The 69,738-nt window shown below is 39.9% G+C and overlaps 4 protein-coding genes across 5 annotated transcripts; 1 reads left to right on the plus strand and 3 right to left on the minus strand.

Moving 5' to 3' along the window:
• Nucleotides 1-2,920: 2,920 nt before the first annotated feature.
• On the minus strand, nt 2,921-39,001 carry LOC135080822 (calcium-independent protein kinase C). The gene is made up of 25 exons (XM_063975545.1): nt 38,548-39,001; nt 38,248-38,380; nt 38,045-38,159; nt 37,343-37,403; nt 36,161-36,329; nt 33,292-33,323; nt 33,118-33,188; nt 24,998-25,145; nt 21,745-21,881; nt 20,880-20,970; nt 19,687-19,920; nt 18,725-18,849; nt 17,022-17,254; nt 15,844-15,992; nt 13,878-13,930; nt 13,112-13,298; nt 11,999-12,186; nt 11,781-11,903; nt 11,515-11,637; nt 11,249-11,371; nt 10,983-11,105; nt 10,717-10,839; nt 10,451-10,573; nt 4,049-4,147; nt 2,921-2,998 (listed from the first exon to the last, which is right to left on the minus strand). Exons 1-25 carry the CDS (start codon nt 38,642-38,644, stop codon nt 2,921-2,923), a joined length of 3,138 nt encoding a protein of 1,045 aa, XP_063831615.1. The 5' UTR covers nt 38,645-39,001.
• A 1,540-nt stretch (nt 39,002-40,541) lies between these two features.
• LOC135080452 (ADP-ribosylation factor-like protein 2) lies at nt 40,542-43,627 on the plus strand. Its single transcript, XM_063975087.1, has 4 exons — nt 40,542-40,669; nt 40,751-40,906; nt 41,714-41,912; nt 42,729-43,627. The coding sequence occupies exons 1-4, from the start codon at nt 40,605-40,607 to the stop codon at nt 42,861-42,863; spliced, it is 555 nt and encodes a 184-aa protein (XP_063831157.1). The 5' UTR covers nt 40,542-40,604; the 3' UTR covers nt 42,864-43,627.
• Nucleotides 43,511-47,158, minus strand: LOC135080451 (pinin). The gene is made up of 6 exons (XM_063975086.1): nt 46,940-47,158; nt 46,718-46,864; nt 46,188-46,410; nt 45,719-46,013; nt 44,975-45,271; nt 43,511-44,590 (listed from the first exon to the last, which is right to left on the minus strand). The coding sequence occupies exons 1-6, from the start codon at nt 47,068-47,070 to the stop codon at nt 44,388-44,390; spliced, it is 1,296 nt and encodes a 431-aa protein (XP_063831156.1). The 5' UTR covers nt 47,071-47,158; the 3' UTR covers nt 43,511-44,387.
• Nucleotides 47,159-47,499: 341 nt separating this feature from the next.
• Nucleotides 47,500-51,763, minus strand: LOC135080332 (THAP domain-containing protein 5-like). 2 transcript variants are annotated; one of them, XM_063974983.1, is made up of 6 exons: nt 51,028-51,763; nt 50,549-50,793; nt 50,274-50,327; nt 49,713-49,865; nt 49,153-49,239; nt 47,500-49,033 (listed from the first exon to the last, which is right to left on the minus strand). In XM_063974983.1, exons 1-6 carry the CDS (start codon nt 51,126-51,128, stop codon nt 48,960-48,962), a joined length of 714 nt encoding a protein of 237 aa, XP_063831053.1. In that variant the 5' UTR covers nt 51,129-51,763; the 3' UTR covers nt 47,500-48,959. The 2 variants fall into 2 exon arrangements, with proteins under 2 accessions (XP_063831053.1, XP_063831054.1); XM_063974984.1 differs by lacking the exon at nt 49,713-49,865.
• Between the last annotated feature and the right edge of the window lie 17,975 nt (nt 51,764-69,738).

Genomic DNA, 69,738 nt, shown 5'->3' on the forward strand with positions numbered 1-69,738 from the left:
TTACTGCGCGCCACAATATTTACAACTGCGCGGGTTGGGAGCACTTCCACCGGACTGTGAGCGCGCCGTCTCTAATACCAGCACGCAAGGTTCAAATTGCAATAACACTAGCGATCAAAAACAGTATACATGGTGTACATTTCGAAAGGTCACATCTGATCGACAATTTTATAACACGATCCTGAAAAATAATTCTGTTTCCAATATGTTTTTCAACTTTCAGTGATGTTACCCGCTTCTTGAACACTTCCCAGACATTTTAATGTATTTAACTTTTGGCGTATTTTTATTATACGCGGGATATAGAAACTAAATTAGACGCTCGTCCAATGGGACTTATTGCCGTGGTATTAAAGACAGCGCGCTCGATATATTGTATTTAGTGAAATATGTTTGAATACCGAGCACCGCGCTCGGGCCCGCTCAGAACATTGTAAATAAATCTACCCTCACTATCCGCTGACGTACGAGCGGGCGCAACTATATGGCATCGTACAAACTATAACTATGGCCGTGCCCCGCTGGCTAGTTCACTGGACAGAAGAACATCATAAGAAAACAATACGCCAAGTCCTTAGCGAGTCGACTCGCCTCGGGATCTAACGCCTGACTGATGGAGTTTTAATCTAAGACCCAAAATGTAAATAAAATATGCAACCAGATTTTCTTCTTTTCGATTTAACGACAGGTTATAAACGATAGCAACTTCAGATAATCTAAATCTTTAAATAGATATTGAGTATTGCACAATATATTGCACCAACATTGTTTAAGTTCTGCATGTTACAAAATAATAATTTTACATTTTGGATCTCAATTTAAAATACGGTCGTTAAAATAAGCCTGCTGGAACAAGTTCTTAAGAACCAACACGAAGTATCACTTCAAACATTCTGATTTTCCCAAATGTCGTTACAACAACTCGTACTAGTTTACAAACATCCACCAGCAGACGCATTTTAGTCAGGCATAACTTCAACTACCGCGAGTAAGGGTGGCTAGCTACGAACTGAACATAATGGCACCCCCGCCAGCCTAAAAAAGCAATATGTACCGAGAGTCCACCGCCTGAGTGGAACCAATATTATAGATATGCTACATTTCACTGTAAACTTGCTAAACATTAAGTAATAAGTCCTTAGCCTAGTTTTGACAAACTTTAGCAAGTAAACTTTAAAACGGACCGACGGCCTCGACCAGGGGGCCGAGGCGCCGCTCCACAACATCAATGTGTATTATCTATAATACAGATTAACACCAGGGCCTCATGCCACGGCCGCGTAGTGGGGCCCCGCCTCACCGGCCTAATGTCTCCGAACATTTAAAGGCGACTGTTGCATCTTTCAAGACCTACAGTTGGTGAAACGATGCCCCATTACGACTGAAAGACGGTTCAAAATACTTTGTTACGTTTGAAAGCCATAGTTTACACCAACGATAGAACGATTCGCTACGACGGTGCAAGCTATATCTAAAGACGTCCCCACCTACTTATCTAACGTGAAAACGCCTTTATTTTGTATTTTAAACTGACGCCGGCCGGTCATAAGGCCTGGTATTCATCTATTCATGTCGTAAGGCCTGGCATAAATACTATAATTAGAGGTATAACTCGGCGAGGGTATCTAGACCTTTCCTACAAGTATTTACATCTCTAAAAACACGTACATAAGATTCTTTTTAGACTGACATAACAATGTGTACATGTCTTTATAGACAATTATGGGTAATATTAATCACTGAAAGTCGACTTTTGTTCAGAACAACAATTTTATAATGTTTTTCAATTTGGGTCTGTTCTTGCTAGCAGCGGCATCAAACAAAATGGTTACGACCAGACTTTACGACTTTATTATGACCAGACTTCACTGTACCGATAACTGAAAGTTTTTGTGTTACGCTCGGAATATTTGCTAATACCGGTCCTGACCGTTATTCAAATACCAAAAATAATAACAATCGAACGATCAGTGGTTCATATTACTCACGCCCACTCATAGTACGGAACCGCGTTAGACTATTACACTATTCCCACGACACTAGCGACGTAGCCGCCAAACACGGGACTATTCCGTTTCTCATTTGGAACCGAATCAAGGAACGACTCGTGTATCGATTTGAAATGATTCGGAAAAATCAGAAACCGAAATACAACGTGAGCATCGCTCGACAGTTGCCGCGATAAAACAGACGCGGACTCCCGCTCCGTCAGTGCACATCCGTTAAGTTTTCAAACACATAACTGAGAAAACATCAAAAACTCAAATGTACATTTTCCCATACAAGGCGGTACTCAGCGACGGAGATCGGTCTCACCGAGTCTCACTAGACCCCCGTCGCAGCTTGTAAAGTATGGGAAACCGATGTTATTTTTGATATCCTGCTTGAGCCCTCCAGGAGGATATCGCATTTGAACGTCACCTTAAAAGGATGCGCACCGACGAGCTTGCACCTCGACGACACCGTTTCGAGGTGCAAAGATCGTGACGAGATTAGTTTACGGCGATATTGGCTTCAATGCTGCAATCAACCCTAATGGCAGTAACATGCGGTCACAAGACACATAATGAGGGCTATCGTTTTAGCGCTCACCATTTGGCGCCACTGTAAAGTAAGGTCCTGTCACTTGCTAGTAGCGAAGACAGTGGCGCCGACTGGTGAGCGCGACAGTGGTAGGAAGACTATCGCATTTGCGCTCATCAAGATGGCGCCACTGTAAGGAGTAACGTCCTGTCAATCGCCAGGGGTGCCAACTGTTAAGTATAAAAACGATAGCCCTCATTCCCGCAACATTGTGATTAATTCGCAAAGTTACCGAGCAATATAGCCGTCACTCGGTCGCTCGGTCCGCGCTGTGTCCCGGCAGTGTGTCTGCGGCTCAATCCCCGGCGGGGCGTGGCGGCGCGGCGGGGCGTTGCGTTCAGACGGGCGGCGCGGGGCGCTCGTGCGAGGCGGGGTTGAAGTCCCCGTTCACGAACGAGAAGCCACGGAACTCCTCCTGCGAATCGAAACGAAATTACATATCACATATCGTGCGAAAGACTGTAAATATTATGTAGTTGATCAATTGACTGAAACCATTTCCAAAAGTGTATCTTGAACCATACTGTGCAGTCTATACACTAAACACGCAGACCCGTCGATTTCTGTCGGCGTGTCAATCGACGACTTCATTTTATCCAAATTGAAAAACTTTAGTGAGCGGCACGACATGCTTATAACAACTTTTTTTGAAGTTGATATCAACTAATTCAATGAGACAGTTACTGTAACAACCGCGATGCGTAAAGAAAGGTGACGTGTGTTGTATTTCTCGAATGTCGACGAACAAAGTCATGACAAAGACATGTCGCCGGGTAACACGCACCGATCGACTCATTCTTTTGAAATAAAGCCGCGTTGGTAAGAGTTGTGTTGTCACCTTTGATGTGTAGACTCCCATAAATAACGCAAATATCTGCAAATGTGCGCGCATCTAGTGGTGACTGAGTTTGTGCAGGCGTTTCTTCTCAGCACTTGCCATAATATGTTTCGTCTCGAAACACTGGTAGGCTCATGATAAGGAGACATGTAAAGTGCCCCTTAATCTTGTCAACGCCAATGACAGATACATGCGTACATCAGGTCGACCGCCAAAGACGGATTAATCCGCAAACGTAAAATACAATTATTATATTGATACCATAATTTATCAAGCGTGGCGTCAGAGCGATGGCTTTTGTATTTGACGTGGCGCTGAAAAGGTTAAGGGCTACCCTATTATTTTTGAAGTTCATAAGTGCTAAAATACTGGTTAAAACTGAATAAAATGTTGTAGATTAAAGCCTGGTCCGTGAGCACGTAGAATCCCGTCCAATGACCCCAAGCTGCCCAGCCTTGTCGCTCGCACGTAATTATGTTGCTGTCGCGCTCGCACACTCACTGCGGGCGCGCGTCGCACAGTTGCGACAGCAATATAATTACGCGCGAGCGATAAGGATGGGTAGCTTGGGTGGGGTCATTGGACAAAATTCTACGTGCTCGCAGACCAGACTATAGTCACACGTACCTGGTTGATGGTGCGCACGACGTCGGCGGGCACGGGCGTGAGCACGGGCTCCTCCTTCGTGAACTCCGCGTCGAAGTTCGCCGCCTCGCGCTTGCTCTTCTGCAATCACACGTAACAGCGTGTTAATACTGTACAACCAACTTCTAAATTCAAATTCAATAATTTATTTGCTAGAATACATAATTACATGCCCGTTTTACAAGGCAGATCTTATTTATTTATTTATTTATTTATTTATTTATAGGTACAACAACAGAATACAATCTCAAACATTTTTATAGAATAACATTAGTTTTTTTGCATTCAAATTGAATTCCTATAAATGTTGCACACAACGTTTACATAGAATAGATACAATTAAAAGAAAGGGGTATCGATGCAGAGATATTACAATTCAATCATCATTATGCACCTACCCACATCAATGCTAGGCTACAAAGTTAGGCTGTTTATAACCTTATGATATGAATATAAACTTTGATGAAATATATCCAAGCTTTTTACGTTTTTATTATAAATTCTGCACATCCGAAACAGAGGATCATTGAATGTTACATTATTAGTACAGTTATGTATATAGAACAGTTGTAATGTTCTTCTACTACCACTAATTTTAAAAGACAGATGGCTTAACAGATCCGCCGCATCCCACCGATTATTTAAGATTTTGTATAGTATTGATAGATCCTGAACCGAACGCCGGAACTGCAGTGTGCTTAAGCCAAAATACTCAAGCCTTGTTTCATACGTAGGTAACTTACGCCTCATTCCTAGCCTGGAGCTCAAATATCGCAAGAAGCGCCTTTGGACAGCCTCCAATCTATCAATGTGGTTATTGTATTGGGGACACCAAATAATAGAATTATACTCCAAAACACTTCTCACAAGGGCAAAATACAACAATAACACACTAGCTGACCCTCGAAAATGCCTTGTAGTCCTGAGTATGAAACCAATGGTCTTATTTACTTTTTCAATGATGCTATCATAATGGAATGAGTAACTCAATTTCGTATCCAACCATACGCCGAGATCTTTGACTAACCTTTGACGACTCAGTAAAACATTGTTGATAGTGTATAAATATTGAATGGGAAATTTCTTTTTTGTAAAAGTAATAATACAACACTTTGAGACGTTCAAAGACATACCATTAATTAGACACCAACTGTGTATCCTATTAATATCCTCCTGTAAGAACATAGCGTCTTCTATACGTGCTATTTCATGATATATTTTAATATCGTCAGCATATGCAATACATTTACACGCCATGGACACCAGCAGGTCATTAACGAACATTATGAACAAAAGTGGCCCCAAATTGGAGCCCTGTGGTATTCCCGATGCAGATTCATATGGAACTGAGTCAAAGCCATGTACCGCCACCAGTTGAGTTCTTCGAGAAAGGTAAGAAATTAGCCATCGAAGGAGTACCCCATGAATTCCAAGGTGGAGTGCCTTACAAATCAAAATGGAGTGGTCCACCCTATCGAAGGCCTTGGCAAAGTCAATGTAAACGGAATCCACTTGCAAATGCCCATCAAAAGCCATATTGAGATCATGGATGTAAGTTAATAGATTTGTGGTAGTTGATCGCCCACTGACAAAGCCATGCTGTTTGCAACTAATAATAGGTTTTAAATGAAAATATAAATGTTTATAAATTAAACTTTCAAATATTTTTGCAAAATAGCTAATTATACTAATTGGCCTGTAGTTTGATACATCCATTCTGTTTCCTGACTTGTGTATTGGTACAATTTTAGCAATTTTCCAGAGTTCCGGAAAAATACCTGTAGCTAGACTTATATTATATATTAGACATAGAGGCTTCGACAACGTCTTTCCACATTTTTTAACAAATATAGGCGGTACTCCATATAGTATATACTGAATACATGGGAATCATATTATAGTTAATATGATTCCCATGTATTCAGCCTGCAAGCAGACGTACAAATATTTTATCAGTCAGATTATTATTTAACATACAATGTCACAAATCAAATTAATGTATTAATATTTCCGTATAATAAATTTACAATGTCAAAAGTTAAATGTAGATGTCACAATAAAATTCATACACTATCTATTTAAGTTAAAATATTCGTCAATGCTATAAAAACCATGGCTCAGTAACCAATTTATCAATTTCTTCTTAAATACATTCCCTTCAAGTACTTTTAGTTCTTCAGGTAAATTGTTATATATTTCTATACACATATTATAAACATTTTTCTTATACAGGGTGTTACTTTGCATTCTTGCCATATTTACAGAGGTTACTATATTACTGATACTGAACACAAATCCGTAAAAAAATAATGCCCGAATTTTTTTTTTTAAATCTTGAGTATTTTATTTTATCGACAATCTGTTAAACACATCACTAATTATCGTAACGCATGCACATCACTTGTTGGCGATGGCGATGAAGACTTTTTTACTTTTTATTGTATTTTTAAATATCTATTGCAATCTATTGTCTTTAAAATGTCTTTTTGACACTTGTAAAAAACTGAGAAATCCATCAATCACAAATCACGTTACAAATAATACAAAAATGTCTGAAGTGTATTCAAACAACGAATAATTTAATCAAAATGGTGCTTGGAGTGTCTGCAAGACGTCTTAGACGAAATGCTTGATGACGTACCCTTAGCGTTACACCAAATGCTCTACTACCAGCAGGATGGTGCTCCCCCACAATAAGGCTCAATAAGGACGTCAAGTGCGCGAATAATACGTTTGGTGAACAGTGGATTGGACGAGTGGTCCAGTAGCTTGGCCACCACGATCCTCGGATCTGACACCAATGGATTTTTGGAGTGACTTGAAACGACTGGTATGCGCAGAAGAGATAAACAGTGTAAACGCGTTACATGAAAGGATTGTTTTAGTGAAACTGTGAGACAAAACGTTTATGTGTTGCGAAAACTAAAGCGAAAAACCTACGCTTCGCCGTGCTAGACTGTGCCTTCATCAGAACGGAGGACACTTTGAACACTTGCTTTGCAGTACGTAAACTTTGTAAGTAGGAACTTATAAATAAAGAATTAATTGTGAATAAGGTGATTTCATTTCATACTTATTTTATTAATTTGTAAAAATAGGGTACAATGTTAAAATCAATTAAAACCCTAATAATTATTACGTATTTTTGACGGTCCTAAGCCCGTAAAGTAGAAAGGAAAATCTGAAATCAACTGAAGAGTATTTTAAAATAATTATTATGACTGGATAAAAAGGCTGGTACCTAGAGCCATAAAACAACAGATTATTAAGAACTAGGCCACGCCCACTAGGTTTATTCCACTTGCACCTGTAGAACGTGCGAGACAAAATGGGTTTATTCCAATTTGTACTGAAAAACCAAATTTACTAAAATCTTAGTGTACTTTCTTTATGGGAGTCTCTTCTTTATTTTAAATAATAGGTATTGTTCCCTACTTTTATCTCTGTGAATATGGCAAGAATGCAAAGTAACACGGTGTATATTACTTTGTGGCATTGGGGTTTAAACAATAGGTTTGCGAATTTAGCTCTTTTTTGACGGGTTATCACATCACTGCGTTTTTTGAAATAATATGGATGGGTTTTTACAAATATACACACATCTCTTATATACATGCATGGAAGAGGCAGGACATTACATTTCTTAAATAGTGGCCTGCAACTGTCTAGATACCAAGCCGCATTTATCACCCGTATGCATCTTTTTTGCATTTTAAATGCTCTGTCTACATCTACTGAGTTGCCCTACAACAATAAGCCATAACCTAACACCGATGAGACATAGGCATGATACGCAGCCATAGCTGCATCAAAAGAAATAGTTTGGCGTATCCTTTGGAGGGCAAATACGTATCGACTGAGTTTTTGGCATACAAGATTAATATGCTCCTTCCAGTTCAGGTGTGAGTCTACAGTTATTCCTAGAAAATTAAACAAGGCTACCTCGCATACCTTCTCATTTTTATATTCAATGTCAAGATGTAGTGGATTAGTATTATAAGAATTGAATTGAATTATTTTAGTTTTATTTATATTTATACGCAATTTGTTATTATCTGTCCATTTAATTATATCTTCTAAGGCTTTTCTTAAAGTTTGTTGTGCAAGACACCTATCCTCCACTTTGACCACAAGCGTAGTGTCATCGGCAAATAAAATGCATTTATGTGTCATATGCCTCGGCAAGTCATTAATAAACAATAAGAATAGTAATGGGCCCAATATGCTCCCCTGCGGAACACCAGTATCATTCATGAGCTCCATAGATCTGAAGTTACGCTTTATGAAGTTCTTCTTGGCATCTCTAATGACTCTGGTCACCTCAGTACACTGTTTTCTATTTTGTAGATAACTGTTTAGCCAATCAAGCGCTTTGCCACGAATACCATAACAATATAGTTTACGGAGAAGTATGCCGTGGTCGACAAAGTCAAATGCCTTGCTCAGGTCCATAAACAACGACAAAACCGGACCGCTACTACCATTCAGGTATTCCGTGATAGTCCTTATCAAAGTAAAACCCGCTAGAGAAGTAGAACTTCCACTGCGAAAACCAAACTGATCTTTATGGAGGATTTCATGTTTGTTAATGAAGCTATTCAACCTCAAAAGCATCGCTTTTTCAAGGACTTTTGATAATATTGGAACCATAGTAATAGGCCGGTAATTTCCTGGATCAGATTTATCTCCCTTCTTAAAGAGAGGTTTAACAATGGACATTTTAAGTGGTTCCGGGAATGAGCCCTGCAGAAATGACAAATTAATTATATGTGCAAGTGGAAGACATATTGATTTGGCACAGGCCTTCAGCACTAATGTAGTAACTTCGTCATAACCACTAGTTTTACTGTTGCTCAGCGACATAATTATTGTATATATTTCATGGGCATCGACTGGATTAATAAATATTGTATTTAAATTATTATAAATGTTTGGAAAATTAATATTATCAGTATTAGACATTAAAGTTTGGTCAGTTGAAAGATTAGTAAAATAATTATTTAAAATATTGCTAATGTCAGACGGATCGGTAAATGTCGTATTATTATATTTAATAAATTCAATCTCATTTTGATATAAACGATCAGTCAAAGAAGATGAAATGGCGCCCCAAGTAGCCTTGGCCTTGTTTTTACTCATTCGAATGCGCCTTAAATTGATAATTTTTTGAGATTTTTGTATGCATTTCTTTAAAATATTGTCATACTTTTTGAATTTAGATTTGTTTATAAGTTTGTTATTCCCATTTTTCTTGTACTTCACATATAAGGAACGTTTCGTTTTACAAGATATTCTGATACCTCTAGTTAACCAGTTGAGCTTAACCGGTTTATTAGTAATTTTTACTTTGATCGTGGGAAAACATAGATTATAGAACATTATCAAATCGCTATAAAATATTTCGAAAGATACATCAAGATTATGTGAATTATAGACATCGGAAAAAGAAAGAGAACATATACACTCACAGAACTTCTCAACATTCTCACGGCAGTAATCACGCTTATACTCAAACCAATAATGGTGGGCTCTCTGTTTTTTAACAGCCAGCGTAATCATTTGGGCCGTTTCATGATCAGACAGTCCAGAGTTAAGTACTTCAGATTGAACATTTTTGACGTTACTGGCTATTTGGTCCAAACACGAGTTCAAACGTATAATGTACTAATAAACTAATATACTGTTGTATAATGTACTAAGAATATCAGCTGTAGCTTTAGCGGTGCACAATATTATTTAAATTGATCAAGCATTAAATAAATATCCAGACATTTTATATTGCGCTAACTAGTTCAGAACTAACTCGTCGTCCCAGGGAGACGACATGAAGCGATAAATTAGCCTACGTAGTCACGTGTTATGATGACATATCATACGTCACGTGGAGTATTGGTAGCATTACGTCGCGTCGTGTCGCCTTCAAGTCACTCACTTAAGACAACGGCATGCGTATTACAGCTCTTAACAACCAGTTGCTGGTTGTTCAATAGCAATTAGATTGCCACGCCAATGCACAGCGCCAACTTCAAAAATAGGTGGCGCTATAAGTCTGGCGCTTACTGAGTCAATGCCTGAGGTATGAAAGTGTTTTTGTCATGGTCAAACGTCAGCGAGATTTAAGATGTCCTTCAAATTTATATGCTCTGTCACGTCATAATATGTATGTCAATGTCACCCCTCTCGTGCTGCTCCCATAAAATTTTCGCAGTTACATTAAAATTATGCCGGTATCCAGTTGGAAGTTCCTAAGATTCGTAATAGCCCCGTGGGCCACCTAGGACAATGGTTTCCGCCTTAGGCAGTTCGATTGAGAAGCGACTCTAATCGCTAATAATTTCAAAAACGATTCAACGGTAAGCAGTCATCGAGCCGCACTAGACTCACCACCTTGGGCCGGAAGGGCGGGCGCAGGCGGCGCGCGGCGAGCGCGTCCCAGTCCACGTCGCGGAAGAAGGAGATACGTAGGAGCCCCGCGGTAGGACAACGGGAAGCAGTCAGCGAGCCGCACTAGACTCACCACCTTGGGCCGGAAGGGCGGGCGCAGGCGGCGCGCGGCGAGCGCGTCCCAGTCCACGTCGCGGAAGAAGGAGATACGTAGGAGCCCCGCGGTAGGACAACGGGAAGCAGTCAGCGAGCCGCACTAGACTCACCACCTTGGGCCGGAAGGGCGGGCGCAGGCGGCGCGCGGCGAGCGCGTCCCAGTCCACGTCGCGGAAGAAGGAGATACGTAGGAGCCCCGCGGTAGGACAACGGGAAGCAGTCAGCGAGCCGCACTAGACTCACCACCTTGGGCCGGAAGGGCGGGCGCAGGCGGCGCGCGGCGAGCGCGTCCCAGTCCACGTCGCGGAAGAAGGAGATACGTAGGAGCCCCGCGGTAGGACAACGGGAAGCAGTCAGCGAGCCGCACTAGACTCACCACCTTGGGCCGGAAGGGCGGGCGCAGGCGGCGCGCGGCGAGCGCGTCCCAGTCCACGTCGCGGAAGAAGGAGATACGTAGGAGCCCCGCGGTAGGACAACGGGAAGCAGTCAGCGAGCCGCACTAGACTCACCACCTTGGGCCGGAAGGGCGGGCGCAGGCGGCGCGCGGCGAGCGCGTCCCAGTCCACGTCGCGGAAGAAGGAGATACGTAGGAGCCCCGCGGTAGGACAACGGGAAGCAGTCAGCGAGCCGCACTAGACTCACCACCTTGGGCCGGAAGGGCGGGCGCAGGCGGCGCGCGGCGAGCGCGTCCCAGTCCACGTCGCGGAAGAAGGAGATACGTAGGAGCCCCGCGGTAGGACAACGGGAAGCAGTCAGCGAGCCGCACTAGACTCACCACCTTGGGCCGGAAGGGCGGGCGCAGGCGGCGCGCGGCGAGCGCGTCCCAGTCCACGTCGCGGAAGAAGGAGATACGTAGGAGCCCCGCGGTAGGACAACGGGAAGCAGTCAGCGAGCCGCACTAGACTCACCACCTTGGGCCGGAAGGGCGGGCGCAGGCGGCGCGCGGCGAGCGCGTCCCAGTCCACGTCGCGGAAGAAGGAGATACGTAGGAGCCCCGCGGTAGGACAACGGGAAGCAGTCAGCGAGCCGCACTAGACTCACCACCTTGGGCCGGAAGGGCGGGCGCAGGCGGCGCGCGGCGAGCGCGTCCCAGTCCACGTCGCGGAAGAAGGAGATACGTAGGAGCCCCGCGGTAGGACAACGGGAAGCAGTCAGCGAGCCGCACTAGACTCACCACCTTGGGCCGGAAGGGCGGGCGCAGGCGGCGCGCGGCGAGCGCGTCCCAGTCCACGTCGCGGAAGAAGGAGATACGTAGGAGCCCCGCGGTAGGACAACGGGAAGCAGTCAGCGAGCCGCACTAGACTCACCACCTTGGGCCGGAAGGGCGGGCGCAGGCGGCGCGCGGCGAGCGCGTCCCAGTCCACGTCGCGGAAGAAGGAGATACGTAGGAGCCCCGCGGTAGGACAACGGGAAGCAGTCAGCGAGCCGCACTAGACTCACCACCTTGGGCCGGAAGGGCGGGCGCAGGCGGCGCGCGGCGAGCGCGTCCCAGTCCACGTCGCGGAAGAAGGCGTGCGCGCGGATGCCGCCCGCGCCGCCGCTCACGCCGAGCCGCCGCGCCGGGTTCTTCGTCATGAAGCCTGAGGACATAAAATACGTACGTTTAAAAACAGTGTTTCAATGTGAAACAGTACGTTGTAAAAAAACATAACTCGAAAATTATCAAAAGTCGCGGTAAATTGGGTAGCCCTTGTGATGTTCTAAAACCTGGCCTGTGCGTGCGCGACAGCAACATAATTACGTGCGAGCGACAAGGATGGGCAGCTTGGGGTCATTGGACGGGATTCTACGTGCTCACGGACCAGGCTTTACCTCTGGACTTCGGCTTGTCACTACTTTTTGGAACAACCTGTATATACAATTTCTAAGAAAAACATAATAGGTATACAGAAATTCAAACAATTTTAAGACTGATTGAATCTTAACTTGGCGTCCGAGTCCAGTTTTGATGTAGAAGTCTGAGCTTGGTTGAAATACTATAGAAGCCACGATAGCCGAACGGTAGAGGAATCGGACTGGCTGAGCCGTCATCCGAGGTACGCAGGTTCGAACCCCGCTGATGCTCGACTATTGTGGTGAGCTAACTCGTAACACAAGCATATTTAGATTAGTACGAGAGACTACTTTAAAAAATCAATATTAGGGGAGGCTTTTGTCCAGCAGTAGATGTTGTTTGGTTTCGACAGGCGAATTGAATACAACTTACCGCAGTCTTTCAATACGCAGTCTGGATGCAGACTTTTACGAGTTTGTGTCTGCTACTTAAGTTTAGCCAGTGTCACGGCTTTTATAATATCAGCGACACGTAATCGGCCTCAAAGGACCAGCGTCCCCGACAGGTCGTCCTCATGTCGGGCTCGCAGGACCAGCGTCGGGGCACTCACCCTTGAGGATGGAGACGGCCTCCTTGGACAGCCAGACGGGGTAGAGCACGTCGTCGTGCAGGATGGACTCGAACAGGTCGTCCTCGTGTCGGCCTCGCAGGACCAGCGTCGGGGCACTCACCCTTGAGGATGGAGACGGCCTCCTTGGACAGCCAGACGGGGTAGAGCACGTCGTCGTGCAGGATGGACTCGAACAGGTCGTCCTCGTTGTCGGCCTCGAAGGGCGGCTGTCCGGCCAGCATCTCGTACACCAGCACGCCCAGCGCCCACCAGTCCACCGATGGACCGTACTCCAGCTCTTGCAGGATCTGAGGAAGTCATATTCATGTATGAACGGGCTTCGATTTTCTAAGATATAATACAGAGCCACACTACGTTAACCGTCGTGCCGCCATCTTCCCATTCATTCCCTTTTTACTCACTCATATACTGTACAGCAAGCACGAAATACTTTCGAATTTGAATCGTTTGAGTATTCGAATCGCCATCAAGAGATTTAGTACCAAAACTACAACAGCGCCTTTGTGAAAATGTCGTAAAGTGAACTTAGTATGAGAAATGGTTGCACGAAACTTATTTTAAGAATCAAAATTATTACATTATTGTTTAATTCGAAGATTGAGTATCGAATTTTGTCGAAAACGCAAACGATTCGAAGACGAAAGTTGTTCATGCTAGAGGTACTGTTCTCTCATTCACTCAGTGTTGCACTCCTACATTCATATAATTAGTTCCGCAACATTGGACGCTGCTGGCAACTTTTTTTTTGCAACATTGTCTACAGTGTAACTTGATCAAATATTTATCCAATTAATTCACTATCATCAAGTCTTCACACTGTTATCAATAATTCCATAAGCAGAATAAATGTCAATTCACAAACATACCTCAGGCGCAATGTAGTCCGGAGTCCCGCAGAACGTTGTGGTGGTCGCGCCGTCTGAAACCATACATCACATCTTCATATCTGGTCCTTCAATAGAAGATGCCTATAAAGTGATCGCTACAGGCCCTCAGCTCTCATAATCTAGGTCACTGGGCAGCTACCCTATGAAGCGCTTAGTGTCATCATTGGGCCAACGTAAAAAGACGATAATTTAGGTGCAGGTTAGCAGATGGCAAAAACACAAATTGAGCTCATCTCTATATCATTACTATTTAACCAGAAATGAAAGCCTAATAACAATATTAGTATTTCTTTCTTAAAATATGATTCCATCGTGCACGAAATTCCATATTTTCTGAATTGTTTTTGACCCTGTACAAAATGAGCATTTTCGATTATTATATTTTTACTTTTAAAATTCATAAAAATTCATAAAATTCATTTATTTTTGCAGATAGGCTTTAAAAAAGCGCTTTTACACGTCCCAATATTAACCCTACCACTGCTTCGGGACAATAAATGGGCCAGTGCTGAGAAGAAGCAGCGCAAGAAACTCAGTCACTATTGTCAGCCTTCTTTTCAAGGTTTTACAGTCTTTAAAATATACAAATTATAGTCATAAGTATTGATGCGAGCTAGGTAGTTAAACATTCCAAACATTTTTATCCTTTATACACCGTGTTACTTTGCATTCTTGCCATATTCACAGAGATAAAAGTAGGGAACAATACCTATTATTTAAGATAAACAAGAGACTCCCATAAAGAAAGTACACTAAGATTTTAGTAAATTTGGTTTTTCAGTACAAATTGGAATAAACCCATTTTGTCTCGCATGTTCTACAGGTGCAAGTGGAATAAACCTAGTGGGCGTGGCCTAGTTCTTAATTTTATGGCTCTGGGTACCAGCCTTTTTATCCAGTCGTAATAATTATTTTAAAATACTCTTCAGCTGATTTCAGATTTTCCTTTCTACTTTACGGGCTTAGGACCGTCAAAAATACGTAATAATTATTAGGGTTTTAATTAATTTTAACATTGTACCCTATTTTTACAAATTAATAAATTAAGTATGAAATGAAATCACCTCATTCACAATTAATTATTTATTTATAAGTTCCTACTTACAAAGTTCACGTACTGCGAAGCAAGTGTTCAAAGTGTCCTCCTTTCTGATGAAGGCACAGTCTAGCACGGCGAAGCGTAGGTTTTTCGCTTTAGTTTTCGCAACACATAAACGTTTTGTCTCACAGTTTCACTAAAACATTCCTTTCATGTAACGCGTTTACACTGTTTATCTCTTCTGCGCATACCAGTCGTTTCAAGTCACTCCAAAAATCCATTGGTGTCAGGTCCGAGGATTGTGGTGGCCAAGCTACTGGACCACTCGTCCAATCCACTGTTCACCAAACGTATTATTCGCGCACTTGACGTCCTTATTGTGGGGGAGCACCATCCTGCTGGTAGTAGAGCATTTGGTGTAACGCTAAGGGTACGTCATCAAGCATTTCGTCTAAGACGTCTTGCAGACACTCCAAGCACCATTTTGATTAAATTATTCGTTGTTTGAATACACTTCAGACATTTTTGTATTATTTATAACGTGATTTGTGATTGATGGATTTCTCAGTTTTTTACAAGTGTCAAAAAGACATTTTAAAGACAATAGATTGCAATAGATATTTAAAAATACAATAAAAAGTAAAAAAGTCTTCATCGCCATCGCCAACAAGTGATGTGCATGCGTTACGATAATTAGTGATGTGTGTAACAGATTGTCGATAAAATAAAATACTCAAGATTAAAAAAAATTTTTTCGGGCATTATTTTTTTACGGATTTGTGTTCAGTATCAGTAATATAGTAACCTCTGTAAATATGGCAAGAATGCAAAGTAACACCCTGTATAATCATCAACTTGCACGCACGCACTAGCAACACCACCACAAACCTAGACGTGGCCACTCACCCAGGATGCCCTCCTTGCACATGCCGAAGTCGGCCAGCTTGCAGTGGCCCTCGCTGTCCAGCAGGATGTTGTCCAGCTTCAGGTCGCGGTAGATGACGCCGTGCGAGTGCAGGAACTGCAGCGCCAACGTCACTTCTGCCGCGTAGAACCTGACACAAACCGATACAATTACCGATTTGTTCGACAATGTGTAATCAAAAGAAGATGACAGAGTTGGGCCTGTTTACTGACGACGCTTACTAGCATAATAAATGGTGCTGAATGATAAGAGAAAGCCAAGCCCGTATAATGAGAATGAGTGAGGTTGAAAAAAAAAAGAATGTGTAGACAAAGATCTGTCACAAAGATCTGTCAGTTACGACGATAGACATAATACAACCAACGCATTGGGCGTTAATCAGCTTAGTAAAATTCTGACTGATGTGTTATGCAAAAAAATTTCGTCAGTGTGAGCATGGCTTCCCCTCACACTGGTCTTTCGAAAGTCGTCGTCTCGCCAGCGCCTGTGCAGCGTCGACGCGGCGCTATCTTAGCGTCACCTTAACGCAATGTTGAGCGGCTGCCGAACGCCGTATCTACACTGCGCGAGCGCTAGCATGACTCAGGATACCAGTGTGAGGGGGTGAACCCTATCATGTTCGCGACCTAGAGGGGGGCCCAAAACAAGCACATCACAGTGGAGGTAGTTTATGCCCCTATCACCCACTTGATTTACCTTATGGATAGTGTTTATGTGGATGAGAGGGAATAAAGGCAAAAGGAAGCTTTTTCCAATGGGTCGATGTGAACTAAGCTCATGCGCGGCGTTAATAAAAAAGTAAGATAAGACACCGGAGGGAGATAGGTCTAGATGCCATCTATGTACCATCGGCAACAGTGTTAACTATCCATTGTCTGTCATGTCGTCTCGTTCTATCGCAAAGAATCACCATTTGATGAGAGCGAGAGTAAATACGGAAATGGATAGTTAACAGTGTGGCCGTGTGTACATCCAATCTCACTGTGACGTGCCAATTTTGGGACAATGTATAAGCGCTTTCATATTAGGGCGTTAATAGCGCGACAGCAGCGCGGCAGCGGCGTTTTTTATTTATTTATTTATTTATTTATTTAATGTGTTGTCTAAATCGCCTAAATGTGAAAGCGCTCTAAATTATCGATGTGGGTGGCGATCTTACCTGGCCCTTGGCTCGTCGAACTTGCGCGCGCGCTGTATCTGGAACATGAGGTCGCCGCCGTCGACGTACTCCATGACGAAGAACAGGCGGTCGCGCGTCTGGAAGGCGGAGTGCAGCGCCGTGAGGAACGGGTGCCGCGCCGCCAGCGCCAGCACGCGCCGCTCCGTCAGCGTGCACTCCACGTCGTCGTCCTGGATGATCGCGTCCTTCTTCAGCACCTTCACCGCGTACACCTGGGGAGATACACAATTATTTAGGTTGAGAACCTTCGCCCACGGCGACTTTTTGTAGCGATGCAATCACACTGCTGTAGCGCGTTGGCATCAGTTCTACAGGGTGGAAACGTTAAGTGATCTCACTCGATAATTTCTAAACTATACAAGATATTGAAAAACTGGTTACTGATCCTGAAAGTGCTTCAAGAGCTCTTTTAAACGGTACCAATAATAGGTTACAGAATAAACTGTATCTATCGGAAAATTCAATGTTTCCAGCTTCCATACTAAATGTATGCCAGACACACAATATTAAAAGTGTAATTTTTTTTATTTAATAATAAACTCTTAAGATAAACTCGTAAATTGTATTCTTATTTTAAATTATTCATGGAAAACATTGGTTTTAGGCTTTACTTGCTATAATATTGTCAAGAGATGAGTGTCATGAATGTGGTAGTACAAAATGTATGGAAGAAGGAAACATTGAATTTTTAGATAGATCCAGTTTATTCTGTAACCTATTATTAATACCGTTTGATAGAGCTCATGAAGCACTTTCAGGATCAGTAATCAGTTTTACGATATCATGTGTAGTTTTTAAAATAATGTAGTGAGATCACTTATCGTTTCCACCCTGTATAGTGCGTTGCAAATGCGACTAACGCGTGTTAGTAGCGATGCTGTCGCTCGTTTACGAGGTCGCCGTGGGCGAGGGCCCTAAGATTACACTTTGCTGCCCTTTAGTGTGACTTCCGACTGTTGCATTTATTTATTATTTGTTGAGCGGCTATTCTAGTTTCATGACGTCCAATATCGCGCCATTATTTTACAGTACGCCTCCAAGTCCAAGTAGTGTAGTCTACACTAATATTATAAAAAGGAAAGATTTGTACCTATTTTTGTATGTTTGTAATGAATAGGCTCAAAAAGTACTGGGCCGATTTAAAAAATTCTTTCACCAATAGAATGCCACATTCTTCCAATTTGACATAGGCTACATTTCATATTGAAAAAAATTAGGGATCCTTGGTAAAATTTATAATAAAGTATAATTAGCGGGAAAAAACATTTGTATGAAAAAACCAAACCGCGTAAGATAGATGAAGGGGGTAAAACGGGATCCACGCGTACGAAGTCGCGGGCGGCCGCTAGTATCGTATATAAAGATGTGTAGTAGCGTTTCGTCCGCCTCATGACATATCTTGCACGTTCTTGATTAATAGTCCCATAGTGGACGAATGCTTGTTCCATCCACAATGTTCAGTAAAGGCTCGAATTAGGATGCGCATTTTGATCCTACTCAGTCCTATGATCAGCTTAAAACTTATAAGAGTTAGTCCTAGCATGTCTAAACATGTCTAATAGGATTTGTTTATTCGAACAAGACTTCTAAGTTCTAGGGATGCCAAGAGCTATGAACCATATACCCAGAAGGGTTGGGGAACACACTCAAGCCTTCTGATTCTAAATGACAAAATTACATACCTCATCGGTGCCCTTCTTCTCTGCCAGCATGACCTTCCCGAAGGAGCCCTTGCCCAGCACCTTGATGAAGTGGAAGTCCTCCAGCGACACCTTGTCCGGCCCGCCGCCCGCCATTCCGTCACCACCTACAACACAAATACACTCTTTAACATTGCACATTACTAGGTAAGACCGAAGACAGTTGTAACAGATGAGAGTTGTTACATTGTAGATTTTTGGAAACCTATACGAGCTCACAACAGCAAGAAAGAATGAAAGAAATAGACTTTATTGAACACAGTAAGCACAATTTACAAACAATAACAACACAAAACGAATATAGAAAATAGTGGGCCACTGTGTCAATAGGCTCCCGCTCAGCATTTATCCTGACATGCTCGTAAGGGCATGTCAAGAAACTGGTCTTCCGCGAGAGCCCTTATTTGTTAACGCCCGCAACAGCGCATTTTGTTAGCTCGAGACTTGGAACTAAAAACGCGCTGTTAGGAGCGTGCTAGTAGTAATTATAAGTTACAAAAACTCGACAATGTCATAACTCTCCTCTGTTACAAATCACCTCGCTCTCCTGTACGTGGTATGTAATAGGTAATCTATGATTTACCAAGACCAACCAAATATATGCGCGTTTAAAAACGGCAAATAACTAGCTACTGTACATACCTCAGATGATAATTTTGAAGCGATTACGTGCTCATATATTTTTGTATTTGCAAGAAATTATAAAATATTGAAATTGATCAAAAATGCTTACCCATCTAATAATAAACAGTTACACGTATGTTGAGCACAACTTTAAAATGGGACATTTCCGTCACAATAGTCACTGTAAATCGATGCATCGGGCGTGTAACTTTTATTAGCAAGGGGATAACAAATTTAGTCCATCCACGCGTCACACAATCTGAAAAGCTAAAAAAACCCAATCAAGCCCCCACCACCTAGCTATAATCGCAACATCGTACTATACGTCTGCTGTGGTCCGAATATCTCCGCCAGATCGTCCCAATGCGTGCCGGTCGGCCAGGCGGGTTCGGCGAACGCACACGAGCCGAACATTCCGTTGCCGTTCGTCCCACTCGTCCCGTTTGAGGTCCAGTTCATCCCGCCGGCGGTCCAGCTGAGCCCGTTGGTCCAGTCGCCGCCGCCGAGCCCGTAAGACTCGAAGGTGCCGTTGGCGGTGAAGCCGAGAAAGAACTCTGCGCGTGCGGGACGACACAAGGCATGATGCAAACAAAAATAATGCGGCGGGTAAGACATTGACAATGGGTAGTGATGATGGTGGTGTCTTTCAACATTACGCTTTTTAAATGCATAATAACCATTCTCGGTTTTGGAGTATCAACTACTTCGTCAATGATAAGTAAATTCTAATGTGAGTCTGAGTGATATATTTCACTTACTTTGTCATACTATGATACTCGTCTAAATTATTGTCATTCAAGGAATCTACAAAAACTAAGTTCATGCTATTTACCTGACTGTGCCAGGAGGGTTATGTTTTTTAATAAACTAATAATTTGTTATTGGTACACAATCATCTCTTTAAGTTGAATGTTGAAAGACAATAATGGTAGATGAAAAAATGCAAAAAAACATCACATAGTTAAACAGATAAGGCAAATAATAAACATTTGGGAAAACTAGTTTTAATAGTAATTTTTGCAGCAAATTGAAATAAAAACATGCTGAATGTTAACAAAGACTTGATTAAGGGACATATAGCTTATGAAACTGGCCTTAGACACGTGAAAAATTATCTGATCGGTATTGTATACCTTTCGAGTAGAATAAAGATTCTACAGCAGCAACAATTATAACAGATGTGGGTGATTCCACTTACCCCCATTGACTTGCCGCGTCTATAGAGGATTGTGGACTTTTCTTCCACAAATCTCCATTCAGTGCTATCCACTGTTGATGGGACAAGTCAATGGGGATAGAAGAACAACTCAATAACCTCAACTAATAAGAAAAATATAATCTAAAAGGACATTTAAACTTATCCCAGTAACAAAAGAAACAAATGCCGCTCCAAAAGTTACACCGTCATTTGTTTTACTCTCAGTTTCTCACGTGTCTCGGCCGAGCTTCATCTCATTCACATAAGCGTGTACACACACATCTAGCGTATACTGACTGACGTAGGTTGACTGACCTTTGTCGTCGTGCTTGTCGCCGTCCTTGCCGTCCGCGTCGCCGGAGGAGCCGAGCTCGGGAGTGCCCTCCATAAGAGGTGTGTTTAAGTACTGCGGGGAATAACATTGAGTGTGAGACTTTGAAACAGCAGTGTGCGAGGACAAGAAGATTAAGTTATGATCGAATTGTTTTATTTTTCTGTTTTAAAGCTCTGTTGAAAAGATGGATTTGCTAGGTTTATGCCCTTCGTTCACTTCAGCCAAATGACGTCCACTGCTGGACAAAGGCCTCCTCCAAGAATTTCCATAACGACCTGTCCCGCGCTGCTCGCATCCAGGCACTTCCCGCGACCTTCACCAGATCGTCGGTCCACCTTGTGGGAAGCCTGCCCACATCATTTACGCCCTACTGATTTTTAAGTCGAGATATTATAGACTTAAGTCGTAAAAGTACTCATGAGGGCGCTCCTAAGTACAGCATCTTACATCTTATTCCATTTCAGACAAACAGGTTCAAAATTTCAAAGCACACCCCAATGTGAATGTCTAAAATTCTCAAAACATTTTTTTAATTTCTAAGAAGTATAATCCAGGCTGTATTGGACACATTTACTGAGTGACATTTTGGTATAGTTCCAAAATACTGAACTGTCCTACCTGACATTGCCAGCGGGGCGCCACCGTCAATACCGGATCGCTGGTTCCGATTTTTGCCATGTTGGAAACCATATGGTGAACGATGGTAGCTCCCCCCTGTCATTGAGTTTGGTGGGACAGTTCAGCGTGGGTCGTCTATAAACCTAATATCAATATCATTTTTCTTATTCTTGAAATTTTCTGAGTACGAAGAATTATTCGTTTTCCTATTTGTAGAATTGTTCTTACCTTGGAGGGCCTGGGGCGTGGGTTCTTGTCGGGCGAGATGCCCATCTCGTTGAGGATCTCGGCCATCATCTTGGTGTTGATGCCGCAGTTGTTGGCCACGTTCTTCTGGCAGCGCTTGTGCACGTTCATCGAGCACACTGCAAGCAAACATCGACTCTGTCACAACCGCACAAGGTCCAACTTGATGACTACTGTGCCCCGATTGCGCTAATTTTTAACGTCTCCAATTCATTCCAGCTGAGGTGCAAATTCGGTATCACGGTAAAGTTTATGCGCAAAACAGATTCGAACGAAGCTGAGCGTAAAACGCACATCAAATTAGGGATGACGTCGAAGTTCAAGTGTTGGTTGCACTACTTTTGACTGAAAACGTTTACTTTGTTTTGAAGAATTTTCTAAAGCCTGGTCCGTGAGCACGTAGAATCCCGTCCAATGACCCCAAGCTACCCATCCTTATCGCTCGCGCGTAATTATATTGGTGTCGCGACTGTGCGACGCGCATAATGAGGATCATTTCGATTTTTAGCTGTGAATGCAGATTTATAGGTCTAAGAAATCCTTAATATACAGTCCAAAAATTTTTGTTCTACGACAAAAATTGACGAAGTTATGGCCAAATTACTAAAAAAGTTCACTGACCGCCCGGCGCGGGACCGATGACGTCATTATATCCGATCCGAACGCTGCCGGCGTACTGCGTGGATAGAAAATATTTTTTTCTAGACAAACTATCAGTTTTAGAGAAAAACTTGTTATGACATTTATTCATCAGAATAAAGTAAGCTATCGATAGGTAATTTTTTAAAATAGAAATTGTGAAAAATATCGCAAAAAATCCATACGCTCATACGATTCAATTTTGGCGATTTATTCAAATAAAGTGTTCATAAGTGTTGTTAGAGTCATATCTTCGTCCAAGTAAAATATAAAAATGTATAAATATTAATTTATTTACTTCTAACAATAAGTATAGCTGAGGCAGATACACTCTGCCTAGGCTACAAGACATTGCTATGAAGATCATTTCGATGTACACGCAATACCTACCTGTTATTTAGTTTTTCTGAGTTAAACCTACGTACCTACCTATCTATTCGCCGTTCCCATGGGCGGGCCAGCTGCTCCCTCCTGGAAATCTATTTAATCTTAGCCTAGAAGCTATACCCCCGTCCCTATCTCCTCTCCCCAGGTCATAAGCTGGGCATGACTTCCCCCTCGGCCAGAAGTCTTGGTATGATTTAACCCCCCCCCCCCCAGGCCAGAAGCTGGGTAAGGCTTGCCCCTCCCCCCCAGGCCAGAAGCTGGGTAAGGCTAGCCCCTCCCCCCAGTCCATAAGCATAAGCTAGGTATAACCCCCTCGGCCAGAAGCCCCCTCCCCCCCAGGCTATAAGCTGGGTATGACATCCCCCTCCCCCCCTCTAGGCCAGAAACTGGGTATTAGTACTCATATTACCTATGTATTATTATGTTCAATACAAACAATCATAAAGTTACAATCACCCTAACCGCGTCTCCGCATTCCATCGAATCCTATAAAAATGTGGTTTTTGGACATAGCGATACCTATTTTTCACAATTTTTATTTTTAAAAATTACTGGTCGGTAGGTTACTTTATTTTGATGAATAAATGTTATTAAAAGTTTTTTTCTAAAACTGATAGTTTAGCTGGAAAAAAAAATTTTCCATCCCAATAGTACGCCGGCTGCGCTCGATTCGGATATAGTGACGTCACGCGGCCCTGCGTACGTTGTCTTTTAGCGGCAAAAACGGCCTATGTTTATTACTTAATATCTTCGTAAGTAATGGTCCGATTTGGATAATTCAAAAAGATATATCTTTCTTATGTCTTAAAGATTAACGTAGATACTAGTTTCATTGAATTTTCTACAACAGTACTGATCCTCATTACGTACGGGCGACAAGGATGGGCAGCTTGGGGTCATTGGACGGGATTCTACGTGCTCACGGACCAGGCTTTAACTTTAATCGAAGGGGCAGCTACTCTCTGTCTATGTCTATGCTTCGTTTCAACTAGCTGTCAAAACGACATCGCGATACGAATTGGCAAAACAGCTGATGTTTGTTCGTCGTCCGGGCGCATTGAAGATTAAAATTTTTAGCGCAATCGGGGCTCTGGTCGCTGAAGGTGAAGCGCTTGTAGGAGTGCACCACGAGCGTGCGGCACTAATGTGGACTCTATCACGAGCGCACAGGGTCCACGGTCGCTCACCCTCGCACTGCAGGCCCTGCTTGATGAGCCCGTAGAGCAGCGAGCCGCAGTGGTCGCAGAAGGTGAAGCGCTTGTAGGAGTGCACCACGAGCGTGCGGCACTAATGTGGACTCTATCACGAGCGCACAGGGTCCACGGTCGCTCACCCTCGCACTGCAGGCCCTGCTTGATGAGCCCGTAGAGCAGCGAGCCGCAGTGGTCGCAGAAGGTGAAGCGCTTGTAGGAGTGCACCACGAGCGTGCGGCACTAATGTGGACTCTATCACGAGCGCACAGGGTCCACGGTCGCTCACCCTCGCACTGCAGGCCCTGCTTGATGAGCCCGTAGAGCAGCGAGCCGCAGTGGTCGCAGAAGGTGAAGCGCTTGTAGGAGTGCACCACGAGCGTGCGGCACTAATGTGGACTCTATCACGAGCGCACAGGGTCCACGGTCGCTCACCCTCGCACTGCAGGCCCTGCTTGATGAGCCCGTAGAGCAGCGAGCCGCAGTGGTCGCAGAAGGTGAAGCGCTTGTAGGAGTGCACCACGAGCGTGCGGCACTAATGTGGACTCTATCACGAGCGCACAGGGTCCACGGTCGCTCACCCTCGCACTGCAGGCCCTGCTTGATGAGCCCGTAGAGCAGCGAGCCGCAGTGGTCGCAGAAGGTGAAGCGCTTGTGTGAGTGCACCACGAGCGTGCGGCACTAATGTGGACTCTATCACGAGCGCACAGGGTCCACGGTCGCTCACCCTCGCACTGCAGGCCCTGCTTGATGAGCCCGTAGAGCAGCGAGCCGCAGTGGTCGCAGAAGGTGAAGCGCTTGTAGGAGTGCACCACGAGCGTGCGGCACTAATGTGGACTCTATCACGAGCGCACAGGGTCCACGGTCGCTCACCCTCGCACTGCAGGCCCTGCTTGATGAGCCCGTAGAGCAGCGAGCCGCAGTGGTCGCAGAAGGTGAAGCGCTTGTAGGAGTGCACCACGAGCGTGCGGCACTAATGTGGACTCTATCACGAGCGCACAGGGTCCACGGTCGCTCACCCTCGCACTGCAGGCCCTGCTTGATGAGCCCGTAGAGCAGCGAGCCGCAGTGGTCGCAGAAGGTGAAGCGCTTGTAGGAGTGCACCACGAAGCGATGTGGCACGTTGACGTTGAACCGCTGACCGCCCGACACGCCCACCGAGTGTTGCTGTACACAAAAAAAAACATTATATTAGACAATCGCTAATTCGCTAATCCCTGACCTCCCGCATCCGATTATCCGATATATCCGACATTCCGATATATCACGGAAAAAAATGTTGGCCGCCGCGACCGGAGGGCTGAGAGTAAGTTTACATCTGTGGGGAACTCACATAACATTTATAATATTTACATACAAACACATTATATATTTATAGTACATTACATAAATTATGATATCAATAGCATTATAATATATTTACAAACACACTTGATAAACAGTAACATAAATACACTACACATATATTTTAATAACAAACATAAATAAATACCTAATACATATTATATTCTAAATAACTTACACAAACAAATAGACTACGCGTATTGTGTTAGATATTGCATATTTACGGCGCGCGGCTCGTCGGAGAACCGGTTTGCTATTCCACCGCTACTTACCTGCGCAGGCCGCCCAGCGCGCCAGTCACGACTTTTGCTATCTACGCGAGACCCGTGCGGCTCGCGACGACCGCCAACTGATTACGTAGTACGAACTGTGATCAACTGTGTAACGATCTTTTTCTTCGATCAATCTTACTTTATACTTGTGTCACAGAATATAACTGAAGTGCTCTGTTTCTCCTTCGTGAATTGATTGTGGAAAGTAATAAATAATTTCGTTTGAAACGAACGGACTTCATCATTTGTTCAACGAACAACATACCCACAACTGGTGACCCCGACTCAAGCATCCTAGATGAGCGATCAAGAATATCTCGACGCAAGTATTATAACGACGGAACAAGATAAAATGGAGGACGCAACTACCCCCCAACAAAATTATACGTTACCAGCACCTGAAACATTTCGAGTTGGCGTGAGAATACCCCCGTTTTGGCCTGAAAAACCCTCAATATGGTTTTCACAAATCGAAGGTCAGTTTGCGATGGCGAGAATTACTGACGACAACACGAAATATTACTACGTACTTTCGCACCTCGATCGTCAATTCGCTGTCGAAGTTGAAGACATCATCACTTCACCACCGAGTAGCGGAAAATACGAAAAGATAAAATCTGAGTTAATCAAGAGGCTATCTACGTCCAGTGAAAGGAAAGTGAAGCAACTTTTGCAATCGGAAGAGCTTGGTGATCGCAAGCCCTCGCAGTTCCTGCGACATCTGCAGCATTTGGCCGGCCCTAACATACCGGAAGACTTTCTTCGCACAATTTGGACGAGCCGATTACCAAACAACCTGCAGACAGTGATTGCATCACAAATGAGCCTGTCTCTCAACGAACTGGCAGACCTAGCTGACAGAGTGCATGACATCGCGCCATCATCACCGCAGGTAGCAGCCACCAGCGCTACGAGTACGCAGTCCGCATTAGAAATGATGACACGGAGCATAGCGGAACTAACAAAGCAGGTCAGCTCTTTAAGTGCAGATGTTCACGGCCGTTCCCGCCCTCGTAACCGGCAGTCAAACCAGCAGTCAAACCAGCAGAATCGACAGCGGACTCCATCAACGCGTTCCCAGTCCAACTATAGAAAGTTCCCACAATGTTGGTACCACTTCAAGTTCGGCAGTCAAGCCAAGAAGTGCGTGAAGCCATGCGACTACAAATCGGGAAACGCTCAGGGCAATCTGTAATGGCGGCTGAAGATTGCCTACCCTCCACTGGTCGCCTCTTCGTAACGGACCGCAGATCGAAAGTTCAATTTCTCGTTGACACCGGAAGCGAATTATGCGTCTACCCTCGTTCTGCACTCCGTGATCGTCGTGAGAAGACCAACTACCAACTGTGCGCGGCTAACGGTTCGACTATAGATACGTATGGTTATGTACAATTTAATATCAATTTAGGCCTTCGTAGGGACTTTAATTGGAAATTTGTGGTAGCTGACGTAACTAAAGCGATTATTGGTGTTGATTTTTTGTCGTATTTTAATTTACTCGTTGACATACGTAATAAACGAATAATTGATGGTACAACTAATTTAACTACTGTAGCGTGTATTGTTAATAATAATAACTCAATACCTAGTGTAAAAGTTGTGACTGGAACTTCGCGATATCATAATTTGCTTTCTGAATTTCCTGAAATTATCAAACCACCAGGCACACCGCGTACACCTAAACACAATACAGTACATCACATTCGCACAACACCTGGCCCCCCTGTGTCATGTTCACCCCGCAGGTTGGCCCCCGACAAATTGAGGATTGCAAAGGCTGAGTTCGACGCAATGTTGGCAGACGGCACAGCTCGTCCATCAAAGTCGCCATGGTCGTCACCACTACACCTGGCTCCTAAAAAAGATAACGGCTGGAGGCCTTGTGGTGACTATAGGCTACTCAACGCCAGGACTATACCAGATAAGTACCCGATACGCCACATACATGATTTCTCTCATAGCCTGTCTGGTTGTACTGTCTTCTCTACCATTGATTTGGTCAAGGCATATAATCAGGTGCCAGTGCACGAGGAGGATATCATAAAGACGGCGATCACTACACCCTTCGGACTCTTCGAGTTTCCATATATGACATTTGGTTTACGCAATGCAGGCCAAACCTTCCAGAGATTTGTTGATGAAATGACCCGAGACCTAGAATTCTGCTACCCATACTTGGACGATTTCCTCATCTTCTCAAAATCAGAAGCCCAGCACGAAGATCACCTCCGACAGGTCTTCTCCAGAATGCGAGACTACGGTATGGTGATCAACACTTCAAAATGCGTTTTTGGGGCGTCCGAAGTCACATTTCTAGGGTACCATATTTCACAACACGGAACCAGGCCTCTGGAAGGTAAGGTCCAGGCTATCAAGGAATTTCCACAACCTCAGACAGCCAAGCAGTTGAGGCGATTTTTGGGGATGATTAATTTCTATAGGAGATTTATACCACAAGCTGCCCAGATCCAATCTCCCCTGAACGCCTTGCTGACTGGGTCTATCAAAGCCTCTCAACCAATTGTCATGAGTGGAGACGCAATAAGAGCTTTCGAGGAGTGCAAGTCAGGTCTCTGCAACGCAGCAATGCTAGCTCACCCGGACTCCAAGGCTAAACTCGGACTGTTTACTGATGCTTCTGATGAAGCCATGGGAGGAGTAGTACAACAGTTGCAGGACGGTCATTGGCAACCACTAGCATTTTTCTCACGCAAGTTGAGCCCGGCACAAAAGAAATACTCAGCATACGACCGAGAGCTCCTTGCAATATATGAGAATATAAAATATTTTCGCCACTGGTTCGAGGCTTCTCAATTTACCATATACACGGACCACAAACCTCTCTGTTTTGCATTCCGTGAACGCAAAACCAACTGCACTCCGCGTCAGTACAGGTATCTGGACTACATTTCTCAATTTTCTACAGATATCCAGCACATCTCCGGGAAAGATAATACAGTAGCTGATACTCTTTCTCGTGTAGATGAAGTAACTGAACCGGTAAGTTTTGAGAAATTGGCCAAATTGCAGAAGTCAGATCCAGAATTATATCATTACATCAATGAGGAGTCTTCCCTGCGCATAAAGAAAATGAAAATACCTGGGAGTTGCGTAGAATTGTACTGCGATGTCAGCACATCAACCCCCAGACCATTCGTACCCAAACCCATGCGTAAACAAATCTTCGACAGTTTGCATACTCTTTGCCATCCTGGAGCCAACGCCAGCGCCAAACTTGTAGCCCAGCGATACGTTTGGCCACAGATAAGGAAAGATTGCCGAGAATGGTCTATGTCATGTTTAGCCTGCCAGCGCACTAAGGTAAATCGACATGTTAAATCACCTTTAGGTACCCTCGATTTACCTACAGCGCGATTTAAATATGTACATTTAGACCTCATCGGACCACTACCGCCTTCCAGAGAATATCGGTACTGTTTGACAGCGGTCGATCGTTTTACACGATGGGCTGAGGCTGTCCCTATTACCGACATTACAGCGGAATCTGTGGTCAATGCGTTCCTCCTTGGATGGGTTGCTCGTTTCGGCTGCCCTACCGACGTCGTAACCGACCGTGGCAGGCAATTTGAGAGTGCAACATTTCAACAACTGTCGAAAACATTAGGTTTCACACACCGCAGAACCACTGCATACCACCCACAGTGCAATGGCCTAGTTGAAAGATTTCATCGTCAACTAAAAGCCGCCATTATGTGTCACAGTGATAGTAGTTGGTCCGAAGCGTTGCCTATAGTACTACTTGGCATACGAAGTTCTTTTAAGGAAGACCTACAAGCAACATCGGCAGAACTTGTTTATGGTGAGCCCTTAAGACTACCAGGGGAATTTTTTGGCGCTAATGTTGACAAATGCACCCCTGATTTGACAGATTTCGTATCACGAATCAGATCATTTGCCAACAACCTACAGCCAGTACCCACAACAAACCACTCAACTAAAAAAGTTTTTATTTACAAAGACCTTTCCTCTTGTTCTCATATTTTTCTCCGTGAAGATGCCTTGAGAAGTTCTTTACAACCAGCTTACTCAGGCCCATACGAGGTGTTAGACAGAGGACAAAAGGTTTACAAAATTCGTGTCAAAGGTAAAGAAGTCACAGTTTCGGTAGACAGACTGAAGCCAGCCTACATCATGACCGAACAATGTAACACAACAGCTACAGAACCCAGTAGTGCCACTCCAGCGGTTAGAACAACGCGCTCTGGTCGTCAAGTCCGTTTTCCGGATTTTTATCGACCTTAGGCAAGGTCTCTCGAGGGGGAGTGATGTGGGGAACTCACATAACATTTATAATATTTACATACAAACACATTATATACAGGGTGTCCCAAAAACAATGGATAACCCTGTAACCATCGATAGGCCTCGCCATGGTCTCCCTAACGTCCAATTTTGACCCCAGTAAAAATATCACCGTTTTCAAGATTTTTAAGTTTTTGTGCATTTTTAGAAAATTGCCACCTGCGATTACTTTTTCTCAAGCCATTTCTACAAATGAGGATACTTTTCAATCTAGTTTTTTTTCTTATCACAAGGGATAGTTGGGCTATCAAAAGAAAAGATTAAAGTTCAACAATCTAGTTTAAAAGTATGAAAATTTTAAGAAATTTCAGAGAAGAAGGAAAAATTAATTCATTGTCTTGCACTTTTGATCAGCCATCGTGTAAAAAAAATGTAGGAAGACCATCGTGCCCATTACCTTAAAAACTTCCTTGGTTAATTGAGATTCTGAAAAGGTATCACAAGCTTATGTATTCTGTATTATTTTTATCTTATGGCTACTTGAATAACAACTAGTATGAAAACTGCAAAAATGAGTTTTTCTCGTAATAGTTAAACTAGGACTGCATAGTGGCATCAAATACAAATGGATAATTTTTAGCGTAGGAATTTAAATAAAGCAACATTTTATCATCATCATCATCATCATTTCAGCCATAGGACGTCCACTGCTGAACATAGGCCTGTACCCCAATGATTTTCATAATGACCGCTTGGTAGCGACCTGCATCCAGCACCTTCCTGCTTACCTTAATGAGGTCGTCGGTCCACTTTGTAGGTGGACGTCCTACGATGCGCTTTCCGGTACGTAGCCTCCACTTGAACCCTGTTGCCCCATTGGCCGTCCGTTCTGCGTTTTTGTGATTACTTATTTTTTGTTTTACACCTTATAAATGTGCCTATAGACAGATGCCCGTGATGATACACGGCTCGGAAACGTGGATTTTTTGCACAGCGTGCTATGGAAGGGGCTATGCTCGGGTTTCTTTACGAAACCATATCAGAAATTAGGAGACCTGTAAACGAACTAAAGTCGCTGACATAGCCCGACGGATCAGCAAGCTGAAGTGGCAAAGGGCAAGGCACAGTAGTTCGCAGAACTCAGGCAGCAGGGTTCAAGTGGAGGCTACGTACCGGAGAGCGCATCGTAGGACGTCCACCTACAAAGTGGACCGACGACCTCATAAAGATAAGCAGGAAGGTGCTGTATACAGGCCGCTACCAAGCGGTTATTATGAAAATTATTAGGGTACAGGCCTATGTTCAGCAGTGGACGTCCTACGGCTGAAATGATGATGATGATGATGATAAAATGTTGCTTTATTTAAATTCCTACGCTAAAAAGTATCCATTTGTATTTAATGCCACTATGCAGTCCTAGTTTAGCTATTACGAGAAAAACTCATTTTTGCAGTTTTCATACTAGTTGCTATTCAAGTAGCCATAAGATAAAAATAATACAGGATACATAGGCTTGTGATACCTTTTTAGAATCTCAATTAACCAAGGAAGTTTTTAAGGTAATGGGCACGATGGTCTTCCTACATTTTTTTTACACGATGGCTGATCTAAAGTGCAAGACAATGAATTAATTTTTCCTTCTCTTCTGCAATTTCTTAAAATTTTCATACTTTCAAACTAGTTTGTTGAACTTTGATATTTTCTTTTGATAGCCCAACTATCCCTTGTGATAAGGAAAAAAACCAGATTGAAAAGTATCCTCATTTGTAGAAATGGCATGAGAAAAAGTAATCGCAGGTGGAAATTTTCTAAAAATGCACAAAAACTTAAAAATCTTGAAATCGGTGATATTTTTACTGGGGTCAAAAATGGACGTTAGGGAGATCATGGCGAGGCCTATCGATGGTTACAGGGTTATCCATTGTTTTTGGGACACCCTGTATTTATAGTACATTACATAAATTATGATATCAATAGCATTATAATATATTTACAAACACACTTGATAAACAGTAACATAAATACACTACACATATATTTTAATAACAAACATAAATAAATACCTAATACATATTATATTCTAAATAACTTACACAAACAAATAGACTACGCGTATTGTGTTAGATATTGCATATTTACGGCGCGCGGCTCGTCGGAGAACCGGTTTGCTATTCCACCGCTACTTACCTGCGCAGGCCGCCCAGCGCGCCAGTCACGACTTTTGCTATCTACGCGAGACCCGTGCGGCTCGCGACGACCGCCAACTGATTACGTAGTACGAACTGTGTAACGATCTTTTTCTTCGATCAATCTTACTTTATACTTGTGTCACAGAATATAACTGAAGTGCTCTGTTTCTCCTTCGTGAATTGATTGTGGAAAGTAATAAATAATTTCGTTTGAAACGAACGGACTTCATCATTTGTTCAACGAACAACATACCCACACATCAAACGACCTCACTAGTGAGCGCGTTAAAAAAAATATGAAAATTTTAATTCTTGAGTTTCCGCTAGGGGCGCTGTACAATCCGTCCAGCGTTGTCAGTTTTTTTTCCGCCAAGTCGGGACTTTGGTACTTTTTGAGTGAAAATAGCGGGACTCTTCCGTCAGAAGCGGGACAGAGTAAAAAAAAAGTATATAATCAAAGGTTTTAAAATATTTATCTTTTTATTTGACTTAAAATTACGTTTACGTGACAATATATAGCAAAAGTAGCCATAGAAAATGTATTGTAACAAAAAAAAAATTTAAATCAGATTTACTCTATCGTTAAATTCGTCTTTAGAATAAAAAAAGAAAAAAATTAAAAATGTTTTATTCTTTAGAATAATATGGCGTTTCAAACAATAGTCTGGTGAAGTGAGTGTCTCTCTCCGAAAAGCGGGACCGAGCCTGTCCCGCGCGGGACATTTAAATTTGATTTAAAAATCGGGACGTCCCGCCAAAATCGGGACGTCTGGCAACGCTGGTTTGATGTAAACTCACACTAAGCCCTCTGACCACGCGACTTGGTCGTTCAATGCGTGAGGGAACTAAGCACTTACGGGTACCTAAAGCTGACTGTATTATTACAATAGCAACCCCTAAACTTATGAAAATGAACTAACATAAGAGATATTGTTGTGAGAGTCACAAAAATAGTCAAATTGATGTTTAAGCCTTTAAATGTAATTACATTAAAAATTGTATCCAAAAGGCTTTTTACATAGAAAATAAGAAATAAACAGTTGAAACTTGATAATAATGAATGCATCCTACCTCTTCCTTCATCCCGGGACACTTGGTGACGACGGACGAGTGGCAGCGCTTGTGAACCACGCACGTGCACACTGCACAGAAAACATTGCCGTTTAATTGGTGTTGCAAGTTAAAAATATGATTTTGGAAGGTTACTCAGAAATACACAAAGAATTACTGATTAAAGTTATTTACCTTGACACTGGTATCCCTGCTTGCCAATACCCCTGTAATCAAAAAAATCTGTTAGATATTTGAAAAATAAAAACATGAAAAATTGGAAGTATCGATAATCCCATGTGGAGATATTATCGATTCTGATTGAAGAATAAAATCTACAGTCTGTTTGTCTAAAAATCAGGGTTCGAAAATATCCGATATTTATTATAAATATCAAAATATCGGATATTTATGATAATATCCGATATACAGTGTGAGTCACGTTAAAGTGTACATATGAAAATAGATGAAACTAGACCTATTTTTATCGACAAAAAAGAGGTCAAAAAATTTTTGAGATTTTTTTTTAATTTTTTATAGAATTTTTTTTCTTCCAATTACTTATTGTAAAGAAAACGTAATAACTTTTAAACTAAGCGGTATATCCTGATAAAATAAAAACAGTAATAATGCTAAATAACAGGCAATGCTAAAAAAATACATTAAATACATAAAAAAGGCCAATAAATAATAAAAAATTAAACTTTTTGAAAAAAATCTGCTTTTAAATTCGTGTTTTTTTGGTTATTTGATAAATTTCTCCAAAAAATGCCCCTATAACCGGTGGTTTTTATTACTTTGTATTATTCTCTATCGTATTACCTTCGTAAAACCAAAAATCGCATGTCTCTATCCCTATCACAACGTTTGCAATGATCGTTTGAACTAAGCCTCTCCGGGCGCGCCATTCAACGCTTCGTTAACAACGAAACTGAAAATGGCTCTAGATTTGTTATTTTGATAAAGACAAGTTAGATTTCAAATAAAAACAAAAGATTTCAAAGTAAAATAAGCATTTTAGTTAAAATTAAAATTGTCTCTAACTGTAGCGGAGAAAAATGTTGTGGCAGGCCTTTGTTCAAACGATCATAGCAAATGTTGTAATAGGGATAGAGACATGCGATTTTTGGTTTTACAAAGATAATACGATAGAGAATAATACAAAGTAATAAAAACCACCTGTTATAGGGGCATTTTTTGGAGAAATTTATCAAATAACCAAAAAAACACGAATTTTAAAGCAGATTTTTTTCAAAAAGTATCATTTTTTATTATTTGTTGGCCTTTTTTGTGTATTTTATGTATTTTTTTAGTATTGCCTGCTATTTAGCATTGTTACTGTTTTTATTTTATCAGGATATACCGCTTAGTTTAAAAGTTATTACGTTTACTTTACAATAAGTAATTGGAAGAAAAAAAATTCTATAAAAAATTAAAAAAAAATCTCAAAAATTTTTTGACCTCTTTTTTGTCGATAAAAATAGGTCTAGTTTCATCTACTTTCATATGTACACTTTAACGTGACTCACACTGTATATCAACTTTGATATATATCAATTTTGTATGAAAGGCATAGTATTATTTTATTGTATTATTCATGAATACTATTGCATATGTGTTACATAAACATGTTTTTAATGTTTTTATAACTTAAAATCAGACAATAAAGCAAAAACATAAAATATCTTTAAAATACGGCAAAATCAACTAAAAAAATAAAAATCTTATGTCAAAAAGTACAAATACAGTAACAAATTTTAAAAGTTGATATATATCATCAAAACCGGCTTGATATATATCGGATATATATCCGATATATATCTTGATATATATCCCTTGATATATTATATCCTCGAACCCTGCTAAAAATAATTGTTATGTATCGATTTTTTTCCTATTTAAAAATCGATATATTTAAAGAGGGACATAATCAATTAATTGATAATCGATTTTTCAGCAACACTAGTAGTCTCTAGCTAAGTGGAGTGACGACTTGTTAGTCATCACTCGCGGAGGTAAATAAGCACAACAGTGGGCAGTGGGCAATCCCACCACCCACCCATGACCAAATATCAACCTCGCGGTTATTGAGGCCGAATCATGACTATCGTGAGAGATGCACGCGTGCAATTCTTGACTCTACACGTTATTGACTCTAAAGTACGGCCAACGAGAAGCGATACCAGGCCTGTTCATCTCCGCGAGTTTACATCGAAAACAAAACACGCACGATTGCCCCCTACAAGAGTACTATTCGACAAGGCCTCACATACGAGCGAACATTGACTCACGCACGCGTATTCTTGTGTATGATGGAAAAAAATAAAGAAAATGGTGTACTAAATACTGTGCAGTATTTAACTGCCTAAATAATAATAAAAACACAGAATGTACTTTTTTAAGTTGCCTGAAGACACTGAGAGGTAAATAAGTAGTTAATATTATTCATGATAATTCATGCTAAATCATGTAGGTATTTCCTCCGCCATTTTCTGCAGATTGGCACCTCACGTCACATCATTTTACCGAAGTCAGCCCTATAGCTTCGGCGCAGTACCGATCACTGACGTTTGTCAACAAAACTTCTGACAAACTTGCTTGACTCTTGAGACAAGCTAAATTACACCATATTGTTAATGACATTGAGCATACATTTTTTTTAATACCTTCGCGAAGTAAAACTTCTGTACGTAGTACTTATTATTATTCTGTGGCGATACCAAATGTAAACAAACCCAATGTCATTGTCATTTGGAATAGTAGAGGTGTGTTGCACCACCTATCTTTAACGGTAACTATGACGATAACCGGTGCTTTTTGTATGGAATTTGACAGATTTGTGACGTTTGTCAAAGTTAAAGTAAGATGGTGCAACCCAGCCTAAGGGTTTAACTTTGACATATTTTGGCGGGAGAACGAGCCATTACGACAAATACACAAGATGGGAAGAGACAGAATAGATTGTCAATTCGAAAGTAAAAGTCGAATCGACCTTTTGTATTGCTTCTCGTTGGCCGTACTTTAGTCGGCTACTGCCTACTGGCAGTGGGCCGTGTGCACTGACCATATGAACTCGCGGCAGTGCGAGCAGAAGGTGGGCTGGCGCAGGAAGGTGGCCATGAACTTGTGGCCGTTGACCTGGTGCACGCGCCGCCGCATGGCACCGCGCCGCCGCGCGAAGCCCGCGCCCTCCTTGAACTCGCGCGTCTGCCGGCATGTCTCCGCCGCGGCGCCTGCGCACACGGCGAATATGACAACATGTTTGTGCAAAACTATTTAATTTGATTATGGTTGCTTTCGAGGTCGACTGGAAGAGAATTTATCGTAGAGATACTATTGTTGGTCCCTACGCAAAGTAACTAGGAGCCTGAGATACTTAATTACCACATTGCTCATATAAATTATTTTAAAACAAAGTTTAAAAAGTTTACTTTTTTTTGGAAAAAAAAACTTTCATGTTTATGGACATCTCAGAATTCAGCTCCAAAGTGTTTTGATATTCACATTAAAATTTACAAGTGCACACTGCAATATCTAAAGATATTGTAAAGCTTATATTTAACGTGGATCTATCTGACTGATTTCAATCTATCTTTCCTTTATTGCAGATCAATATTTCAAAAGAAATCAGCAACCAGATAGCATTATAGAAGATAAATTACATTAAACCATTAGAAAATATAAATAATATTATCATAATCTAAACTCAAAACAACAAGAATGTATGCCAATCTCACAAATTAAAAAATAATACCAGTACACAAACAACATAAAGTGAACTGCAGTAGGCACAGTCCACAAGGCCAACAATAACACTCTTTGATCTGCTCGCGCTGTCTCAAACACAAATGCTCATTTCCCGAAATCATCAAAAACAAATGCGGCTCAAAATAGAGTTATTTCTTTGTCCCTGTCAACCTTAATTTAATGACAATCATTTTTTTAAATAATACCTTCAGTATTTTGTCAATGCATAAAAATAGGGATGTCTTATCTCATAAAATTAGAACTGTTTTAACTTTACAAACTGTGTTTACTATTATTTATTAATAGTGACCTAGTTAACTGCTTCAGACTGTGACAGTGTGTCCAAAATTAGATAAAAGTTTACATAAGTAACTTTAAGTCAATAAATTCTTCTGGTCCAGCCAAGCCACTCTATCAAGTGTTAAAAGTAATGAAACCTAGAAGGATACAATAATTCAAATCCAAATATCTAATAATATAAATGGCAAAAAACACTAACCTTGAGAATTCCATTTCAGATTGATATTGAGATGCAATTTTCCATTAGGTTCTAGATCCACCTGAAATAGAAATCTTTCTTTAGTTTTTGTATACTCAACTAATATTCATTCCTATTCAAAAATATGGGTATCTCCAAATTTGTATCATAGTAGTACCAGCTTCCCACTCATAAATTGTTGAAAGCAAGAAATGCAAATTTCATCCTAAAGTCATGACTCATTTCATAACTATAAGGAAAATGCAATGTTATTTCAACATCGGCAATGATTCAGTTTCAAAAGAGGTCAGTCTTCTATAACCGGCTCCTGAATGACTTATCCCACCTCTTCTAATCTTTCATATTTGGGATCCGGACAGGAGAATCTTCTAAGACGGTTCATGATTCACATCACTTTGATTTTCCCCAACTGATTCACTTGGATTCTAATAAGAATCGGTCCGATAATCACAAATTGCAATATTATCAAGTTTTACAAAAGATGTGTAATCACTGACAAGACTCAATATAGCATTAGATTAAAATACTGCATTAAAATAGACTTATCAGTCAAAACAAACATTACACTAGACCTTGATAACAAGTTACAAACAGACAATTTGTATATCTTATCAGAAGATTAAGGCGGATAATGATAATAACAGTCTTATACAGAGAATTTTTTCAGTTACATGCAAGACGTTAGAGATATTGACAGCTCACCCAGAAGTCTGAAGCATCCTTGTCTCGGTGCATAAGATCCTCAAATGGAATAGTGCAGTTTGCCACAAAGTCATCAGGAGGGATAGCCGCATCGTGAAACACTGTTATACCCAAGCTAAAATAAGGTAAAAAAACATTAGTAACAAGTCTTGACTTCCTACACAATCACACTGGTGTACTATGTATTAGAAGTATCAATGTACCTGGTGACATTATGAACTTCATGTGTGAAGGTTTCATTCCACACTGGGTCAAATGTTTTGGGTTTTGTGCTCGAACGGTCTAGGTGATGCTCGTCGGCGTCGATCGAAACGTACGGGTCTATAGGCTGATCGTCTGCAAGCACAACGCGTATTTACATATACACCACCCATTTTAGTAAACATGCTACGCCTTTTTCGTGCGCAATATTCAATGTTACAGAACTGGATTGCGACGCAAAACAGTTCATTCGTCTACAATAGAGTCCCTGACGACGCATCAGAATAAAGATAGGGACTCACCTGGCTTCCCGAAGGTCATGTTATGCCTTTTCTGAAAGTCGGTCGGCCTCAGTCCTGTCGCCTCGCAGACCCGTAGCCGCACCGTCCCGCTGAACATGGTGCCGCCGACCAACGAGCCGTATCACCGAGACCGCGCCGCCACACGATCACTTCCACACTATAAACCCACTCAAAATCATTGAAGGAGCCTCATATTTCTGAAAAATTAAATAAAAGACATGACAGCGACGAGATCGGCCATGGATGGATATTTTACTCTATGGTCAATAATGGATTCCAGCAGTTCGATTTCCTGAAAAAGGTTTTACTTTGCCTATGGTTTTCATGAGGTACAGACAGAAAAAAAAATAGTATCATACGACTTGATTTTTTAATACCATGGTGGTTAGATTTCTAATAAGATTTTTGAAGAAAAATTATGGGATTGTAGGTACAAATAAATTTCTTCCTTCAAGCCTGAAAGCCTGAAACTAGAAAACTAGTTAAAGCTGTAGTTCATCGCTCTACTAGAGCTGACTGATACTGATGGCCGTTGAGGTAGAAAAGTTGAGTGGTTGAGTGCTGACCAGCCGACCAGCCATGGGCTGTAGCACAGATGTAGGCTGTAGCCATCTGTGCTGTACATAGAAGAATTAATTCCTCTATACCTCTATGGTGCTGTAGCCTGTAAGACGTGTAGTAGTGTGGGCACTTGGGCAGGCCCCCCATTAGGTGGAACGATGACCTGCATGCGGACAACGCAGACTGGTTGTAATGGAAATCCTTGGGGGGGCCTTTGTCCAGCAGTGGACCTCATTCACTGACATAAACTACAAGCGTATGAATAGACTTTTTACAAGCTTAATTTCAACTAACAAAATCAAATGTATGAATTAAATATCAAATACTAACATTTTCAGATTTAGAAAGAGGGTAAAAAGGCAAAAGAAGAGCAAGAGTGCTTGATAAGTATAAATTAAAAATATTGAAAAAAGATTGCCCATCTCTGCAAAAATCTAGACGATAAACACGCATTGCGTCGTACGATATTTTCTAATGATGAACGCAGCACATTTGAAAAAAAAAACATACATTGACATTTCTTCTTGTCAATAATGACATTTTTTCCTGCTGATGGATGCAGTGGGTCTAGTCAAAACGCACTTTAAAATCGCAAACCCATCGCAAACAAGTCGCAAACAAACAAACAAATCGCAAAAGAGGTCGATAACAAAAAAGGCTTAGTCAAACGGCAAAAAATCGAATCGCAAAGCCCTACCTATCGATAATCGAAAGACTGGATTGAAATTTCCCATACAAAGACTTAGCCAACATGCATTTAAGACTCAATCAAAATCGAATCGAATCGCAACACCCGCCATTTTCATTGCGATTACTTAAACCCCGGTGATAAGCTTCGATTATATCGAAAACCAATAGGGTGAGTTGCACCACCTAACTTTGACCGTAACTATGACGTTAACCGGTGTTTTTTGTATGGAGTTTGACAGATTTTAGACGTTTGTCAAAGTTAAACTAAGATGGTGCAACCCACCCTAATGCTGTTTTGACAAATCCGTATCGCGATGTCGTTTTGACAGCTAATTTGACAGCGAAGCATAGACATAAACAGAGAGCAGAAAGAAGGAAGAAACTAATTTAAAAAAAAAAGCTAAAAAAAGTAAAAACAATCGCAAAGTCATAGACATTTTTTAACTTTTATTCGATTTTGAATGAACTTTTATGTCGCCGCGTCGTTGGTGGTTCAATGTGCATTTTGGCTGCCATTTTCCGATCGAATCGAATTACTGGTGACGCGGCGACTGACATTAGTGAAAACTTCCTATTGGTTCGCGATGGCATTTTGACTAGACCCACTGCCCCCTTAGACAAAACGCACTTTTTGATCGAATCGAAAATCGAATCCGTCAAAACTCCATACAAAAAAGGGGCTTTTCGACCACTTTTCGACTGCTTTGCGATTATAATTTGCACTTTGTCTAGACCCACTGCTGTTTACTGTCAACAAAGAAATGAAAAGTTTTTAGTAATTACAAAGTGAATTTAATAATTAAGACATGGGATTCTTAACTATTTTGAAAAAGCTTCGTCAGAAGGAGAAAGAAATGAGAATACTTATGTTGTATCCTTTTGAAAAAAGTTGTAAAATAAGGTTATATTGTAGTCAGTTTTTTAATATTTTTCTTGACTAGATTTAATTCAGAGGCCTAGATAATGCTGGTAAGACCACGATATTGAAGAGATTCAACGGCGAGCCTATCGACACGATCTCCCCGACCCTGGGTTTCAACATAAAAACACTGGAGCACAAAGGTTTCAAACTGAACATCTGGGATGTTGGTGGTCAGAAATCTTTGAGGCAAGTAATCTAATTTGGCTTACATTAATAAAAATATTCAAGTACTATTAAAACATTCCACTGATCCTATGTATTAGCTTCAGTCTTTCACATAACTTCCAGAGACATCAAAATAGTGCTATGCTGCTGATTATTATTGAAAATCATTTACAAGGTGACTTGAAAATAAGACACTTTTCTTATATTAAAAATTTATAAGACTCATAACCCTAGTACCAGCGAATCCAGACTTTCTTATATTCAAAACTTATAAGACACTCATAACACTAGTACCAGCGAATCGAGACTCAATAGAAACCAATTCTTATGCAACTGCTTAGGGTTCCATCACTATAGGTTAATGTTTCTTATTCACAGTAATAGCTGCTTATAAGATTATTGTCAGATTGTTGGGTGTGTGTTAATTAAAGTGGTTATCTATGACTCCAAGTCCATTTGGTGTAGTGGTTCAGAACGGACTACTATTCCGAGAGGTCACGGGTTCGATTCCTGGCCGGGTAGAAATTGAAATAATAAATTTTAATTTCTGTGACGGGTCTCGGTGATACGTTATGTATGTATTTGCAAAAAATAAGTGTTTAAGTATGTTTACATCCGTTGTCTAGTACCCATAGTACAAGCTTTGCTTAGTTTGGGATTAGAAGTGTAGTGTAAAAATGTGCAAGGATATTTATTTATTTTACAGTCTTGTAGTCCCTAAAATAACCAGCACCTTAAGTACAGAAGTTTAAATACGTTGTAAACATCGTTTGTCTTCTAATGTCTTGTTGGTTGTCCTATTATTATAAATAAAGCTGTAAACTCCAGGTCGTACTGGAAGAACTACTTCGAGAGCACAGACGGAGTAGCATGGGTGGTGGACAGCGCGGACGCGCGCCGGCTGCCGGACTGCGGGCGCGAACTACGCGCGCTGCTGAGAGAGGAGCGGCTGGCGGGAGCCACGCTGCTCGTGCTGGCTAACAAGGCAGATCTGCCCGGAGCGCTTACGCTGCAGGAGATTAAGGAGGTAGGGCACTAGGGGTAGACACTTTACTCAGTCAGTGCACTTTGATAACCTAGGGTCTTATCCATGGGTGATCAAAGGCTAAAGTGTGGCCTGGAGTCCAAGTGAGGAGCGGTTGGCGGGCGCCACGCTGCTCGTGCTGGCTAATAAGGCAGACCTGCCCGGAGCGCTCACGCTGCAGGAGATTAAGGAGGTGAGGATGCTATACGCCTAGCGTTTAACTCAGTCAGTGCGTGAGGAGGGGTGACATTGGCATATTATGACGTAACAGAGCACACAAATCTGAAGTCCCACTGACATTTGATGCCTCAATCTCCCTCCCATGTTGCTCCCATGCCTCAAGCAGTTCAGGCACTGTGAGCTAACCTTCAGTATAAATTGATGTTTGTATTTGACTAACATGAGACAAATCACGGTTGATAGTGCTATTACTTCAGTTTTTAAAGTTACAGAACCAATAAAAGTTCACTCCAACATTATTAAACTAATATGCTCCAAATGAAATTGTCAGGCAGTGTTTTACAATATAACTAGATTTAGGTTAACTTGTTTTGTTTCAAATAGAAATTCATTTACCTTAGTTAGGGCATTAACTAAACCACTACCCAGGCATGACTCATCATCAGCAAGATGACATCATTCATACTGCTTGTAGACCATGACAAGTTGTTGATTTGCAAATTTTCGCTAAAAAAGAGACAGTGTGCTGTTTGCACTGCACTCACTTCACCATCCCCATTTCAGGACTTGATATGACTGCAAAGATCTGCAACTTCATTTCGAAAATGTAAATTATTAACCGTTTATTAATATTTTCAGGCTCTAGACCTGGACAGCATCAAGACGCACCACTGGCGCATCGTGCGGTGCTCCGCCGTAACGGGCGAGAACCTTCTGGAGGGCATGGATTGGATGCTGGATGACATCGCCTCCAGGATATTCACGCTGGACTAACATCTAACACCATCGCTATGTGAACAAATCTATGTGTATATGAGACACAAAAATTGTGTTTGCTCTAAATTGCAGGTGCTAGCTGGCCTTTAGACACCCCACAGACAACAGACTTTTTGTTTGGCCGATAGTTTGGTCGGGCTGTAAACGGCATGTAAAAACGTATGGTATGTGCGGATATTACACCAATTTGGTGTCGGCCGATTGCCCTTACAAATTGTAAGCCGACCAATCTAGTCTGTAGTCTGTGGGGTGTCATAAATAATTATTCTTCTGTTGAAGTGGTTAGTCTTTTTAATACCTACAATCATTTCAATTGTATAAAACAGAGAAACTGCCTTGACAGCTAGCAGCCTGTAGCTTTTTTAACATGTTATTATATGGCATGTTTTCGTTTCAATCTAATGAGGGTTTTCGCGAATGAAAGATCCGCTAGATGGCGGGACGTGGATGTGGGGTCTGACTGCTGCGTGATTGGTGGATTTTGACATATCTGTCAATGTCATGTCAAAAATAACCAATCATGCAGCATTTGGACCTCGCGTCTACGTATTGCCATCTGGCGGATTTTTCATTCGCGAAAACCCTCATTGATATGAAACAAAACAGTTATTTATGTAACAAATTATTTTGTAAATGAAAAAGTCTTTTCATTCCATGACTTTACTTGAACGCTTGTAAACATAACCACAAATGCAAATGATAAACTGTGATTTATTCTTGATCTAAATTATTGAACCTATTATAAAGTTTTGTAACAAGAACACTTCAGTTTTAATTTGAACTAACCCTCATTAAAGGATTCCAATTTCACTACGAATATTATGACACTCGTGTGCTAAGTTGGTAAGTACAGTCCAGGCAGGTAGCAGCCAGAACGGAAGACGATGGCGTAAGGCCTTTTCCTGTGATTCGGCACTGTAAAGTAGTGTTAAAGTTGTAAACGACGTGTAATTACCAACTTAGCACACGCGTTTCATACGTTTTCAACACACTTGCAAGAAAATGTAATACATTCATTCAAGTTTCTAAAGAAAACTTTGGAAAATTCTTTATGGGAGGTTGCGTGGCGCGAACAGTCTTCTAAAGTACAAATTGTAAATATGTTTCTCATATTTACTAATCACTGAATACATAATATATTTCACGACAACATACCTATTATGTTGAAAAATAAATAATTTTATGAAATCTATATTTGTCATAATTAAACAATCTCATTTTATTCAACAAGCACAATAAATGTTTTATATGTCTATTATTCATATAAAAAATAGTTAACTGTTTTATAACAGACTATCTGAAATAACCTCTATTTTAATAAAAAACTATTTTCATTAACTTATGGTTATAATATTTTAAAAAGCATGTGTTAAACACCCATGCTTTATGCTCTATTTACAAGACAGTGTTATATACTTAAAAATGGTGCTATAAGTCACTATGAATGTGTGTTGCAAGTGTGTTGAAATTAACTACAGTACAATTCAGTAAACAGGCTATGTAATGACAGATGCGGGAGTACTAGGAATGCTCAGAGTGTTCTGGTTCTTCGGGTTTTTCTTCGGCCACAGGTTGCACGTTATTAACTTCGCTAGCGTCTTTAGTTTGCTCTCCATTTACTGTGCTGTCATTCACTTCAGCTTCTACTGTAGTATTTGCATCAACACTCATATTCTGATCTTCGACTTCTTGACTTCTATCTACAGTTTTAACATCATCTGTTTCTGGAACAAAAATTTATAAGATACAAAATCTTCTTTTCAGGCTTAAGACGTCTACTGCTGGACAAAGGCCTTCCCCAAGGATTTCCACAAAGACCGGTCCTGCGCCGCTCGCATCCACGAAGATACAAAATAAATGACTACAATATAGATCGTTTCATCCACGAAGACGCGCCCCACCATTCTTCCGCTAATGTTTGAGTGTTATCGGTACCTACAGGCTAGATTATCCATGAATGTACACGCCCACTACAATAATTACGCGCGGACTCGGATCAAACTCCCCGCACCCCGCGCTTCCAAATTGGTGGGGCGCATCTTCGTGGATGAGTACACAATAATAGTTATAAACTTTATTATAAGAATAGAATAAAAGATTTCTGTTACCATTTTTAACCTCAGCCACCAATTCATCCTTATCATTAGGCGCATCATGTCTATCGTCGCCGTCGCTGTCTTCTTTCTCGTCAGCATCTGCCGCGAACTTGTTTCTTTTGTGTCCCTTATCGTCCTCGTTCATTTCCTGGTCCTGTTCTGCGGGATCCTTCTGCAGCGGCATTTCGACGTCCTTGTCGGTGAGTTCTGGGTCGTTCTCCTTGGCGCCGGGGCCGCGAGGCCGCAGGCAGCGCTGCTCTATCCGCTGGAGTTCCTCTTGCAGTTCTTGCCGTTTCTTGATCATGCATTCTGTAAAAGTTAATTAAGAATGTTAAATTATCCTTTTAACAAATTATAGCTGCTCTTTCTGTTAATCTGTACACACTTAGGATGTTACTTTTTGCATAGTATGCATGTCCTAAAAGATTGTGTGAAATTATTTACCAAAAAATTTTAATAGCTTTGTTTTAGCGATTACACATAAAATTGATACAATGAAAATAAAATACACCCAAGTAATCTATTTTTTAGTGAGAGTGAGAGGATGAGGTAAATATTTTTATACTCACTGCGGTACAAAGGACCATATTTTGCTGTAAATTATTCATTATTAGTACTTGATTAAAATATTAAATTTTTCTATTGATCATTATATTTCTGAAATCTAATTCTAACCCCATGGTTACATGTACCGTTACAGCATTGTCACCACTCAGATGAAAACATTGCCATTCTGTTAATATAAAAATTACTTACTTTCATGGAACTTTCTGCTTGAATTCAACTTCTCTGTGGCCTTTTCAGACATTTTCTTTGGTATCCAATAAATGTGGGGCTTAGCTTTGGTGAGGATAAAGTTAGCGATGCTCTTCTGTGATTCTTCCCATTTCTCAAACTCCTGAACTCGCGCCATTTTCGCTTCCAAAGCCTTTATCTTGGCTTTCTTGTGTTCTCTCTCGGCATATAAAGTCTTTCGTTCTTTCTGTTCTCTTTCCTTTTCTAGCCGGGCCTGCTCTTCTATCTTGCGTTCAACTTGTGCCTTCTTGTCTTCCTGTAATTTATAAAATGTAAAGTGAATATTGTTAGCCTTTAGAATTAAGAAGATACTACAAGAGATGACCTCTTAATTGCCACAAACCAGATTCTTCATAAGATACATTGAAGGAATTTGTTAATTATTTGATATTTACACAAATACAAGAAAAATATTTAAAAAATATGAAACCTTAGTCTGTAGCACTATCTCTTCCTGTTTGAACTTTTGTAGCGTGCCTAGAAGTGATCCAAAGATACGTCTGTTACGTTTCCGGGCCTGTTCATCGTCACCCTGTGCTCTTAGCACTGCGGCCCGGGTGGGCAGCTCACGGCACACAGCAGAAGGCACTCTCCCCCTCTTGATTCCTGGTCCGTCATCTTCCCCATCACTGTCTTGGACTCGTGCTGATAACCTAAACCACATAATGTTTCAGAACAACTTTTGAACCACTGACTGACCACAAGATACTGTTGTAGTTGATCAGTTTTCAGTGCAATTTTAGTTCCACTGACAAAGAACTGCTTACTTTAATAAATAAATATTGGAATTAATAAACACTTCCAGTTAAACAAGCTGCAATGACAAGTAGATGATGTTGAATGCTAATGTGCAATGCACATCATTATCCCAAGTGTTTGTAATGATTTTCGATAATACATAATGAATTCATTAGTGAGTAATTTTTTGGCTGTCAATACACAAATTAACACGAACAGTACCTGCTAAAAACCGTTTTAGTCTCATGTTTTCGTTTTCCAAATAATTGTTCTTCATTCTTGTAGTTATTACCGGCGTCCTGGAACGAATTCCGACCACCTGCACGAAATCCACTTTTGTAATAGTCTCCAGACGCATTGTTGAACCTGCTGTAATATAAATAACACGTCAGAACAAATTAAAATACTCACAAATTACTACATTTTGTCAAGGTGATTACTAACCTATCGTTAGAAAAACTCCGCCCTGAAACTTGAATTTTCTTGATGTTTTCGTCAATTTTAAACAAACTACTCTTTTCATTTTCTAATTGTGTTCGTAAAGAACTAAAGGATATTGCTACTTCTGTCCCCATTGTATTAGAAATACTGAATTTATGATAAAATCACAACAATTCCGACTTCACTTTGCTTTGCTTTGGGCTATTTTTTTTTATCGATCAACTTCACCAAAGAGCATAAAAGAGTAAGAGACGGCACTCCATAGATATTTTTTGAGCTCACGCACACATATGCATTTTAGAGAACGACCCGCAAATCTTTACCAACCGCACAAACTACAGGCGGAGCTACCAACATAATGCCTTATTTTCTGACAGTATTAGTGACGTTCGTAATAACTTATCGATTATCGATACTTTGCTAGGGTTGTAATTGCATATCGATATCTAGTATAGGAACCTTCAATATTTTAATGATTACTATTTTTATTTTATACTATGTGTAAGTAAAACGAAGTTTTGTAACGTAAATTATTTATTTCGAAATAAAATAGGTATATTACAATAAGTATTGAACATGACATAGCAGTTGTAGGCATGAGGAATTATTGAAAATTATAACAAAGTACAGAAATGATAATTTTGTAAACTTTTATTTTCACAACTTTTTCTAAGAAAAAATAGGATTTTTATTTATAAACATCTTTAATTTTCTTATCAGCTGATCGAACCTCAGCCCTAAGATTACTTTTCAATGCTTTGTTGCTGTGCTTTTTTACTTTTGTCAGCAAAATTGTTTTCACTTTTTATGAGGCTGTCATTAATGATTTTACAACTTTTTCTTAGAAAATGGTAACTTAATATTTTAAACATCTTATCATAAATTTATTTATTATGTTGTTGACATTTAAACCAACTAAAATTACAATTTGTACTCAACATTAAGAAAATGAATTTTCCAACATTTTCCATATATATCTGGTCGGCAATATGGTCATGATAAAATTGTTTAGCTTCATTTACGGTGGTACATAATTGAATTGTTGGATAAACGAGACTTTTTTTATCATGCCACCATTCGCGAAGAGATATATATGCATACAAATCATTGTCAACAGGAGTTTTCACGCTCAAACACTCTTCACAAATTAAACAAGAACTGTTCTGTAATAGTTTGGCAGCTAAATACCCGCTTACATATACTACTGGTTGGTTTTCAAGGCTACACAAATTTTCAATGGGCTGTTCTAAGTTTTCAGGGTCCGGGATAGACAACACAGGATAAAATTCAGTGTCTGTGGAATCTTGAACATTAATTTTTATTTCTGTTGTTTTTAAATTAGTTTTTAAAATGTCTTTATATTCCAGCATATGTTTATTGTTGTCTGCTTCACAATTAGCACTTCTGCTATGAGGCACTTTCAGCCCAGTAACCATGCTTGTTTTAAGCGCTGCAGTAAAGTGCGTGATAGTGGGATTTCTATTGGTTACACTGTGTTGCCTAATGATTCCAAATAAGTTTTCCAGAGAGTCTTGGTTAAACTGTCTAAGGTTCATATATTTAAACCCTTCATTCTTTAACTTTTCCCAAATATCGTTTAAGGATTTGATAGATATTTGATATCCCTTTACGCATTTAACATTTTTTAGTATCGTGTTTTCTGCTGTTATAAATTTTATGGTTTTTAACTTATCAGTATAAAAGGTCCAAGACTCAATGTGATTACTTGATGTGGAAACATTTTCCCGGATCCCTTTCTTTACGTCATTTAAAGATGATGGACCATTTGTACAATCAAATAGTTTATCTAACTGTTCAATCACAAATGCTGTATCATTGCAATCAGAAACTTCTTTCCATGCCATCATTTTTAAAATAGCTGCCACGGTATTACTCAGAGCATGCGCAGCATACTTCACCCTCATCTTAGTTTTGAATGTTGGATTTACAATGGTACTATTCAGTTTTTTAATATTTAAAAAATTTCTGTTGTGTTCTTCTGCAACTACCTTCGCTATATTCCTTATTGTTTTTTTTTTGCATTTTGTAACTGTCGCCAAAGCCTCTTCTCTTTAATTGTAAATGTTGATGAAGTGTCTGTAATAAAAACATTTCCATTAGTAAAAAAAAACAACATTAAAGCAAATTGAATTGAATATTGGTTTATTAATCAGCAATTTTACTTAGTTTTTTAAATTAGGTATGTTTTATCTTACCTTTCATTTCAATGTTTTTCTTAGGTCTTTTATAACTGTGGACTAATATTTCTGCCTGTGCATCTTGATGGCAAATGTTTTTATCATCTGAAATATTATAAATATGCAAATTAGTTTAAAATTTATTTTGTTGTTTTATGAAACATATTATTTCCAAATCAATCAATCATTATCAAGTTTTAAAAAAATGCAAAGACAGGATAATGATAGCTCTTCTCATAAAATATGAAGCGTGGGCCCACCTTCAATAACAATGACATAATATTAAATTAAAGGCATTTAGAGGTTTTAATGTTCTGCATTCTGGATGCGGTCTGCGGGTATGTCAAGACAATCTGTAAGTGGTCGTGATAAGGCAATCAGTCACGTGTGCTTTGCGTTCTTTGTTCGTATCCGCACGGTCAAATCGCATTAATATAAAATGTACAGAAACCTAGAATGTTGTACATATTTAAGTTCATTTTGACCTGACTGCAGACTGCAGAACGCATCCAGGGTGGCATTCTTTAGTTTGAGGGAAGGCATATTTTAGAAGGTAAATAATTAGTTTGTACACTTACCATGAGTAATGGGTTTATAGGTCATATGTTCTGGTGCATTGGAAGTAGAAGGAAGAGGTTCAAAAGTTGTTTTCGCAGAAATACCAGAATCTGGTATATCCACAGCTCCCAAACATGTTGAATTTAGTTGTTTGGTTGTAGTTGTAAGGGGAACTGAAAGCAGATAATGAAATGTGAATTGGGTAATAAAATGTCATGTTCTTACCCAACTTTAGGGTACAATCAGTCTAGTACATGTCTTGCTCACATTAAAAATTACTAGCTTATAAATATTATTAAACTAGCTGACCTGGCTAATTAATGTAGATTGCCTAAAATTTTTCAAATTGGTCCGGTACTTTTTTTGAAGAATTTGTATTACACAAATTACTAAAGTCCCTCTAACTCAACACACATTCTAAGCTAAATTGTGTTACGAGTGGGTTTACTACAATATTCAAGCTGTGGGGTTCTAACCCGCACTTTAGGCTATCTTGGCTCGAGTTACGGAGCCGATCAAATACAAACAAACAATTAAATATTTCCTTTTTATATTATTAGTATAATTTTAGATAAACATACCTCGTTCAACTGGATTTGACTTCTTTGGAATGCAATATGAATGATCATAAAGAACTGTAACAAAGTATAGATATAATTAATAATTGAAATTATATATTATTTATTGATAAGCATACAACACATGTTTGTGGTTACAAAGAAAGAACCTTGTTAAATTGCATTCGGTTGGTTTGTTTTGGAAACCAAAGAAAATTAATTAAGACATCTAAATAATTCAGAAAAATTGATAGATAGTAAATTAAATTTAAAAAAAATAATTGAAGTCATCATCATACCTGTCTTGAGGTTTTCTTTATTGGAGTCTTTTACATGAAGAGGAAACTCTGTCAAAACTTCATCTGGCAAGATGGGATTGCTCAATTCCAGTGTTGGAATAGCTGAGTTCTTCAGCCGAGTTCCTTTGGCATTGAAGGATTCAGGAGTGAAGTGCCCACCACAAACAAACTTCAGTTGGTGTAACTTTTCAATAGGTACATATGCTAAGTCTTCTAAGCCAGCATTTTTAACCCACATTCGACAACTGAAATAAGAAATACCTATTAGAAAAGAAAAAGAATAACAAACTGAAATTTATTCATCAACTAATTTCTTTTAGTATTGTTATGCAATTCATTTGCAGAGTACGAAACAAAATACTGAAATTAAAAATTGGTTATGGTTATTTACTGTATGATTAAAAATATTAATCCCAGCCTTTAAGTTTACACAATCAGTAAAATTATCTTGTAATAAATGAGTGTTATTAGAAACTCACCGGTCAGAATCCAGAGGAAACCTACTCAAAAGTAAGGGTGATCCACCACGACTTCGCCTCTTATTACAAATAACGCACTTCTTGTTGTTTCTACTCTCCATTATCAGTAGAAGCCTAAAATCAAATAGGTATTAATTAAACAAAGCCTATAATTTCTCTCCAACCAGTGTCAATGCCCTGGTTCATGCATTTACCAGTTTTGAAAGTACATTTACATTTTCATCACATAGGGTTGTTTTTAATGAAAAATAGATTTGTAATAGATGTAATATTTCAAGTAAGTAGATAACATACCCATTAAACAGAAAAGTAAATAAGAGTTTAAACTTCTGTAGAAGTTGAAACACAGCTTATTTAAAAGAGTCTATCTCACAAAAAACATAACACTGAACAGCAAACTTTATCACGCCCGATACGGAGGAACTTAATCAACTCAACGTAAACGACAGAAAAGTTTATTTACAGTAATATTGCACCAAATCTGAGAAAATAACTTCACACGAATCAATTCGCCGGTTAAAAACTCAAACTCAATTGACAGACATTTTTTTTCATTTGTCAAACTAACAATACTACCAACATAAGGACACTAACAATTATTTTTAGTATGGTGGTATTGATCCGCGGGTTCCCCTGCTATAGTAAAATCAATCCAAAATGCACTTTATTGCTTAAGGGATAAGGTTGTATATCAATTGCTACATATAGAGACTAGTTTTTGTATGAGAAGTGTCTACCCACTGAACTTCACATTCACAGATTAAACACCGACAGCTTCAAAGCGTCAGGAGCGTTTTGTATTCCATTTCATTTTTAAATTTACATAATATTTTAAACTACGACTAAGATGCATTCATAAATTATTCATAGGCGTAGTATGTTATAAAATGCGTAAATTAGTAATATAGGTAGGTAATAAATTAAAATACTAAAAGATTTCTGTTCGACAAGCGCAATATTTATTTGTCGACAGATGTCGCTGCTTGTTGCAAAAAACCGCGTACATTGGTTTAACATCTTATTCCACTCACCGATAGATGTCGCTATAAGTCTTAAGATTCGTAGTAATAAATTATAAATGTTATAAAATGCGTGAATTAAGGCTTGGTATTTCTTCTCAAGTAGGTATTTCGTGCTGTCAAAATCTGCGCGCGCAATTCTTCGCCGAAAACAGCGCGTCAAAGAGCTCCCGCCACAATTTCCAGCTACACAGTATAGAAATACGCAGTTGGTTAGGTTAGGTTGACTTCCTTCCCTTCAAGCGTCACACTCACAACACTTTCTAATACAAATCATATCCAAGTGATACAAATTAAAACACCTTTCAGACTTTTTGGGAATATATTCTAGAATCGAATAAATATAAAATATAACTGCAGAAGTAAACACGGTTCAAAGTGGCCGTGGCGTCGCCCGACCTTCTGGAAGTGCTGCGCCGGCTTAAAGAATTTCAAGATTACGTCACCCGACCTATCGGTAGGCCCTTGGGAGCTTGAGCGTTTGGATTTTTTTTTTATGATAAGTTACTCTTAGTAGCGATTATTTAGAGCTTGGATAATAAATTTAATTATAGTTGTTGCAATTCACGAAGCTTTGCATGTGGTTAATAACATTAATCAGTATAGGTACGCATCAATTTTGTTCAGTTTCTTTGTTTATTAATAAATAAAAATATCATACTAAAATTGCAGAAACATATTTGTTTGTATTGGTCTGGGTGTTTTCTTTCTATAATATGTATGACGTATGTACGGGGTTCTGTACCTATCGAAAATTGCTATGAGCATCACACGCGGTTACCTGCGTACCTCTGTGCACTCATGGGAGTTTAAGCAGAGGTCCCTAGAGTTTGACTTTGAGCTTTGTTTATAGTCATTACGAAGCAGACTGATGGGAAACTGCACTGTCTTGAATTCGAAAGGGTAATTTGACGGTGTTTGGGGAATTCTAGGAATAAATACAGAGTCTCCTCATTGAGATTGAGACATTTCAATTTGAGATTTCACTTGACATTGAACACAATCTAAAATGGAGTTTTCAAACACTTGTAAAAATAAAAAGTAATTAAATCAAAGGCACTAAGTAGTATTGATATCAACTTCGAAGAAAATGACTGCCAAAATTACTTTCTACCCGTTCCACACGTCTTTCATGAATTATTTAAGGTATTGTTAAACTAAATTTCAAGTAGATTGAACCAAGGAATCACTTTGTCCCATACAAACTTTGCCCCCTTTTTTCACCCCCTTCATTTCATGACCCCATTTCGGAAAATCTTTTCTTATGAGATGTCTACGTCATAAAAAGAACACACCTTCCAACTTTCAGGTCTCTACGATATCCGTCAGTCATTTAGGACAAAGCATTTTTATTAGTTGTTCAAAACTCTATCGTTCCAGGTATGTCATTGACAGGAGGGCGCTACTATCTTAATGGGTTATTCATTAGTCCACTTGACATTTCAGAATCGTTTGACTTTAGATACCTAAGCGATTTGAATCAAGTTCTGAAATAACTTGAGGTGTTGTACCCGATCAAGCTTTTCATTGCAGGACAGTTAAATAGTTTTATTATTAGTTTCTTCTCTAAGTCTTAATTTGTCAGAGTAGGTAAAGGCTCCATGAGAGCAAAATTTAGCTTTATAATAGTTTTTATTTTTTTTCTTGAAATATTTGACGCCTTGTAATCTCTCGTTAATATAGGTCCACACAAATAAAGAATGTTTGACTTCGACTTTAATAATTATGCTCTTACATAATTATAAATAAACTAGCTTTCCGCCCGCCGCTTCGCCCGCGTGGAATTTTTTGGTTTTTATATAACCTATTATTACACTCAGATAAAATATAATGTGGCTTTCTATTGGTGAAAGATTTTTTAAAATCAGTTCAGTAGATCCCGAGATTACCCCTTACAATTTAACAAATATACAAACACACAAACTTTACCTCTTTATAATATTAGATTATAGATAGGTAATTTGAAACCCTATTTTGTTTTATTATTTTTTTTATTTTAAATATTTCACGATCCAAACTAATATTTACTGTAAGTAAATGCTAAATAGTAAATATTAGTTTGGATTGTGAAATATCCTACTAATATTATAAAGGCGAAAGTTTGGAAGTCATGATGTCTAGATGTTTGTTACTCTTTCACGCAAAAACTACTGAACGGATTTTGTTGAAACTTTACAGTATTATTGTTTATACCCCAGATTAACATTATGACGATATGTGGCAAATAAATTTCAATAAATAAATAAGACGTGTCTAAAAGCGCCATCTATCGTCATTGGTTAAAATCTACAGCACTGGACAAACTACGGTATGACGTTCGTAAATATTCATTCGGGGGAAACCGTGAAACGCCATCTATCAACATGGGTAAAATGAGGTAAAACATCATATCTAACGGGGGTAAAACGAGGTCCACGCGAACGAAGTCGCGGGCGGCCGCTAGTTTATAATAGGTAGCTTTCCCTCCGCAACCTTATTGGTATTCCATGTATAAGTCTTTTAACTGAGTTCTGTTAAACATTTCATGTAAAATTTGTTCAATTATAACTCTATTTACATCTGCATCTGTAAGCAAGGATTCATGTTCTCCAGCCCAGATGCCGAGTAAACAGAATCGTCTTTCAGTGACGTGCAGCTGCCCCTATATTTGACCCACTGACCTAATTTTTTATTATTTATTTGTGTCAGTGTGCTCTTCTAAAGAGTGAAGACGATTGTATGTAGGTACTATTAAAATGTAATTTTAACTCATTGGTTTTGTCTCATATTTGAGGAATGTATCATGAGTAGAGTCTTAGTTTAAAAGGATGCCAACGATTTAAATTTCAATAGGTAGACAAAATTCAGAATTCTTTATTATCAAAAATTTTAGCTTTCTCCAGTAACACTGGTATTATTATACTGTGACTCATCAAAGTCATCATTGTCAAAAATATTGACAAATCGAGAACTGTCACGGCCAAAAAACTGGCACGCGTCCGTCCTCCGTAAGCGCCACCGCGCGACTGATTGAGATTGTTCAAGCCGTCATGGGCGATTTTTTCCACATTTTTTAACATAGTAACTAAATAAGACGCAATATAAAAATTTCATCCGTTAAAAGCCCTCAAGTTATTTCTGAACTTTAGTTTAGTAAAAGATTCAGAATCTCAAATCGCTTATTTTAAAAATAAAACCATAATTAGAAAACGAATAGAGGTAACTTTGGGAATTTATTCTATCGAGTCAACTTCATCAAATCGTGTTTCCATCCGTTAATAGCCCTAGAAAATATCCTCAACTATGCCCAAAAAAAATCTTAGCCTTTTATTTTACTGTTTAGTACCTCAAAAATGAAAAATGAAAACCTCATTTTCGCCATTTTCTCTGTTACCCGGCCTTAAGTAAAATAAGTAGGTAGGTAATAATTTAAAATACTAGAAGTTATTTCTGCTCGACAAGCATAATATCTATTTTGTAGACAGATTGATGTCGCTGCTTGTTGCAAAAAACCAGAAAAAAACCACGATTTGATTAACATTTTATTCCGCTCAACCATAGATGTCGCTATAAGTCTTAAGATACGAATGAAATTATTACAAGTTTTTCATTTCCCCACTTTACAGAACGCAGAGATACCTAATTAATCTTTACTTATAATAAATCTGTAGAGAGGTCAATTCTGTACATGAAATATATTTTCAAAATAACTATCAGGGGGTGATTAGTGATCGATACTGATGCCAAAAATGCAATCAGTAAAATTTTTGTCTGTCTGTCTGTATGTTCCTTATAGAAACAAAAACTGCTTGACGGATTTTAACGAAATTTGGTACAATTATTCTTCGTACTCCTGGGCAGGTTATAGGATACTTAGGAATTCCGACGGGAACGGGAATTAGCGGGAAAACTATTTTGTATGAAAATACTAAACCCCTTAAGTTAGACGCTTGAAATTTGGCATGCAGGTATCTTAGTAAACTTAAAGCTTAGTTACAACAGGATATTGCAAAATTCCTACGGGAACGGGAGTTAGCGGGAAAATACATTTGTATGAAAAACCACGTGATAGATGAAGGGGGTAAAACGGGATCCACGCGTACGAAGTCGCGGGCGGCCGCTAGTGTAACATATAAACTAACTAGCTTTCCGCCCGCGGCTTCGCCCGCGTGGAATTTTGTCTGTCACAGAAAAACTTTATCGCGCGCGTCCCTGTTTCAAAAACCGGGATAAAAACTATCCTATGTTCTTTCCCGGGACTCAAACTATCTCTATGCCAAATTTCATCAAAATCGGTTGCGAGGTTTAAGCGGGAAAGCGTAACAGACAGACAGACAGACAGAGTTACTTTCGCATTTATAATATTAGTTGGGATTGTGATCGCTAAGTACTTTTCAAGCTCAAAAACACAGGCTTTGTGTTCTCTAAATTGATACAGGTCAGTAAGCAACAACGCTCTTACAAGTAGGTAGGTAGGTACCTACTTAGTAGGACTAGGCACTAGCACTACCCATAATGTTGGGTTTAAAATGTAATTGGTACTAAGACCAAGGAGACTTAGGTTTTGTAAGATAGATACGAAGTAGGTTTATTAAAATTTCGTTTTTACGCAAACAATACTTAATTCCGATTGTAAGTTATGAAAAACAGTTCAACAGTGAGTATTTCATTACATTCGACATTATAGTTAAGCTTGGCACTCTTTTAAGAAATTTGTTGTATAATGCCATTGCTTGTGATGATGGTGGTAGTCAGAAAGATATCAGACGCACCTTAGAGGTCAAGTCATCGCATGACCTAAACGCAATTTTGTTCAGTTATTTCAATTTCACGCCCGCCCAACCGCGCCCGCCCACGCGCTCTCTCCCGTCAGCGCTGTTATTTAAATACGCAATCAGCAACACGTCGCCGGTGCCATCTGACGAAGATGGATGGCGCAATTTAATTAAATTTATGTTTTTTTAGACTAGATCGACAGATTCTGAAAACCTTCTGAAAGTTCTCAGACAGGAAGTCTCAAAGTTTTCGGTGTAGCCTAAGTCTTCACAAATAATGATAATTTTTGCAATTTTCTTCAAAACTTATAGCTCGTAAAGCTGATGGCCGTTGGGGTAGAAAAGTTCTCGAGTAGTGACCAGAGCGGGAAGTAAGTATTTGAATGCGGCCAGCGCAAGACCGGCTGTTGTAGAAAATATTGTAAGAGCGAACAAAGGTCCAGCAATGGAAGTCATTGGCTGAAACCAAACGAACTTAAAAAATAAATATAAAATAAACCTCATGAGTTCTTCCCAATTTTAAATGCAATAACGCCTCAGCTTTTGTTGAGCGACCTGTAAAGTGATGCATCAAGTATCATTTTTCCTGAAAAACTTACCCTGCACAGTAAACACGCAGGTGTTCTTGTAACTTTTTACCGCGTAAGTAAAAAGGAAGCGGTTTTTATTTCCAAACTTGTGTCACCCGACGCCGCCGTCATAACAAGCAGACATATTTGCTGAGGCACCAGCGATCCGTGGATCCTTTGTCGGAGAAAAAAGTAATTAGCTAAAATGCGCGCGCGCAGTAAATCCGTTCGGAGGCCGCCAAGCGTTCACGCGTGCTATGAAAAATGGCGCCGCTTCGGGACAGCCGCGGAGACAATTGGTAGAGCTATTTTTATCACGAGTGAGGGGAAGTTAAGTGCTTAATATCAGAAACTAACTTGGTAATATTTAAATTGTCTAATGTCCCGTAGTAACGGGATAAGGCGAGGCAGAAGAATAAAAAACTGTGTTAATTGGTGATAAAATATAATGACGATTTCTGTGGTAGCCTGGCCCTGTACTATTGTTTTGAATATGAATTAACTAATAGGTATACAAAACCGCATGAATAAAGTGTAATTACAAGAATGTTTGCTTTAATAGTGTGGGCAGCGCCAGCCAGGACCTGTCGTTGTGAAATTTTTTGTGAAGGCTTTTCCGAGGGGACGTCCTATGGCTGATATGACAAATAATTTTATAATATCAATCTATTTCTGTCCATTAGTCACAACTTCCTTTTCTTTTTTGCTATTTGTTTGTAAAAAGCGAAAATACATTTAAAAAATATAAAAAGTGAAATACCTAACCTACGTTACCGCTTGATTCTTTTGAAATTCAAGGAACTTAACCTATGATCAGATTAAAAAACATGCACTGATAAATAATTTTCTGAAGTACCTAGTTTAATTTGTTGATGCAGTTATTTGCACATAAACATACTTTTAATAAACTGCTTAATTTTGTGGTAACATACCAATGACGTAAATATCCAACCAACCAACAGTGTTGTGCACCTGCCTGTACCTACGCACGCAATTGTCGCACGACGTTTGTGTAACATTTTTGTCGCGTCACGGTGCGTCGTAATTGATGCGCGGGCGACGGATAGACTGTTCGCGATGCGGTTGTTTGATACCGAACCTTTTGTGACGACCCAACGGTAATTAATTAGTAACTAAATAATGTTCAAAGATTTAAAATAACTACCAGTAGTTAATAGATTTAAGGAGTTTATTTAGTTTTTTTTTCTTCTTATTTTGAGTATTTTAAAAGTAAAATAATTAATTTTGGAACATTAAATAAATAATTAGGATAAAAATTTTAACAGATTGTTAATCCTACCTACCTACCTTCTCGTAGTTAGATTTTCAGCGGCTGATTGGAAATTACTCTATGAAACTTATTGAGAAATACATAAATATCGGAAACAGGCAGAGTTTTTTTTGAGAAAAGAGAAACCGGAAGATGTAAATAAATATCTGAATGTAAATTGGTCCTTCGAGCCAGATAAATTAATAGCAACTTTAATATCGGTTTTAGTATATCAGAACGAATTAGTCGTCACAGTTAAAACACGAAAAGAGAACAACACAAACCATGAATCACTGGCCGTCTGGTCGATCAAAGTGCGGGCCACGCCACCGCCATTTGCAATCGTTTCGCGGCAAACCGCGCGCCGCCATCTTGTTTGTTTGTTTGCCTGTCAGCCACACGACGTATTTGCCGGAACCGGCGCGCGCGATCCGCTAATAAAACGGTTATACTGATTAATTGCAGCTCCCATTTGAAATAACTCCGGCTGTCACGGCAAGTCTGCTAATGTCTCAGGACGACGGTGAAAATTAAAAATAATATGGCGAAGGAAAGCGCGCGGAACTAACGGCTTTATGACGGCCCAAGATGGCGGAACGAATGTTATTTTTTAATTCAGCTCTGGCCTGACGAATTGATATGAATCTTGCACAGAAATAGAAAGTCAAAATAATGTCTATGCGGCTATGCACTATAAAGTTTAAAACATTCAAGATTTATAGTTTTGGCTATTAATTTATCGTTTAAGTTTTAATAACAGTTTTTTTTTTCATTCATAGCTTACACTCAAGTAGAAATTGATTGATAGTATTGAGAAATTAACTGAAGTCCATTATTAAGGGCTGATTTTTCAATCGTTGGATAACTTTTAACTGAGAAATAAGTTTGGCACATTGACAGTTTCAGTATGGGAAATATGTCAAAATGACAAGTTTATTCTTCAGATAAAAGTTAACTGACGGTTGAAAAATCGGCCCTATGTTGTGTAATAAGTGCGAGTACCTACTTAATCAGTGTCTATAGAGCATTATAACGTCAGATTAGAATAATTACAAGTTTTTAATCAATGACTTAAAAACATAACGAAGTAAACAAACGTAAACAGAAATCCTCAATCTTCTCTAATGCTAAAGGCTCAAAACAAAAATGATCTGCGCTGGCGTCGGCGACGCGGCGACGGCAGTTTAGCAGCAGTTAGCGCGGCGGCGACGCGCGCAGGTACGCAACATGAGCGCGCAACAAGGTGTGTCGGTGCGCGCAGGGATGCCAAGACAACACATTATACAGGGTTCAAGCCTATAATCTATACTAATATTATAAAGCTGAAGAGTTTGTTTGATTGTTTGTTTGTTTACTTGAACGCGCTAATCTCCGGAACTACTGGTCCGATTTGAAGAATTCTTTCAGTGTTAGATAGCTCATTTATCGAGAAAGGCTACAGGCTATACAACATCACGCTACGATCAATAGGAGCAGTGCAACAATGAAAAATGTTGCGAAAACGGGTTTTCACGCGTAATAAGTCGCGGGCACAGCTAGTAATGAGTATTTATTTAGCCAATATAGGTACTTAAAAAGTGGCGGCAAGAAATGCAACTCAATTTTCTTTGACGAAACCTTGCTATAAAGGGTGAAACGATAATAGAAAGTTATATGAACAGAAAAAATCCAACCTTGTGCATTGCAAGGTATGGAAGAAATACGGACATGAAGGGGGAGTTATACCTTGTTTTCAGGATCAAGAAAATAGATGCTATGAAAAATTTGACAGTTTCGGTTGGATAGTAGGTGTGTCTTGGATTAGGGTCCGCCTTTACCCATCAGTGGGCCCGCCCCAAACAAATGCAGTTAACCATCACCCTTCTTTTATGCTTATCGTCCTTTGTTCTCCCTGTCTATGTAACAAGCAGTGAAAGCCCTGTCAAGCTCAGCCAGCTCCGCTCGGTTCACGCCCATTGGAGTAGGTGCGGTCGGGCTCGGATGCGGTCGCGTGCGCTTGGTGTGCGCCCAAATATCGCTGATTTATTGCTACGAGTATAATATCATAATGCTAATTGAACATTGCAGAAATATGCTCAGAAGTCTGAGTTTGATTTGAATGACAAGTAACTCAACTCAACTCTTAGTGCAAGAAAACAAGCGTCAGGTAACCCATAACTGAGTGCTGAGAGTCCCATGATCAAGAAGAGCCGAACAAATGTACCTATAATGATTTCTTGAAAGTAAGAAGACAAGGCGTTCTTATGAAAAACTATTATTTTAAAAGTCTCTCATAAAATATGGCTTGGATTCAAAAGTTGCACAATACTTCATTCGCCTGATATCATCGTCTATCCGCCAATACTCGTACATGCACCAGACGTTCCGTCAATTATTATGTCAATTAATGTTTAAATAAAATATGAAACAACGCGAACAACAATAGCGACCGCAGCGTCGTATGCGCGCGCGCCGCCTGATTTACGAGCGACTTCAAAGGCGCAGATATAGAGCCCTTTACGAGGAGACAACGGTTTCATGAAGCTACCTTCGCGGGGCTTTACTTTCAATATTTACATTTATTTTCTCATCACTGCAGCTCAAGTTGTAACAAGCGTATTTCGCTTGTACTCGTAACTCGGCTGTAGCAAAACACAGCTGCAACACAAAATGGTAACTATTTTGTGGCTGCAACGTCAAGAATTAATGCTACGTGTACCGTTATGGAATACCTACTTACCTAATCAATCACCAATCACCACCCATGGGCAATTTGCGACTTTTTACAAGCTTTTTTGATGCGAGCTTTGGTAGAGCTTTGTTGTGTCTTTGGCTTTTAAACATTGTTTCTTTAGCTACATACTTTTCACTTCAAATTCAATAACAACATTTTACTTTCCTCAGTCACAAATAGCGCTACAAAAATAGCGGCCGCCGCTAGACGCGATGCGGCGACGCGCAACGGGGCGCGCCGGGGCGTATCGCCGCGGCTGCGGAACGCTTTCATCCTACAGGGCTACTGGGAACCGCTGGCTGTCGTAAGCGATTGTGTTTGAAGTGCACTGAAATGCGAGTTAATATCTTGTAATAAATACTCATTATTTGCAGTTCATAACTGGTTTGATTAAAGGGACAGATAATTGAAATAGATATTCTGCTGAAACCTATTTGTGTACAAATGGATTGAATTTTTGGAAGCTATATTGATTTGTTGATCAGTTGCCATGATTATTTAGTAAGAGGTCTTGAATATGTTTTTATTTAGATTTTTGTTGAATTTTTTTTTGGCGTAGCACTTTTTCGTAGTCTCTAAAAGTACAAAGGTAACATTAACCCTTACTAAAAGGTTTTACGAATATAATTTTTAAATCGGTAAAAGTTTTGTCTACCAAGAGGTACATGTACTTAGATGACATTGCAGCATTGAAGACTTCTATAAAAAGAAGTATTAATTATTACAATTGCTACGGTGGCTGGCTACGAGAGTCGTAGCGCGCGAGCGTAGCGGCGCGGCGGCGTGCGACGGCGCGCGGCGACGCGGGCGCAGCTCGAGGTCTTACGTCACGAAAGCCTCTGATTCACTGTCATTTTAGACCTACAGATAATAAATAAGAAATAGTTACCTACTTGTGTAATAAATAAATATAGTCAGAAAACAGGCGAGAGTTTCGTAAAATAAGGACGCATTAACATTAATATGACCGACACCAAATTAAATTAACGTTAAAATTTTATTTTAATTACCCATAACGCTTACACCATATTTTAGGCGTAGGCACACTAATTGTAATCCCTTTGTTTTTTCAAAGTTTACAAGGTCGCATTTTCAATCATTAGCAGAATTCTAGCTCCACTATTAGACTCCAGAATTATAAAACCTTTAAATAATGTAGCCTACAGTTAAAGTACATAGAATGAGTAAAAATCACATAAATGAAATGGGAAATGTCTTCTATCACATATGAATTGTGTCTTTTTAATACATGTTTGATTTATATTCCCAAATATGTTTTGCCCTGAATCCTGCTTGTTAAAATAATGAGTTGCACAGCCAGCGGCGCGTAGCTAGCGGCTACGAGCTAGCGTAGTAGCGCGCGACCGTAGCGGCGCGGCGGCGCGCGGCGAGGCGGGTACTCGGGCAAAGCTCATTGCGTCTGCTTGGTAAATTAATTTATTGCTGTTAATTGGACATTGTTTAATGTTTGTTTATATGCTAATTATGAAATCTTTTACTTTTCACAAATATATTTTTCACAAAAAGGTGCTGAAAATTAGTGAGATCAAAATACTGAGATACAATGTACATTTTTGGCGGCGTTTACAATACCGCAAAGAATTCATTACTTACTTTTTTACTGTATCGTTTTTATATGAACATTCACAGACATATGCATACACATAGAGGTAGACACAAAACATACAGGTAGGCCTTTTGAAGACTAATAAGACCTAAGTAATTACTATTAATATTTTGCCTTGCTTTTTCTGATGCTAAACGTACATACTCCCGAAGCGAAATTGGATGGTTTGGTCAATGCTTTTCAAATAATCTTTTGCATGACAACGAATGTAATAAGATAAACAACTAAATAAATAAGAACACATGTTTGTATGTGCATGGAAACAGTATCGGGCGCCTCTTAATAAGCCGCATATGCGACGTCAGACACCAGTAGCAACCACGTGACGCCGTCAGTTCGACACGCTTCGGACTTTGTGACAACTACCGACTAAGGAACCGGTAGAGAATTTAAATCTTTCGACTGCTACCATCGAGATCAATAAACATTACACCTAGTCTTGGCAGAGCTCTAGTGACTTGCAACTGCCTCAGACAGTTTTTGAAACTTCTATCTGTTTGTAAGAATACTTGGCAACTATTTCCTGAAAGTATGTCAACAGTACTTCAGATTACAGCTAAACCAGCAACATCAAAATAAATATGTATAATAAATAATGTTAAATGCTACACAGCATTACACAATACTCGTATTGATGTGATGTGTTCTGTAAAACATAAAGCAGCCCGTTTCCTCATGTTCACCAATAAAATAATAGTTTTGTTACATAAAATTCAATAACCACTAATAATTATCGATTACTTTTCGATCGATGCCAGCATCGTGCGCCCGCGCACCGTGTGAAGCGCGGCGCCTTTGACACCGACACCGCGTCAGTTGTCGGAGGGCGCGGGACAGCGCTTACAAATAACGGGACGCGTCGACCCGCCCCTCGAGTCGCTGTTGCTTCTGTCTTTGTACTAAACAAACAAACATTAACATTAGTTAATTATTTACTTACTGAATTACGGATGAAGGTTACAATTGTCACAAATATTGAGATATCTTGTATATGACGGTTATATTGATTATTTATTATTGATAGAGTCTGGTGTACTGTCAATAAAATTAATAAAGGGGTTCTATCTATAAAGATAGAACCCCTTTATTAATAAAGCCATAAGGCTTTAATTGTTAAAAGACAGTTTTTCAAAAATACCTACACTTTGTAACCAACCTGGTACTGATTTATATCGGATAGAGTTTGGTTTCATAGGTCTCAAAATCAAAATCAAAATTTTCTTTATTTGTTTAGACTAATTAAATTAGTTCTTGCAAATCGTCAAATGCTCTTAAGAAGCCTATACATGTCTCATTCTTTTTTTGCCCTACCAGCGCTTCGAGACAAACATTTGGCAAGTGCTGAGAAGAAGCGCCGCAACAAACTCAGTCACCACTGTCTGCCGGTTTAAAAATATAAAAAAGTAGGAAGTTACAATACATTCAGAAGCAAGTTACTTACCACGCGCTCCCGTTGATAGAAGGTGGCCTTTAAGACGCCCATCTAGCACGAGACCGCGTGGCAGTTTTGAATATATTTATTTAGTGCCGTGCTAATTTCTAGGTTAATTGTTGCGTTTTGATACATATATATTTTATGTCAGGTATATCTTTCCTTGACCAGTCCCCGAAGGCAGCGCCTGTTCACAGACATGACGTGTGAACCAGCCATCGCTTCACTCGACCATATTGTAGGGAATGTAGCGACCCGCCTCACACGCCACTACCCCACTAGACCACTCTCAGATAGAGATATTCTATCACTCGATTGATCGAACTAAACACTGAAATTCAAACAAAATAATTTCTTATAATAAGACTGATTATCAAAGTGAACGTGTTTGTGAAATCTGAAAATTGAAAGCTCGCTTGTAAGAAGTAACTATTTGAAAGAAATAAAGGTCATTTTCAGAGGTTTCCTCTAACGGTTTTTAGTTGTTCTTACTAAACATTCGACGGAACATCAGAGTGCTTGATCAGACTAACTACATTATTTTGAAAAGTAGTACTTATTACAACTACATTTAACTTGATGTGATATCGTCTCTACATAACTTATTTTATTACATTATTTACAATCACGATCCTCCCAAAAAGCACAACGACTTTTTCCTATGTCCATTCAAATTAATGAATCAATTATCGCTTCGGATAACTCGCATTTCTTAATTAAACCGACTAATTAAACACCGAGATACCATCGGATACCGCTTCCGTTGTATTACGCCCTTTGTACTCAAAACATCGCATTATAAACCTTACCCTTTCTTTAAGAGCTTTTAAAGTCCCTCAGCACAGAATATCCGATCGGGTATACTCGGCTCTATTTAAAATCTTCGTTGAATTTTTTATGTTGATGGGATGGAAATAAGGTTGATATTTGGTTGGAGACATGACAGGCGAGTAGGGTAGGCGTACCAATGAGCGGCGGCAGTGGAGCGGAACGCCCGCCGCTGAGATCTGACGCGGCAGGATCGAGGTATTTATAGTGATAGGAGCACTCACCTCGCGCACTAAGGGCTGTGGTACGTACACTGTGAAAAGTTAAAAGATTGTGGTTTGTTAAGCTTTCGGTGTTAGGGCACAGAATAAGTAATAGTACAGGTACAGAAGGATTACTCCGCAAGACGATTTAAATAAATGCGAGTCTTCCTACGACGCGATACAGTGGAATTCAGCTCGCACAGCACTACGTACCTACAATTTTATTCACCTACAAGTTTTGTCTCTTTCTATCGCGTGCCTCTGAACTCTTCTTACGCTGTTAGGGTTGCTGTCTAGTGAAAAAATAATTAATCTACTTATTTGTAATGAGGTACGTATGTAGGTAAGTACGCATTCATTATGGAAAACCTTGGGAGAGGCCTTTGTCCAGCAGTGGACGTCATTTGGCTGAAACGAACGAACGCATTCTGAGCAGTAGTCATGGTAGGTTAGGTTCCTATACTATCCTAAAAATACCTACATGGCCAACATACCTTTCAGCATCTTTGGGAAGCGAAAAAAAGATAAATCCGGTAGATTTCTTTCCGAATTTAAACACCCGAACGCCGCACAATATTTCTTTCTCTTTATGTCCATTTTTAAATAATATTCTCTATATTATCTTCGATCATAGAATTAGGTACTACAACCCACGCCAGCGTCCTGACGGGCGCGCGCGTGACACTCGACTAATATAATACCCGCCGGCGGGGCGCTTCGCTGTAGGTAATTATCGGATGTACCGCGCGGAGTGAGCCAGGCCTGGTTAGGGTGACATCATTATCAATCCTATCATCGTTTCCTAAACATTTCCACGTAGGGCTGGACATAGCGAGGCATCTCTACATTTCTTGTAATGATTGCATGGTCTAAATATTGATGACTATCATTGGATACGCGGTAGGATGCTCATGTTAGGCTGTCACGCTACCACACTGCAATTGCCAACCCGTCTGCCAACTGTGGCGATTAAGGGAACTCGATGGCGCAATTGTTTCTTAGAAAATTTCTTACAAAAACACATTTACTTAATTATTATCACGAAACAATGATAGATCGTGTGATCTATCGGTGACGTGTAGTTAAGAAAGTAGGAAAGTTATGCAAATCATCACCATCAAAAAATTTAGGATTACGAAAACTGGTAAATTGCTTTCCTTAACATTATTAAATCAAATTAAGCTAATAAAATGATAAATTCTTAAGTGTATGTAGAGCCTAAACTTGGTTTACGATTGTCCCGCGCGGTGGTCTTCAGTTCACACTCTATCTACACGTGCGAATTTCGCGAGGTAGAGGTGACTGACGGGAACACCTTAAGTATTAAAACTTCAGTGAACTTTAAATGAATTTGAATCGTACGCAACTATGAAGTATTTTTCCAAATAAACATTTCAAATGACTTTCCTTTACAATCGCAAAACAAGCAAATACAATAGACATTACACAATACCCCGATAAACGTGTCCGCAATAAACTTTCAATTATCACGTTACCTTTCCACAGTAATGAAACGATATGAAATTATTTTGTTTTCCACAAAAGTATCGCATTAACGACTGCCATAAATCGATCGCATACACAGATAAAGCGCACAATGCGCGCGAGTCATAATCCCGTCCAATCTGCTGCGCGCGCACAATGGGGTATAAAGCCACGCGTCTGCGCTCGAACAATACGCCTTTATTACTTATTTATTAACATAAGAGCAACGCGAGTGCAGCTCTGAGAATATTTCACGAAATAATTCCTACAAACGAGCTTGTTATTGATATTTTATTTCCGCACCAAACCTCGGGCGTACAATGAAAACTCATGTTGCCATGTCCTTAAAATTGCTATGCACTGCGGCAAATAATAAATTTAGCTTCGAAGGATCATGTTAAACGACGTGGTATGTCAACCATGACCGTTGCGTTATGGTCTTTTGTGAAATGTAAGTAGGTATTTGGATGGAGCTAATCAAATGCCTACTAAATAAACTATTCTGATGGCCACGATACGTAAGAAGCTGAGGCAGTTTAGACACAATCCTCAGGATCAACACTCCTGAAAGCTCAAAAAGGCTTTGGGGGAGCAAATTGATGATAGAGAACATTTTCGCAACTTGCAATTAAAAGTTTAAGAGTGCCGCTCCGATATGACTTTGAAAAATATTTCAGGGTTTGCATCTTGTCTTCATAATCATAATACAAAGAACTAATAAAAACACGTCTTTATAGTGTAAAAAATCTTGCTGGCATAGATTTTACATAATGCTGAGCTTTATTAGGCTTATGTAGAGCAGTATAGTGATTTATAGTTGCAAACTTTTATGATATAGTTAGACAACTATGGTTCTATACTCGCCTCGCAGCTTCTGAAATTAACCATAACCTATTGACCGGGCCACAACAAAGCGTTGCGGCGCGGCGCGATAGAGTCTGGCGCGCGTTGCGCGTCATTTGCGCGGCGGCAATCTGCTGCGCCGGCGGATCTCGTGAATCAACCTTACGCTCTACTAAAATATCATTTTGGGAAGTATTCACTTCACCCAATACAAGTCAGTGTACATTTCAGTACATTACCTAAGCTGAATGAGTGGTTTGCTTGGAACTTACACAGTTACACATTATAACGCGTAGAACTAATGTGTGAATTCGCTGAAAAGTTCTTGAGTAGAGAGCACGGACCGGAAAACATAGAGATACAAGTATGTAGAGTAGTACTAGACAGGCGTCTCAATCGGTGAACTGACAATTTGGTGAGGGCTTCGGGAAGTGACTGGATACAGGCGGTGTAGGACTGTCATTGTGGAAATCTTTGAAGAATTAACCCTACAGATAAAACAATGGTTGTTAATTTACTAACGTTGTTAATTTAAAAAAGTATTAGGAGCAAAGATCATATAAGAAGATATAGAAGAAGCCGAGATAGATCAGTTTTTGCACAGATGAACTGAAATTCATCATAACGTATTGACAACGCGGCACAACAAAGCGCACGTTGGCGCGGCGCGTTTGAGTCTGGCGCGCGTCGCGCGTCATTTGCGCGCCGGCAATTTGTTGCGCCGGCGCATCTCGTGACTCAAACTTATGCAGTGGGTTCAATAGTTTAATTCACAATTTTTAGTGGGAATATGATGAAAGTAGAAAATATTACGAATGACTTATAAGAAACAAAATTCTGTGATAATAATAATCATGTTCAAGACAATGGTTCAAGATTAAACTTTCAGGCAGATTTATGTAACTTAAGGTTTATTGAGCTGCAATTTTGTATGAATTCAGACGATAATGTTTAAGAGGACTATTTTTGAAGATTGGAATGTGTAAAATGTAGAGATGGTCCCAATTGATTTCATATTTTTAGTCGTTAGGTATTAAAAATTTTCTTAGCGAATAGAGTCGCTTCTCAATTCAAGATTTTTCAAGTTGTTTATTTAAAATTCATATAATAAGTATGTTTATATCCGTCGTCTGTTTTTTTATATCATAGTACAGGCATTGCTTAGTTTGGAACTAGAGCAGTGTAAAATGTCCAAGGATATTTATTTATTTATTTTTATTTTTAATCCTTCAAATAAAAATAGCGGTAGCTTACCTAATAACATTTGCAATAGCAATGCGTATTAGTACTGCTAAAATGCCTGCTGTGCTGTCGTCTACATAGATGACTTTGAAAACTTCCCCTATAAATTAGGAAGTGCCGGCACCGCCCACACCGCCGCCTTTGACTTTTTACACAAACAGACATATTTGTGGTAATTAGCAGAGTACGGCGGCGGCTTCTGAAACGTTTTTCAAGGCATGAAGACATAATTATCGGTTTAGTAGCTCCGCCGACGTTTTATTGATGTCATGTGGCTCCTGAAGAGGGTTCAAGCAACAATGTCAAGAATGCAATATTTATTTTTAATTATATTTTTCAGAAAACACAATGTGCCTAAAATTGCACGCACAAATGTTCGGCAAACTTTTAATCAAAAAAAGATAAAATAAGTAAACGCTTGTCTTCAAGAAAATCTTCAAGAAAACTCTTGGAAACCATTTCGAGTGTGACAACTTTCAATTACCTATTTAATTTGCGGCGACTGATCCTAATAAGTCAGACTGATCTCAATCCTAAACCTAGTATCCTAATACTATTATTGATACGTGTATTATTAATGAAGTCTTGTCCGAAGAAAATCAAAACGGTTGAAAACTTAAATTCTCACGTTGTTGAACGTTAATTTATCGCTCTACAATCAATGCACATAAAAATATCAATTACAATAGTTCGCTACATAGAGTGCGCACACATACACATCCCTCA

The sequence above is a fragment of the Ostrinia nubilalis genome, chromosome 18 (genome assembly GCF_963855985.1).
Source record: "Ostrinia nubilalis chromosome 18, ilOstNubi1.1, whole genome shotgun sequence".
NCBI classification, from domain to species: Eukaryota; Metazoa; Arthropoda; class Insecta; order Lepidoptera; family Crambidae; genus Ostrinia; species Ostrinia nubilalis.

Coding starts and splice junctions, on each gene's coding strand:
- LOC135080451 (XM_063975086.1), bottom strand. CDS start 47,070: ATGGGGACAGAAGTAGCAATATCCTTTAGTTCTTTACGAACACAATTA. Junction 46,411..46,717: donor ACTAAAACGGTTTTTAGCAG/GTACTGTTCGTG, acceptor TATGTGGTTTAG/GTTATCAGCACGAGTCCAAG. Junction 46,014..46,187: donor AGATAGTGCTACAGACTAAG/GTTTCATATTTT, acceptor TATAAATTACAG/GAAGACAAGAAGGCACAAGT.
- LOC135080452 (XM_063975087.1), top strand. CDS start 40,605: ATGGGATTCTTAACTATTTTGAAAAAGCTTCGTCAGAAGGAGAAAGAA. Junction 40,670..40,750: donor GAAATGAGAATACTTATGTT/GTATCCTTTTGA, acceptor GATTTAATTCAG/AGGCCTAGATAATGCTGGTA. Junction 40,907..41,713: donor GGTGGTCAGAAATCTTTGAG/GCAAGTAATCTA, acceptor TGTAAACTCCAG/GTCGTACTGGAAGAACTACT.
- LOC135080332 (XM_063974983.1), bottom strand. CDS start 51,128: ATGGAGAGTAGAAACAACAAGAAGTGCGTTATTTGTAATAAGAGGCGA. Junction 49,866..50,273: donor GTCAAATCCAGTTGAACGAG/GTATGTTTATCT, acceptor ATCTGCTTTCAG/TTCCCCTTACAACTACAACC. Junction 49,240..49,712: donor CTATAAACCCATTACTCATG/GTAAGTGTACAA, acceptor ATAATATTTCAG/ATGATAAAAACATTTGCCAT.
- LOC135080822 (XM_063975545.1), bottom strand. CDS start 38,644: ATGTTCAGCGGGACGGTGCGGCTACGGGTCTGCGAGGCGACAGGACTG. Junction 38,160..38,247: donor GAAGTTCATAATGTCACCAG/GTACATTGATAC, acceptor ACCTTATTTTAG/CTTGGGTATAACAGTGTTTC. Junction 20,971..21,744: donor CACGCCCCAGGCCCTCCAAG/GTAAGAACAATT, acceptor TATTCCCCGCAG/TACTTAAACACACCTCTTAT.